This window comes from Oncorhynchus nerka, linkage group LG8, assembly GCF_034236695.1.
Source record: "Oncorhynchus nerka isolate Pitt River linkage group LG8, Oner_Uvic_2.0, whole genome shotgun sequence".
NCBI classification, from domain to species: Eukaryota; Metazoa; Chordata; class Actinopteri; order Salmoniformes; family Salmonidae; genus Oncorhynchus; species Oncorhynchus nerka.
In genome coordinates, this window is record NC_088403.1 from 39,776,374 (window position 1) to 39,848,462 (window position 72,089).

General features: G+C 42.7%; 2 protein-coding genes across 2 annotated transcripts; one reads left to right on the forward strand and one right to left on the reverse strand.

The window, feature by feature from the left end:
- The first annotated feature begins 11,611 nt into the window (after positions 1–11,611).
- On the forward strand, positions 11,612–54,469 carry LOC115133301 (serine/threonine-protein phosphatase 2A 56 kDa regulatory subunit beta isoform). The gene is made up of 13 exons (XM_029666392.2): positions 11,612–13,412; positions 33,224–33,420; positions 33,904–34,005; positions 34,218–34,310; positions 34,538–34,668; positions 34,833–34,892; positions 41,441–41,549; positions 48,385–48,438; positions 48,721–48,771; positions 49,034–49,153; positions 49,995–50,122; positions 50,367–50,468; positions 52,014–54,469. Exons 1-13 carry the CDS (start codon positions 13,220–13,222, stop codon positions 52,216–52,218), a joined length of 1,545 nt encoding a protein of 514 aa, XP_029522252.1. The 5' UTR covers positions 11,612–13,219; the 3' UTR covers positions 52,219–54,469.
- Positions 54,470–62,746: 8,277 nt separating this feature from the next.
- LOC115133748 (glycoprotein hormone alpha-2) lies at positions 62,747–66,135 on the reverse strand. Its single transcript, XM_029667232.1, has 3 exons — positions 66,015–66,135; positions 63,352–63,536; positions 62,747–63,047 (listed from the first exon to the last, which is right to left on the reverse strand). Exons 1-3 carry the CDS (start codon positions 66,133–66,135, stop codon positions 62,943–62,945), a joined length of 411 nt encoding a protein of 136 aa, XP_029523092.1. The 3' UTR covers positions 62,747–62,942.
- Between the last annotated feature and the right edge of the window lie 5,954 nt (positions 66,136–72,089).

The window sequence follows — 72,089 nt, forward strand, 5'->3', positions numbered from 1 at the left end:
AGAAAAGAAAGAAGGGATACTGGTCTGTAGTTGTTGACATCGGAGGGATCGAGTGTAGGTTTTTTCAGAAGGGGTGCAACTCTCGCTCTCTTGAAGACAGAAGGGACGTAGCCAGCGGTCAGGGATGAGTTGATGAGCGAGGTGAGGTAAGGGAGAAGGTCTCCGGAAATGGTCTGGAGAAGAAGAAGAAGAAGTCTTTACAACTGCGACCTGGCCAAGATAAAGCAAAGCAGTTCGACACATACAACAACACAGAGTTACACATGGAATAAACAAACATACAGTCAATAATACAGTAGAAAAAGTCTATATACAGTGTGTGCAAATGAGGTAGGATAAGGGAGGTAAAGGCAATAAATAGGCCACGGTGGCGAAGTAATTACAATATAGCAATTAAACACTGGAATGGTAGAATGTGCAGAAGATGAATGTGCAAGTAGAGATACTGGGGTGCGAAGGAGCAAGATAAATAAATAAATAAATACAGTATGAGGATGAGGTAGTGATTTTTGAAGTTCGTTCCAGTCATTGGCAGCAGAGAACTGGAAGGAAAGGTGGCCAAAGAAGGAATTGGCTTTGGGGATGACTAGTGAGATATACCTGCTGGAGCGCGTGCTACGGGTGGGTGCTGCTATGGTGACCAGCGAGCTGAGGTGGGTTTGGCGACGAGTATGAAGCGAGGGCCAGCCAACAACAGTGTATAGGTCGCAGTGGTGGGAAGTACATGGGGCTTTGGTGACAAAACGGATGGCACTGTGACAGACTGCATCCAATTTGTTGAGTAGAGTGTTGGAGTAAATAACATCGCCGAAGTCGAGGAATTGTACGATGTTCAGTTTTACGAGGGTATGTTTGGCAGCATGAGTGAAGGATGTTTGTTGCGAAATAGGAAGCAGATTTGAGATTTAATTTTGGATTGGAGATGCTTAATGTGAGTCTGGATGGAGAGTTTACAGTCTAACCAGACACCTAGGTATTTGTAGTTGTCCACATATTCTAAGTCAGAACCGTCCAGAGTAGTGATGCTGGATGGGTGGGCAGGTGTGGGCAGCGATCGGTTGAAGAGCTTGCATTTAGTTTTACTTGCATTTAAGAGCAGTTTGAGGTCATGGAAGGAGAGTTGTAATGGCATTGAAGCTCGTCTGGAGGTTAGTTATCACAGTGTCCAAAGAAGGGCCAGAGGTATACAGAATGGTGTCATCTGCGTAGAGGTGGATCAGAGACTCACCAGCAGCAAGAGCGACATCATTGATGTATACAGAGAAGAGAGTCGGCCTGAGAATTGAACACTGTGGCACCCCCATAGAGACTGCCAGAGGTCCGGACAACAGACCCTCCAATTTGACACACTGAACTCTATCAGAGAAGTAGTTGGTGAACCAGGCGGGGCAGTCATTTGAGAAGCCAAGGCTGCTGAGTCTACCGATAAGAATGTGGTGATTGACAGAGTCGAAAGCCTTGGCCAGGTCGATGAATACGACTGTACAGTAATGTCTCTTATCGATGGCGGTTATGATATCGTTTAGGACCTGAGGTGCATTCATGAAAAGCTCTGAAACCAGATAGCATAGCGGAGAAGGTACGGTGGGATTCGAAATGGTCGGTAATCCGTTTGTTAACTTGGCTTTCGAAGACCTTAGAAAGGCAGGGCAGGATAGATATAGGTCTGTAGCAGTGTGGGTCTAGAGTGTCTCCCCCTTTGAAGAGAGGGATGACCACGGCAGCATTCCAATCTTTGGGAATCTCAGACGATAGGAAAGAGAGGTTGAACAGACTAGTCATAGGGGTTGCAACAATTTCGGCAGATAATTTTAGAAGAGAGGGTCCAGATTGTCTAACCCGGCTGATTTGTTGGGGTCCAGATTTAGCAGCTCTTTCAGAACATCAGCTGACTGGATTTTGGGTGAAGGAGAAATGGGGGAGGCTTGGGCGAGTTGCTGTGGGGGGTGCAGGGGTGTTGATCGGGGTAGGGGTAGCCAGGTGGAAATCATGGCCAGCCGTAGAAAAATGCTTATTGAAATGGTCAATTATAGTGGATTTGTCAGTGATGACAGTGTTTCCTTGCCTCAGTGCAGTGGACAGCTGGGAGGAGGTGCTCTTATTCTCCATGGACTTTACAGTGTCTCAGAACTTTTTTGAGTTTGTGCTACAGGGTGCATATTTCTGCTTGAAAAAGCTAGCCTTAGCTTTCCTAACTGCCTGTGTATATTGGTTCCTAACTTCCCTGAAAAGTTGCATATCACGGGGGCTATTCGATGCTAATGCAGAATGCCACAGGATGTTTTTGTGCTGGTCAAGGGCAGTCAGGTCTAGAGAGAACCAAGGGCTATATCTGTTCCTGGTTTTACATTTTTTGAATGGGGCATGCTTATTTAAGATGGTGAGGAAGGCACTTTTAAAGAATAACCAGGCATCCTCTACTGACGGGATGAGGTCAATATCATTCCAGGATACCCGGGCCAGGTCGATTAGAAAGGCCTGCTCGTTGAAGTGTTTTAGGGAGTGTTTGACAGTGATGAGGGGTGGTCGTTTGACCGCAGACCCATTACAGATGCAGGCAATGAGGCAGTGATCGCTGAGATCTTGGTTGAAAACAGCAAAGGTGTATTTGGAGGGCAAGTTGGTTAGGATGATATCTACCTGGCCGTGTTTAAGGATTTGGGGTTGTACCTGGTGGGTTCATTGACCATTTGTGTGAGATTGAGGGCATCAAGCTTAGATTGTCGGATGGCCGGGGTGTTAAGCATGTCCCAGTTTAGGTCACCTAGCAGCACGAGCTCTGAAGATAGATGGGGGGCAATAAATTCACATATGGTGTCCAGGGCACAGCTGGGGGCAGAGGGTGGTCTATAGCAAGCGGCAACGGTAAGAGACTTGTTTCTGGAAAGGTGGATTTTTAAAAGTAGAATCTCAAATTGTTTGGGTACAGACCTGGATAGTAAAGACAAAACTCTGCAGGCTATCTCTTCAGTAGATTGCAACACCGCAGTTCTATCTTGTCAGAAAATGTTATAGTTCAGGATGGATTATTTTTTTATTTTTTTGGCCTTCCTAAGCCAGGATTCGTCCGTCGAAGTGCCAGATGGTGAAACATGATTCATCACGTGATTCATCACTCCAGAGAACATGTTTCCACTGCTCCAGAGTCCAATGGCGGCGAGCTTTACACTACTCCAGCCGATGCTTGGCATTGCGCATGGTGATATTAGGCTTGTGTGCAGCTGCTCGTCCATGGAAACCCATTTCATGTAGTTCCCGACGAACGAACAGTTCTTGAGTTGATGTTGCTTCCAGCGGCAGTTTGGAACTCGGTAGTGAGTGTTGCAACCGAGGCCAGACGATTTTTACGAGCTGCTCGCTTCAGCACTCGGCAGTCCCGTTCTGTGAGCGTGTGTGGCCTATCACTTCGCGGCTTAGCTGTTGTTGTTCTTAGACTTTTCCACTTCACAATAACAGCACTTACAGTTGACCAAAGCAGCTTTAGCAGGGCAGCAATTTGACGAACTGGAAAAGTGGCATCCTATGACGGTGCCAAGTTGAAAGTCACTGAGCTCTTCAGTAAGATCATTCTACTGCCAATGTTTGTCTATGGAGGCTCTGTGCTCGATTTCATGAACTTGTCAGCAACGGGTGTGGCTAATTTGAAGAGGCATCCACGTACTTTTGTATATATAGCAGTGGCGGTCAGTGCCGTTTAAGATGAGGGAGGACCATTTTTTTTCCTCATGAACATGGCCTTATTTCGATTACAGCATATCAGATGTCATTCATATTCCATTCAGCCAGTTCATTGTAACAGCAAGGGATTTTGGCTATTACATGATACTCTAATTACCCTATACCTATCATGAGGTTGTTACAACCTAGCCTATGAATGAAAGTTTACAACGTAGGTGCGCGCAGGTTGAGGGAAAATTGAGGTGACAGACAGTGACACATTCAATACTGCCTTGCACACACTTCAAATCAAATTTTATTTGTCACATACACATGGTTAGCAGATGTTAATGCGAGTGTAGCGAAATGCTTGTGCTTCTAGTTCCGACAATGCAGTAATAACCAACAAGTAATCTAACCAACAATTCCAAAACTACTGTCTTATACACAGTGTAAGGGGATAAAGAATATGTACATAAGGATATATGAATGAGTGATGGTACAGAGCAGCATAGGCAAGATACAGTAGATGGTATCGAGTACAGTATATACATATAAGATGAGTATGTAAACAAAGTGGCATAGTTAAAGTGGCTAGTGATACATGTATTACATAAGGATGCAGTCAATGATATAGGGTACAGTATATACGTATGCATATGATATGAATAATGTAGGGTAAGTAACATTATATAAGGTAGCATTGTTTAAAGTGGCTAGTGATATATTTACATCATTTCCCATCAATTCCCATTATTAAAGTGGCTGGAGTTGAGTCAGTGTCAGTGTCAGTGTGTTGGCAGCAGCCACTCAATGTTAGTGGTGGCTGTTTAACAGTCTGATGGCCTTGAGATAGAAGCTGTTTTTCAGTCTCTCGGTCCCAGCTTTGATGCACCTGTACTGACCTCGTCTTCTGGATGATAGCGGGGTGAACAGGCAGTGGCTCGGGTGGTTGATGTCCTTGATGATCTTTATGGCCTTCCTGTAACATCGGGTGGTGTAGGTGTCCTGGAGGGCAGGTAGTTTGCCCCCGGTGATGCATTGTGCAGACCTCACTACCCTCTGGAGAGCCTTACGGTTGAGGGCGGAGCAGTTGCCATACCAGGCGGTGATACAGCCCGCCAGGATGCTCTCGATTGTGCATCTGTAGAAGTTTGTGAGTGCTTTCTTCAGCCTCCTGAGGTTGAAGAGGCGCTGCTGCGCCTTCTTCACGATGCTGTCTGTGTGAGTGGACCAGTTCAGTTTGTCTGTGATGTGTATGCCGAGGAACTTAAAACTTGCTACCCTCTCCACTACTGTTCCATCGATGTGGATAGGGGGTGTTCCCTCTGCTGTTTCCTGAAGTCCACAATCATCTCCTTAGTTTTGTTGACGTTGAGTGTGAGGTTATTTTCCTGACACCACACTCCGAGGGCCCTCACCTCCTCCCTGTAGACCGTCTCGTCGTTGTTGGTAATCAAGCCTTCCACTGTTGTGTCGTCCGCAAACTTGATGATTGAGTTGGAGGCGTGCGTGGCCACGCAGTCGTGGGTGAACAGGGAGTACAGGAGAGGGCTCAGAACGCACCCTTGTGGGGCCCCAGTGTTGAGGATCAGCGGGGAGGAGATGTTGTTGCCTACCCTCACCACCTGGGGGCGGCCCGCCAGGAAGTCCAGTACCCAGTTGCACAGGGCGGGGTCGAGACCCAGGGTCTCGAGCTTGATGACGAGCTTGGAGGGTACTATGGTGTTGAATGCCGAGCTGTAGTCGAGGAACAGCATTCTCACATAGGTATTCCTCTTGTCCAGATGGGTTAGGGCAGTGTGCAGTGTGGTTGAGATTGTGGACCTATTTGGGCGGTAAGCAAATTGGAGTGGGTCTAGGGTGTCAGGTAGGGTGGAGGTGATATGGTCCTTGACTAGTCTCTCAAAGCACTTCATGATGACGATAGTCGTTTAGCTCAGTTACCTTAGCTTTCTTGGGAACAGGAACAATGGTGGCCCTCTTGAAGCATGTGGGAACAGCAGACTGGTATAGGGATTGATTGAATATGTCCGTAAACACACCGGCCAGCTGGTCTGCGCATGCTCTGAGGGCGCGGCTGGGGATGCCGTCTGGGCCTGCAGCCTTGCGAGGGTTAACACGTTTAAATGTCTTACTCACCTCGGCTGCAGTGAAGGAGAGACCGCATGTTTTCGTTGCAGGCCGTGTCAGTGGCACTGTATTGTCCTCAAAGCGGGCAAAAAAGTTATTTAGTCTGCCTGGGAGCAAGACATCCTGGTCCGTGACTGGGCTGGATTTCTTCTTGTAGTCCGTGATTGACTGTAGACCCTGCCACATGCCTCTTGTGTCTGAGCCGTTGAATTGAGATTCTACTTTGTCTCTGTACTGACGCTTAGCTTGTTTGATAGCCTTGCGGAGGGAATAGCTGCACTGTTTGTATTCGGTCATGTTACCAGACACCTTGCCCTGAGTAAAAGCAGTGGTTCGCGCTTTCAGTTTCACGCAAATGCTGCCATCAATCCACGGTTTCTGGTTAGGGAATGTTTTAATCGTTGCTATGGGAACGACATCTTCAACGCACGTTCTAATGAACTCGCACACCGAATCAGCGTATTCGTCAATATTGTTATCTGACGCAATACGAAACATATCCCAGTCCACGTGATGGAAGCAGTCTTGGAGTGTGGAGTCAGCTTGGTCGGACCAGCGTTGGACAGACCTCAGCGTGGGAGCCTCTTGTTTTAGTTTCTGTCTGTAGACAGGGATCAACCAAATGGAGTCGTGGTCAGCTTTTCCAAAAGGGGGGCGGGGCAGGGCCTTATATGCGTCGCGGAAGTTAGAGTAACAATGATCCAAGGTTTTTCCACCCCTGGTTGTGCAATCGATATGCTGATAAAATTTAGGGAGTCTTGTTTTCAGATTAGCCTTGTTAAAATCCCCAGCTACAATGAATGCAGCCTCCGGATAAATGGTTTCCCTTTTGCAAAGAGTTAAATAAAGTTCGTTCAGAGCCATCGATGTGTCTGCTTGGGGGGGATATATACGGCTGTGATTATAATCGAAGAGAATTCTCTTGGTAGATAATGCGGTCTACATTTGATTGTGAGGAATTCTAAATCAGGTGAACAGAAGGATTCGAGTTCCTGTATGTTTCTTTCATCACACCATGTCTCGTTCGCCATAAGGCATACGCCCCCGCCCCTCTTCTTACCAGAAAGATGTTTGTTTCTGTCGGCGGGATGCGTGGAGAAACCCGTTGGCTGCACCGCCTCGGATAGCGTCTCTCCAGTGAGCCATGTTTCCGTGAAGCAAAGAACGTTACAGTCTCTGATGTCCCTCTGGAATGCTACCCTTGCTCGGATTTCATCAACCTTGTTGTCAAGAGACTGGACATTGGCAAGAAGAATGCTAGGGAGTGGTGCACGGTGTGCCCGTCTCCGGAGTCTGACCAGAAGACCGCCTTGTTTCCCTCTTTTTCGGAGTCGTTTTTTTGGGTTGCTGCATGGGATCCATTCCGTTGTCCTGTTTGAAATGCAGAACACAGGATCCGCGTCGCGAAAAACATATTATTGGTCGTACTGATGGTGAGTTGACGCTGATCTTATATTCAGTAGTTCTTCTCGACTGTATGTAATGAAACCTAAGATGACTTGGGGTACTAATGTAAGAAATAACACGTAAAAAAACAAAACACTGCATAGTTTCCTAGGAACGCGAAGCGAGGCGGCCATCTCTGTACTTGCATCTAGCTGATATAGGGTGTAATCATCAGTCCAGGTATGTTTATCCCCGTTATGTTCCGTTTAAATGTTTTTCAATCATGCGTAAACACAGTTCACTTTCATAACAGCCACGTTGTATTCCTTCTTGCATCTATGTGCTCTCCTCCTCTCATCTTTCCCTTAGTCGTTTGAAGACGTCAATGTACAACACATCAGTTGTATGTGACCAGGCGAAAAAATCTTTCCAAGCCAAACCACATCATAACTGCTACACACAGCACACATCGTTGTCACCATATTAGCATAAACTAACGCATTAGTAAACCTGCTACAATCATGCAGTAACGTTACAGCGAACAGTCAGTAAGCAGTTTAGCACTTACTCCAGCGGGCCCCGATGGCAAAGAAATTGTAAAACCAAAGCTTACCTTGACTTGGGTTGTGTTGTTCCAGTGTTGTGTTGGATAGTCATAGCGAGCTAGCTAACATAGCATTCCACTGTTTGAGCAGGGTTTTTGACTAGGTTAAACTATCTAGCTGCATTTGCTAGCTAAGTAAGTAAAACTGTTAAAAAATGATGAAATCTCTCTCTCTCTTGCTTCTCCTTCATTTTGGAAGAAATTAATTTGTTCAAAACTGTTCAACTATTGTCTTTCTCTCTCTGAGTCAACTACTCACCACATTTTATGCACTGCAGTGCTAGCTAGCTGTACCTTATCAGAGCTCTTGCAGCAATCCACCCAATCAAAGGATCAGAGAATGAATCTAGTACTGAAAGCATAAGTTGGAGGACGTCCTCCGGAAATTCTCATAATTAAGGAGAGCTTGCACCATCCTGGAGCCTGTGTTGGCATGCTTCTCTGGCTCCAGTCAAGCCCTGCTCACTCCTCTCTATCCATCCTTCTCTCAGCCACTTTCTCTCTCAATCTCTTTATCGTTTCTCTCTCCAAGACAGGCAGGCAAGCAGTTCTTGTTAGTTTTTTTGTAAACATTTCTCCCTGTTCAACTGTTTTCCTATTTTTCATTGATCTGTTTAGATTTGATTTTTTTCTTAAATAATCCTGTATTTTCAAGAATGACCTATTCTGATGTCTTGGTTTGTGTCTGGTGAAGTACATTATTGGCCAGTATTTGTCAATGTTCTTATCACTGTGTCTCTGTTTCTCTCTCTCTTTCTCACCCCTACATTCTGGAGTTGTAATGTTGCTCTTTTCAAATGTTGTTCTTTGTGGTTAAAGTGCAATTCATGTTATGAATTTGAATACATATATTTGTACACGTATTGTTTTTCTTGCAATATTACATTTCAGGGAGCTGTCTTCTAAAGACAACCTGCAAGGCTGCTTAGTACTGTAAAATAATTGTCTATTACTGTTGGTATTTCCCTGTAAATTTAAAGCATTATACTGGCACCACAGTTGCCAGTTTAATACTGTAATTTTGCTTTTACAGCAGTCATGCTGTAATATAGTTCACAGTATGATTTTCTTACACATTATTACAGCATCCCTGCTGTAATTTTACAGCATGGATGCTGTAATATGTTACAGTATAATGCTGTAAATATAAAGGGAAAAGTTTTACAGTATAGGCATACATGTCATTTTTTCCATTTTCTGGGGTCTTTTTGTTCCTATATCATTGACAGCAATTATAGTTATTTTGATTTCATTTCATCTATGTATTATTTCCTTTCCCATTTAAAATCCCTTTTGGGGGGAGCCTTTTAGGCTCGATGATAATTTAAAAATAAAAAGGTATTAACTAATCTGATTTTAAACTTAAAATAAAACTTTTCATATAAAACGTTTTCATATAGAAATAAGTTTGGGAGATGTAGGAGTGGTTTTGTTTACTCATGAATTAGAGTAGGGCAGGGGGAGGAGAGTAAAGAAGGAACAATGGGTACAGTGCATTTGGAAAGTATTCAGACCCCTTGACTTTTTCCACATTTTGTTTTGTTACAGCCTTAACCTAAAATGCATTAAAAGAAATACCCATCAATCTGCACACAATACCCCATAATGACAACACAAAACAGTTTTTTTTAAATTATTGCTAATTTACTAAAAAATAAAATACTTTATCACATTAACATAAGTATTCAGACCCTTTACTTAGTACTTTGTTGGAGCACCTTTAGCAGGGATTAAAGCCTCGAGTCTTCTTGGGTATGGCGCTGCAAGCTTGGCACGCCTGTATTTGGGAGTTTCTCCCATTCCTCTCTGAAGATCCTCTCAGGCTCGGTCAGGTTGGATGGGGAGCATTGCTGCACAGTTATTTTCTGGTCTCTCCAGGGATGTTTGATTGGGTTCAAGTCCGGGCTCTGGTTGGGCCACTCAAGGACATTCAGAGACTTGTCCCGAAGCCACTCCTGCGTTGTCTTGGCTGTGTGCTTAGAGTCGTTGTCCTGTTTGAATGTGATTCCTTCGCCCCAGTAAAAACTTCCCCACATGATGCTGCCACAACCATGCTTCACCGTAGGGATGGTGCCAGGTGTCCTCCAGACCTGACGCTTGGCATTCAGGCCAAAGAGTTCAATCTTGGTTTCATCAGACCAGGGAATCTTGTTTCTCATGGTCTGAGAGACCTTTAGGTGCCTCTTGGAAAAATCCAAGCTGGCTGTCATCTGGCTTTTACTGAGGAGTGGCTTTTGTCTGGCCACTGCCATAAAGGCCTGTTTGGTAGAGTGCTGCAGAGATGGGTGACCTTCTGGAAGGTTCTCCCATCTCCACAGAGGAACTCTGGAGCTCTGTCAGAGTGACCATCGGGTTTTTGGTCACCTCCTTGACGAAGGCCCTTCTCCCCCGATTGCTCAGTTTGGCCGGGTGGCCAGCTCTAGGAAGAGTCTTGGTTGTTCCAAACTTCTTCCATTTAAGAATGATGGAGGCCAATGTGTTCTTGGTGACTTTCAATACTGCAGACATTTTTTGGTACCCTTCCCCAGATCTGTGCCTCGACACAATCCTGTCTCAGAGTTCTATGGACAATTCCTTCGACCTCATGGCTTCATTTTTGCTCTGACATGCACTGTCAACTGTGGAACCTTATATAGACAGGCGTGTGCCTTTTCAAATCATGTCCAATCAATTGAATTTACCACAGGTGGACTCCAAGTTGTAGAAACATCTCAAGGATGATCAATGGAAACAGGATGCAGCTGAGCTCAATTTCGAGTCTCATAGCAATGGGTCTGATTACTTATGTAAATAAGGTATTTCTGTTTATTTTTAATACATTTGCAAAAATGTCTAAACCCTGTTTCCAGTTTGCCAATATGGGGTATTGTGTGTAGATTGCTGAGGATTGTTATTTATTTAATCCATTTTAGAATGAGGCTGTAACGTAACAAAATGTAACCATTGATTACAATCCCGTGAACATACCCATCTCGTGACCACTGTGCTCGACATCAGCACCATCTCCTGTTTACCAAACTGCTACCTGCTCACGTGTGCAAGAAGAGGTGACAACAAGAGAGAGGAGGAGAGGAAAGGAGAAGGAGGGGCCAGTGAAAGAGAGAGAGAGAGCAACCTGGTCTCAGAGCATTTCGTATTATTCTGTACCTCAATCCGAGAGACTCCATTTTGCATGTTATGTTTGGTATTGTTACATGAGATAAATGGTTAATTAATAAGGCAAAAATTCTAATGTTGCGAGTTTGAATCTCGTCATCGAAAACTTTAGCATTGTAGCTAATTAGCAACTTTTCAACTACTTACTTATTTTTAGCTAATTTTAAACTAATTAGCATGTTAGTTAACCCTTCCCCTAACCTTAACCCTTTTAACTAACCCTTCGCCTAACCCTAACCTTAACCCTTTAACCTAACTCCTAAACTTAACCCTAACCTTAACCCTTACCCTCACCCCTAACCAAGCTAACGTTAGCCACCTACTTTTTCAAATTGTTATTATATTGTACATTTTGCAATTCGTTATATATTGTATGATTAGAAAATTCATAACATATAAGAACTGTAATTTGTAACATTTAATACGAAATGGGTGATGGCAATCCACAAATGATGAATACATAGGCCTACAATACCAAATTTAACATAAATGGAGTGAGACACTGTATGCAAATCCAGAATAATATGAAATGCTCTGAGACCAGGTTGGAGAGAGAGAGACAGCATTACGACACCACTGGAGAGACGTGGAACAGTGATGATAAACCATAACGGCTAGGCTTACTAACTGGGTTAATACAGATGATTACATCATAAACATTGCGCGTGCAGACACCAGACACTAGAACGCATGCAGTGACCGGTTGCGCAATTGAGAGTGAGAAACTGGGTTAGAACAAACGGAGGAGCTGAAGAAGGAAGGGATGAACAATGGTTTACCTCGTCTGTAGACACTATCAGCCTCAAACTAATGTAGACACGCACAGAGGGGAGGAAAGAAAGGGGTGAAGGAGGAAGAGAGAGGGAGGAGAGAATGGCACAGTCACATAGAGACAGTGGTGAACAATCGGTGGACGAAGCCTAGCTAAAGAAACAGAAGGAGAGGACAGGAGGTCGGATAAAAGGGATAAACTATGTTCTTTTTTATTTAAAGATGGGGAGTGAAAGAGGGAGTGTTCGCCCTCGGCGTCATAACGCATCCATAGATTAGCCCAAACCAAACGCTCCACCACCCGTCCATGGTGTAAAGACTGGGGTACATAAATATATCTGAAATAATTAAATAATTCGCTGTGGCGAGAAGAGCGTCAGCCGCAGTGTGTCTCTCCTTGCACCACGTAAGCGCAGCCGAAACAGAGACGAGGACAGGGAGGACGGAGAGAGAGAACAAGCCATCCCTTTCCTAGCCGAACCAAGGAGAGAGGAAACGCGACAGGCAGACAACAATGGGAATATAGGTCTATATATACCTAAACCATCTGTGAGCAACCACCACAGCGGAGGTTTTTGTGGTGTTTTTAGCGGTTAGCTATAAAGGAGACCGGGGATTCGGTGTTGCAGCGGCCGCGCTGAAGAACCGCACATGTCAACACGTTCAAGCTCCACATCTCCATCCCCGCCCTGCGCGGATCGCAGATCCGTCTAACGGCAACGCCAGGCAGGTTACCGAATAACGGAACCGTTAACGGAACCGGGGAACAGTGATGAGAAGGACTCGGATCAATGGTTTTATGATATGAGCCTTTATAAATGAATCAATTAATGAATTACCTATCATCGATGAGAAAGGACCAATCAAACAACTGATTTTATGGATTCATGTTGACATTTTCGGAATGATCCCTATAACCTGCTTTATCGGTGTGATGTGCTTTATCTAAGGATCTATAGGCTATGGGCTCTATTCATGACAGAAATATATACATAAATACCACATTTAGGCTGATGACTTAGTAGTAGTCTTAACAACCCATGCGTTTCTTCCTATCTCTATCGATAGATACATGGACAATTAGGCCTACCCGTTAGATCTATGCGTTTGTCTTTGCATAAAAATATGTTTCGGTTAATTTAAAAGATAGTGAAGCAACCGTTTTTCCTCCCTCTGTTGTATTGAGACGTTAGGCAGCAGGCAGGCAGGCAGTCACAAGCAACACACACACCATCCGTCCCTCTGTGGACTGCACCTCTCCATCTATATCCCTCCCTCCTTCCTCCCTCCTCTATCCCCCCTCCTCTAATCCTCCCCATCCCTCTGTTCCATTCCCAGATTATCCATTTTTATTAATTTGTTAACGTATTAGCTCTTTTAAGGATTAAAAACTGTTCACCCTATCTCAATCCTATACGCCTCTCCTTCACTAGCATATCATCGGCGCATCCAGACACAGACACACAAACTTGACATACACACCGGACAGCTCGCCAATACAACACAGCAGCGATGGAGACAACTAAACTGCCCCCGACCAGCCCGTCCTCCCCGACCACCGGGTTCTCGGTACCGTCAGCGGAGAAGGTGGATGGGTTTCCCCGGCGCTCGATGCGTAGAGCCCGGCAGAGGCGCTCCCACTCCTCGTCCCAGTTCCGCTACCAGAGCTCCCAGGTCGAGCTAACGCCACTGCCGCTGCTCAAAGGTGGGTCCTCTGCTTTCTCCTCAATATCTATTCTATGTAGTAGACCTATTGTAGTACGCTACTACTTTATGTCCTATCAATGTGTATTCTATGTTTATAGTAGGCCTGCCTTTGCTCAAAGATGGGTCCAATACCTGCTTATCAAGGTCTATTCTATGTAGTATGGCCTGTAATATGATTTAGGTTGCAGCCTATTTCCTCAATAGTGTACTTTTGACCAGGGCCCAAAGGCGTGTCCTACATCTCCATCAACTTCGATTCTATCTTTTTTCAGGAATAGGCCTACAGCCTAGGCTGTATTCTATGTAATAGGACTATTGATGAAATGTAGTGCACTACATAGGGAATATGATGTCAAAGTAGTGCATTACATATGGAATAAGTAGTGCACTACAGTACATCAACAACATTTATTGATTTGATTTAGTCATTTAAAATCATAAGCCTATCAACGTGCATGGTATAGTCCATTAGGACGTACTGTATGTAGGCTAATAGACCGTATATACAATTACACTACATGGCCAAAAGTATGTGAACACCCCTTCAAATTAGTGGATTTGGCTATTTCAGCTACACTCGTTGCTGACAGGTGTATAAAATCAAGTTAACAGCCATGTAATCTCCACAGACAAACATTGGTAGTAGAATGGCCCGCACTGAAGAGCTCAGTGACTTTCAACATGGCACTGTCATAGGATGCCACCTTTCCTACAAGTCAGTTTGTCAAATTTCTGCCCTGCTAGAGCTGCCCTGGTCAACTGTAATTGCTGTTATTGTGAAGTGGAAACGTCTAGGCGCAACAACGGCCCAGCCGTGAAGTGGTAGGCCACACAAGCTCACAAAACAGGACCGCTGAAGTGCGTAGTGCTTAAAATGTGTCTGTCCTCGGTTGCAACATTCACTACTGAGTTCCAAATATCCTCTGGAAGCAACATCAGCACAAGAAATGTTAGTCGGGAGCTTCTTGCACACAATCCTAACGTCACCATGCACAATGCCAAGCGTCGGCTGGAGTAGTGTAAGCTCGCTGCCATTGGACTCTGGAACAGTAGAAATGCGTTCTTTGGAATGATGACTCACACTTCAACATCGTACAAATCTGTGTTTGGCGTATGCCTGGAGAATGTTACTTGCCCGAATGCATAGTGCCAACGGTAAAGTTTGGTGGAGGAGGAATAATAATCTGGGGCTGTTTTTCATGGTTCAGGTCAGGCCCCTTAGTTCCAATAAAGGAAAATATTAATACTACAGCATACAATGCCATTCTAGACGACACTATGCTTCCAACTTTGTGGCAACAGTTTGGGGAAGGCCCTTTCCTGTTTCAGCATGACAATGCCCCCGTGCACAAAGCGAAGTCTATACAGAAATGGTTTGTTGAGATCAGTGTGGAAGAACTTGACTGGCCTGCATAGAGCCCTGACCTCAACCCCATCGAACACATTTGGGATGAATTGGAATGCTGACTGCGAGCCAGGCCTAATCGCCCAACATCAGTGCCAGAGCTCACTAATGCTCGTGACTGTCTGGAAGCAAGTCCCTGCAGAAATGTTCCAACATCTAGTGGAAAGCCTTCCCAGAAAAGCACAGGCTGTTGTAGCAGCAAAGGGTGGGACCAACTCCATATTAATTCCCATATTTTTGGAATGAGATGTTCGACGAGCAGGTGTCCACATACTTTGGGCCATGTAGTGTATGTTTGATGTAGGCTAATCAAGTAATTTCTAATCATTATCAAAGTGGATGAGTCTAGAACAGAGCATCCCATAATGCAGGAGTTCCCAAACCTTTTTGGCCCATGACTCAATTTTGTTATCAACATTTATTTGTAACACCACCATGTAAAAGGACGTAATTTAATAAATGGCCAATGTTTACTTTTGTAATTGGGGATATGACAGTCTATTACAGATCAGTCTGACAGTACTTTTGACAGTATTTCAATCTGAAGGAAGGCTGATTTGTAGTGATTGAAATCAGAATCAGAAAGGTATTAAGTTAAGAAGATCATCAGGCAATAATTTTGTATCGTCTTCTGTGTGGAAAAGAACATCATCATTGTATTCATAAAGTATCTCAGAGTAGGAGTGCACAGTTTTGTCTTTTAGATCATAATGAATAAGATTTACAGGGGGCCTGATTCTACATAACCACTTCTGCTCCGAGAAGCTTTGTGAGTACACATGCAACAATACAGTAAAATAAATAAGTATTTGTCCTCCAGACCTCCACATCTCCCTCAAACAGGCTGTTAGCTTGGCACTCATCCCCAGCTTTGATGTCCTCCCCTCAGGCTACAGCATCAGCTTGCCTCCCCGGTCATGGGTCTCCACGCTTTAGCTAACACGCTAATGATGCTAAGGTCACATTTTAACCCACAGGGTAGACTTTCCTCTCCTTTCCTCTCCTCTCCTCTCCTCTCCTCTCCTCTCCTCTCCTTTTCACTCCTTCTCTCTCCTTTTTAGTTTTATTATGTATTATTTTACCTTTATTTGACTAGGAAGTTGAGGCAGAGAATCAAGGGTTAATTCGACCCAAGAGTTATTGCGACCCAAATGGCAATATATTCCCTTTGTAGTGCATTACTTTTGACCAGAGCCCTATGGTCAATAGTAGTGCACTACATAGAAAATACTGTGCCATTTGAAACACAGCCAGTGAACCTATAACAGAGGCCTGGTCATGTTTATAGAACATTATAACATTACTCATACAGATTCTTTACTGAATCCAATTCAATTCTGAATCAATTACAATCAAATTAAATACAGCAGTGTTTTTTAGTCCTGGTCCTGGGAACCCAAAAGGGTTCACATTTTAGTTTTTGCCCTACTGTAGCGCTACACACCTGTTCCAACTAATCAACTCATCATCAAACCTTTGATAAGTGGAATCAGGTGTGTTAGTGCTTGGGCAAAACCAAAAAATGGACACCCCTTTGGGTCCCCAAAACCAGGATTAGGAAACACTGGCATACAACAATCAATTAAAATACAGTCGGATAAGTGATAGAATATGCAGACGATGAAGTTAGAATCCAGAGGCATAAGGGGGTTTTGTCTGTGGGTGAGTGATTTTGTGTGTGTGAGCTCTGAGCGCTGAAGCCGTTGGCAGAGCCTTGCTCCCTAGATAGACCAGATAGTTTCTCGTGATCGCACACACACACACACACACACACACACACACACACACACACACACACACACACACACACACACACACACACACACACACACACACACACACACACACACACACACACACACACACAATTATACCCTTGCCAATCGTACCTTAAAAGAGCCAATAGTGTACTTTTAGGGGACAAAATAGTATCTTATAGTATAGTCTACAGGTACAAAAGTGTAACTTTAGAAAAGGTGTGCCTTTTCAGGGTATCACCATAGTGACAAACCCGTTTTTTCCTTTTAAGTGACAAAAACATACCTGTTCTCTATACCAAGTCCTCAAATGTACACACCCCTCCATCATTCAACTTCTGACACCAATGTAGCAAGTTCAAGGGTATCCCTGATTGGGACTTGATCCTGGATCCAGCAACTGTAAAGTCAACACCTTAACCATTATGCCACAAAGTCCATACCTCATGGCAGTGTTGTGTTAAGGTCACTATGTTATCCATTACAGCCCTTTAGTGTGAAATGCTCTCATGTAAGCCTATATTTAGACTTCAGAAGTGGCAGCAGACATACTCAAACTTTAACTAACTTAACTATAGACTTTTTAAACTGGCACAACACTTCCACTCATGGGTGGCGAAACATAACTAACTGAAAGCCACACACCCACTAAGCCACGCCTTCAATATAAGCCTGGCACAGGTGTATTCATCATTGTGCCTTATGTTGGGTACAAATATGTACCTTTCTTCAATACATTGTCAATATGTAGCTTTTCTGCTAAGCAAAGGGACAGATTAGTGCCAACAATAATTGTTTTTAATATGTGTTTTTGCATGTACTGTACATTGAGTGATTTATTGTTTGATAAATACAAAAAATGCTAACTAATCCAATAATTTTTTGCACCTGTTACTGAAATGTTTGTTCCAGTTTAAAATACTTAGGTGGTCTCCTCACACTGTTTCTAATGCTGGCAGCCATTATACATGGAAATCTTTCAAACAGGTTTTAAACTTAGGAATTTTGGGAGACTTACCAGAATTTTGCAAACTTACTTGCAGGCCCGATGTGGCCTGTAAACCATGAGTTTCAGGCCACTGTATTAGGATAAAGCTAGGTCTCAAAATAAGGCCTGATGAGATATGTAATGTATTGTGATAAAGACTTTAATTATAATAATAACATTCACCTAAGAACTCATTTGATGAAGGCCACAGGACTGAAAATGAATTAATTCAACAACCACATCTCTTTCACTAAAGGTCATGAACAGTCAAAATCATGTTTCTCATGAAATTGGATGATATATGAAACCAGAACAAAGTATGATGACCAAAGTATGAACAACTATTGTTGCTTCTGCATGAATAAAGTTTGATCATAAAGTTACTGGTCCCCTCCCCCATGTCAAAACTCTTGGATTCAGGAGGCGGGATTATTAAAGGGAATAGCTGATATTACCCTAATTCACTTTTTAATACACCAATGGTAACATTATATTCTCTTACCTAATAAAAAATACAGTGCTTTGTAACCAACATCGGAGAAGGCATGTTTGCAGAGTTGCGTGGTTTATAGCCAGACAGCTACTCTACTGGTGCCAATATTTGACTGTAGGGTGTCAGGAAATATAATTAAAAGTGTACACTATTCATCTATGGCAAAGATATTTATATGATTCCTTTTCATCTGTGTCTGGTGTTAGCTGGTTACTTCAGCCAGCATGGAACAAAAGGGGGGGAAGGGTTGTTCAAAACTATGACGCAGTTGTCACATCCGTCTGTGCTGCTGTGAACCGCATCACAAGAGACATGCCAAATCGGAGATGTGTAAAATAGGGTTGAAGTCGGAAGTTTACATATACCTCAGCCAAGTACATTTAAACTCAGTTTTTCACAATTCCTGACATTTAATCCTAGTAAAAATTCCTTGTCCTTAGGATCACCACTTTATTTTAAGAATGTGAAATGTCAGAATAATAGAGATAATGATTTATTTCAGCTTTCATCACATGCCCAGTGGGTCAGAAGTTTGCATACACTCAATTAGTATTTGGTAGCATTGCCTTTAAATTGTTTAACATGGGTCAAACGTTAAAGGTAGCCTTTTGGCCCATTCCTCCTGACAGAGCTTGTGTAACTGAGTCAGGTTTGTAGGCCTCCTTGCTCGCGTACACTTTTTCTATGGGATTGAGATCAGGGATTTGTGATGGCCACTCCAATACCTTGAATTTGTTGTCCTTAAGCCATTTTGCCACAACTTTGGAAGTATGCTTGGGGTCATTGTCCATTTAGAAGACCCATTTGCGACCAAGCTTTAACTTCCTGACTGATGTCTTGAGATGTTGCTTCAATATATCCACATAATTTTCCTGACATCTATTTTGTGAAGTGCACCAGTCCCTCCTGCAGCAAAGCACCCCCACAAGATGATGCTGCCTCCCCCCGTGCTTCACGGTTGGGATGGTGTTCTTTGAACCCCGCCATAAAAAAAGCCTCCCCTTTTTCCTCCAAACATAACGATGGTCATTATGGCCAAACAGTTCTATTTTTCTTTCATCCGACCAGAGGACATTTCTCCAAAAAGTACGATCTTTGTCCCCATGTGCAGTTGCAAACCGTAGTCTTTTTTATGGTGGTTTTGGAGCAGTGGCTTCTTCCTTGCTGAGCGGCCTTTAAGGTTATGTCCATATAGGACTCGTTTTACTGTGGATACAGATACTTTTGTACCTGTTTCCTCCAGCATCTTCACAAGGTCCTTTGCTGTTGCTCTGGGGTTGATTTGCACTTTTCACACCAAAGTACGTTCATCTCTTGGAGACAGAATGCGTCTCCTTCCTGAGCTGTATGACGGCTGCGTGGTCCCATGGTGTTTATACTTGCGTACTATTGTTTGTACAGATTAACGTGGTACCTGCAGGCATTTGGAAATTGCTCCCAAGGATGAACCTGACTTGTGGATGTCTACAATTTTGGCTTATTTCTTTTGATTGTCCCATGATGTCAAGCAAAGAGGCACTGAGTTTGAAGGTAGGCCTTGAAATACACCTCCAATTGACTCAAATTATGTCAATTAGCCTATCAGGAGCTTCTAAAGCCATGACATAATTTTCTGTAATTTTCCAAGCTGTTTAAAGGCACAGTGATTGATGAAATGTCGATGTAATTTCAGCTTTGCGTGTAAGCAAATTTCCTTGAGATGATTTTACTCTAACTCGTTGTGTGAAGTACTTAAAGTAAAACTACTATAAAGTACTACTTGAGTAATTTTTTGGGGTATATTTTTGACAACCTTTACTTCACTACATTCCTAAAGAAAAGAATGTACTTTTTACTCCATACATTTTCCCTGACACCCAAACATACTCGTTAAATTTTGAATACTTAGCAGGACAGGAATTTCTTCAATTCCCTCACTTATCAAGAGAACATCCCTGGTCATCCCTACTGCCTCTGATCTGGTGGACTCACTAAACAAATCAAATTGATTTATATAGCCCTTTGTACATCAGCTGATATCTCAAAGTGCTGTACAGAAACCCAGTCTAAAACCCCAAACAGCAAGCAATGCAGGTGTTGAAGTACATTGGCTAGGAAAAACTCCCTAGAATGGCCAAAACCTAGGAAGAAACCTAGAGAGGAACCAGACTATGAGGGGTGGCCAGTCCTCTTCTGGCTGTGCTGGGTGGAGATTATAACAGAACATGGCCAAGATGTTCAAATGTTCATAAATGACCAGCATGGTCAAATAATAGGTCTGGGACAGGTAGCACGTCCGGTGAACAGGTCAGGATTCCATAGCTGCAGGCAGAACAGTTGAAACTGGAGCAGCAGCACGGCCAGGTGGACTGGGGACAGCAAGGAGTCATCGTGCCAGGTAGTCCTGAAGCATGGTCCTAGGGCTCAGGTCCTTCGAGAGAGAGAAAAAAAGAGAGAAAGAGAGAATTAGAGAGAGCATACTTAAATTCACACAGGACACTGAATAAGACAGGAGAAGACACATCAACTACTGCAGCATAAATACTGGAGGCTGAGACAGGAGGGGTCAGGAGACACTGTGGCCCCATCCGATGATACCCCGATGAGGCAAGAGCTTCTCTACTGATGATGAAGAAAAAGATTCTCTCACATATCTCACTGCTTGAGACTATTTTTGTCCCGGACAGGGCCAAACAGGAAGGATATAACCCCACCCACTTTACCAAAGCACAGCCCCCACACCACCAGAGGGATATCTTCAACCACCAACTTACCATCCTGAGACAAGGCTGAGTATAGCCCACAAAAATCTCCGCCATGGCACAACCCAGACAGGAAGATCACATCAGTGACTCAACCCACTCAAGTGACGCACCTCTCCTAGGGACGGCATGAAAGAGCACCAGTAAGCCAATGACTCAGCCCCTGTAATAGGTTTTGAGGCAGAGAATCCCAGTGGAAAGAGGGGAACTGGCCAGGCAGAGACAGCAAGGGCAGTTCGTTGCTCCAGAGCCTTTCCGTTCACCTTCACACTCCTGGGCCAGACTATACTCAATAATTTGACTGACTGAAGAGATGAGTCTTCAGTAAAGACTTAAAGGTTGGAACCGAGTTTGTGTCTCTCACATGGGTAGGCAGACCACATGGGGCAGCAGGGTAGCCTAGTGGTTAGAGCGTTGGACTAGTAACCGGAAGGTTGCAAGTTCAAACCCCCGAGCTGACAAGGTACAAATCTGTCGTTCTGCCCCTGAACAGGCAGTTAACCCGCTGTTCCTAGGCCGTCAATTGAAAATAAGAATTTGTTCTTAATTGACTTGCCTGGTTAAATAAAGGTAAAATAAAAATTCCATAAAAATGGAGCTCTATAGGAGAAAGCCCTGCCTCCAGCTGTTTGCTTAGAAATTCTAGGGACAATTAGGAGGCCTGCGTCTTGTGACCGTAGCGTACATGTAGGTATGTACGGCAGGACCAAATCAGTGAGATAGGTAGGAGCAAGCCCATGAAATGCTTTGTAGGTTAGCAGTAAAACCTTGAAATCAGCCCTTGCCTTGACAGGAAGCCAGTGTAGGGAGGCTAGCACTGGAGTAATATGATCACATTTTTTGGTTCTAGTCAGGATTTTAGCAGCCGTATTTAACACTAACTGAAGTTTATTTACAGTGCCTTGCGAAAGTATTCGGCCCCCTTGAACTTTGCGACCTTTTGCCACATTTCAGGCTTCAAACATAAATATATAAAACTGTATTTTTTTGTGAAGAATCAACAACAAGTGGGACACAATCATGAAGTGGAATGACATTTATTGGATATTTCAAACTTTTTTAACAAATCAAAAACTGAAAAATTGGGCAAAATTATTCAGCCCCTTTACTTTCAGTGCAGCAAACTCTCCCCAGAAGTTCAGTGAGGATCTCTGAATGATCCAATGTTGACCTAAATGACTAATGATGATAAATACAATCCACCTGTGTGTAATCAAGTCTCCGTATAAATGCACCTGCACTGTGATAGTCTCAGAGGTCCGTTAAAAGCGCAGAGAGCATCATGAAGAATAAGGAACACACCAGGCAGGTCCGAGATACTGTTGTAAAGAAGTTTAAAGCCGGATTTGGATACAAAAAGATTTCCCAAGCTTTAAACATCCCAAGGAGCACTGTGCAAGCGATAATATTGAAATGGAAGGAGTATCAGACCACTGCAAATCTACCAAGACCTAGCCGTCCCTCTAAACTTTCAGCTCATACAAGGAGAAGACTGATCAGAGATGCAGCCAAGAGGCCCATGATCACTCTGGATGAACTGCAGAGATCTACAGCTGAGGTGGGAGACTCTGTCCATAGGACAACAATCAGTCGTATATTGCACAAATCTGGCCTTTATGGAAGAGTGGCAAGAAGAAAGCCATTTCTTAAAGATATCCATAAAAAGTGTCTTTTAAAGTTTGCCACAAGCCACCTGGGAGACACACCAAACATGTGGAAGAAGGTGCTCTGGTCAGATGAAACCAAAATTGAACTTTTTGGCAACAATGCAAAACGTTATGTTTGGCGTAAATGCAACACAGCTCATCACCCTGAACACACCATCCCCACTGTCAAACATGGTGGTGGCAGCATCATGGTTTGGGCCTGCTTTTCTTCAGCAGGGACAGGGAAGATGGTTAAAATTGATGGGAAGATGGATGGAGCCAAATACAGGACCATTCTGGAAGAAAACCTGATGGAGTCTGCAAATGACCTGAGACTGGGACGGAGATTTGTCTTCCAACAAGACAATGATCCAAAACATAAAGCAAAATCTACAATGGAATGGTTCAAAAATAAACATATCCAGGTGTTAGAATGGCCAAGTCAAAGTCCAGACCTGAATCCAATCGAGAATCTGTGGAAAGAACTGAAAACTGCTGTTCACAAATGCTCTCCATCCAACCTCACTGAGCTCAAGCTGTTTTGCAAGGAGGAATGGGAAAAAATGTCAGTCTCTCGATGTGCAAAACTGATAGAGACATACCCCAAGCGACTTACAGCTGTAATCGCAGCAAAAGGTGGCGCTACAAAGTATTAACTTAAGGGGGCTGAATCATTTTGCACGCCCAATTTTTCAGTTTTTGATTTGTTTAAAAAGTTTGAAATATCCAATAAATGTCGTTCCACTTCATGATTGTGTCCCACTTGTTGTTGATTCTTCACAAAAAAATACAGTTTTATATCTTTATGTTTGAAGCCTGAAATGTGGCAAAAGGTCGCAAAGTTCAAGGGGGCCGAATACTTTCGCAAGGCACTGTAGTGCTTTATTCGGGTAGCCGGAAAGTAGAGCATTGCAGTAGTCTAACCTAGAAGTAACAAAAGCATGGATTAATTTTTCTGCATCATTTTTGGACAGAACGTTTCTGATTTTTGCAATGTTACGTAGATGGAAAAAAGCTGTCCTTGAAACAGTCTTGATATGTTCGTCAAAAGTGAGATCAGGGTCCAGAGTAACGCCGAGGTCCTTCACAGTTTTATTTGAGACGACTGTACAACCATTAAGATTAATTGTCAGATTCAACAGAAGATCTCTTTGTATCTTGGGACCTAGAACAAGCATCTCTGTTTTGTCCGAGTTTAAAAGTAGAAAGTTTGCAGCCATCCATTTCCTTATGTCTGAAATACAGGCTTCTAGCGAGGGCAATTTTGTGGCTTCACCATGTTTCATTGAAATGTACAGCTGTGTGTCATCCGCATAGTAGTGAAAGTTAACATTATGTTTTCGAATGACATCCCCAAGAGGTAAAATATATAGTGAAAACAATAGTGGTCCTAAAACAGAACCTTGAGGAACCCCCGAAATTTACAGTTGATTTGTCAGAGGACAAACCATTCACAGAGACAAACTGATATCTTTCTGACAGATAAGATCTAAACCAGGCCAGAACTTGTCCGTGTAGACCAATTTGGGTTTCCAATCTCTCCAAAAGAATGTGGTGATCGATGGTATCAAAAGCAGCACTAAGGTCTAGGAGCAAGAGGACAGATGCAGAGCCTCGGTCTGCACCTTCACAAGTGCAGTCTCAGTGCTATGATGGGGTCTAAAACCAGACTGAAGCATTTCGCATACATTGTTTTTCTTCAGGAAGGCAGTGAGTTGCTGCGCAACAGCTTTTTCTACATTTTTTGAGAGGAATGGAAGATTCAATATAGGCCGATACTTTTTAAAATATTTTCTGGGTCAAGGTTTGGCTTTTTCAAGAGAGGCTTTATTACTGCCACTTTTAGTGAGTTTGGTACACATCCGGTGGATAGAGAGCCGTTTATTATGTTCAACATAGGATGGCCAAGCACAGGAAGCAGCTCTTTCAGTAGTTTAGTTGGGATAGGGTCCAGTATGCAGCTTGAAGGTTTAGAGGCCATGATTATTTTCATCAAAACACAAATGCTTTGTTTGCAAATTATGTCTTGAGTGTTGCAGTGTGCCCCTGGCTATCTGTAAATAAAATGTTTTTTTCCACTTCATCAATCTACACACAGTACCCCATAATGACAAACCAAATACAGGGTTTTAGAAATGTTTGCAAATGTATTAGAAATAAAAATATGATATTACATTTACATAAGTATTCAGACCCTTAACATCTATGGCAGGGGTGGGCAACAGCAGTCCTCGAGGGCCATCACTAGCAAACACCAGCTGATTAATCAAATTGCATTCTAAACTGAAGATCATGAGTAGGTGATTATTGGATTCATTTGTGTTAGCTGGGCCTGGGGAATAACTGTGACACCAATCAGGCCCTCGAGGACTGGAATTGCCCACCCCTGCTATATGGGATCGGTGTCCCTATACCGGGACGGTTGATAGTAACGTACGCTAACGTGCGCTAATGTGACAAGAATGACGTTGTAAGTAACAGCAAACCTTCCAGGACATAGACATGTCTTATATGGGCAGAAAGCTTACATTCTTGTTATACTAACTGCACTGTCCAATTTACAGTAGCTATTACAATTAAAAAATGCAATGCTATTGTTTGAGGAGAGTGCACAAACACAAAAACTTTATCACGTCAACTGGTTTGATACCTTCAGTTCAAGGTAAATAATGTACTTACATTCAGTAATATTGCTCTGATTTGACATCCTGGGGGTCCCAGAGATACAATGTAGCATAGTTTTGTTTGATAAAATACATGTTATATTAAAATGTAGGAACTGGGTTCTACAGTTTGAACCCATGCTGTCTCTGGCTCCACATCCACCCTGCCTGGCCATCTTGATGTGTGAAAGTTAGTGTATAAGCTAATGATCCATCATGTATGACATTCCTGGGAGTGTGCAAACTTAAATTTTGTATTACCATAACATTTTTGTATGTTTTCTGTAGTTAGGTACTTGAAAATGTATCAATTGACCAATTCAGCACATTTGGGGAGACTTGATACAAAATACTGTGCAGTATTTCAATGCTTCACTGGATCAATCTGGAACTTTGCACACACACTGCTGCTATCTAGTGGACAAAATCAAACTAACGCCTAAACTGCAATATTATATTATGGCCTTTCTCTTTCATTTCAAAGACGATGATGAAAAAAATTAAATAACGCATCTTTTTTTTGTTTGTATTATCTTTTACCAAATCTAATGTGTTATATTCTCCTACATTAATTTCACATTTCCACAAACCTCTCAGTATTTCCTTTCAATTGTATGAAGAATATGCATACCCTTGCTTCAGGTCCTGAGCTACAGGCAGTTAGATTTGGGTATGTCATTTTAGGCAAAAATTGAAAAAAAGGTCCTTAAATGAACTCAGTACTTTGTTGAAGCACCTTTGGCAGTGATTACAGCCTTGAGTCTTCTTGGGTATGACGCACACGCATGTATTTGGGGAGTTTCTCCCATTCTTCTCTGCAGATCCTTTCAAGCTCTGTCAGGTTGGACGGGGAGCGTCGCTGCACAGCTATTTTCAGGTCTCTCCAGAGATGTATGATCGGGTTCAAGTCCGAGCTCTGGTTGGGCCACTCAAGGATATTCAGAGACTTGTCCCGAAGCAACTCCTGCCTTTTCTTGGCTGTGTGCTTATGGTCGTTGTCCTGTTGGAAGATGACATTTCGCCACAGGCGGAGGTCCTGAGCGCTCTGGAGCAAGTTTTCATCAAGGATCTCTCAGTACTTTTCTCCGTTCATCTTTCCTTCGATCCTAACTAGTCTTCCAGTCCCTGCCGCTGAAAAACATCCCAACAGCATGATGCTGTCACCACCATGCTTCACCGTAGGGATGGTGCTACGTTTCCTCCAGATGTGACGCTTTGCATTCAGCCCAAAGAGTTCAATCTTGGTTTTCATCAGACCAGAGAATCTTGTCCTTTAGGTGCCTTTTGGCAAACTCTAAGCGGGCTGTCATGTGACTTTTACTGAGGAGTGGCTTCCGTCTGGCCGCTTTATAATAAAGACCTGATTGGTGGAGTGCTGCAGAGATGGTTGTCATTCTGGAACATGCAACCTTTCAAACCAGAGGCAGATGATGTCACCCATCTGCCATTCCCGTCCACAACACACTAGCAAAACCAAAACCTACTTGAAGGTAACAGTGCTCACTGTTGCCCCTAGTGGCCGGTTCCCACACCATCTTCCTTCATCTTCAGACATGGATGGATGTTGAATACTGACTTGTATCACGGGCGACCTGCCTGAATATTGATATAATAACCATCATATAGAAGTACTCCCACTACGACATCATATAGAAGTCCTCCCACTACGACTCGGGAAATCATGCAGTTAATGTCAGTGTTAAATAACGTATGATGAACTTCACAGGGTGGTGAAAGTGTCTGATTCTGGTGACGTGATGGTAGATGCTTGACTGCTTGGATGCCATAATAATGTCATCATGTAGACTAGCCCACCAGCACAGCCTACCCGCACTGTATCTGCGAGCTGTTGGCTGGAGCGCACGTGCCATGACCAGAGTAGGCACATTTGCTATTTATGCAAAGTCTTTGTGACAAAACTATCAGTAGAGCTGAAAATGTGATGTAAACACCGAACTTCAGATTTTTATTCGATACATGAAAACTTAAGAGAAAAAGTACATGTTGTGTGCACTATGTTATCACATGGTGATTTTTAGTCTGTTTGGTGGAAACACCATTGGTGGGAAAATACGCATATTTTCTTTATGTGGATTTTTAAATATTCACATGAAAATCTTTTGCCAATTGAATGGAAGCCTAATTTATGTCAATCTCGATAAACAGAAAATACTTCTGTTTGTAGGCCTATTCAGTATCGAAGGCTTTGTTTGACAATCTCAGAATGTCATTAAACCTTTCGGTGTTGTGTAACAGATGTTTCTTTCCATTTATCAGATGGCTGCTGCACACTTTTTAATGCTAGAATTATTTTTTGGAAGAATGTGCATAGATAGCCTACAGGAGACTTTTGAAGTAGCCTAATCAGATTAAAACATTGTGACTGGTTGTGTTTATGCCACATATAAAAGGTAATACATTGTAAAATATAAATGACAAATCTTTGTGTTAAATACCTCCTACATTAAACACAAATCTCAAAGGCTATATTAAAGAGTTAGGTTCTAGGTGCGCGAGGAGTAGTCGTACGGATTGGAGAGGAGGCAGAGCACCATTAAGCTTTCCTTAATAACTGGGCCTGCTGGGAGGATATGTCTTTGTTTACACAGGCAGCCCAATTATGGTATTTTTCTCCCTAATTGGTCTTTTGACCATTCAGATCAGCTCTGAAAAAGATCTGATGTGAACATTTATGATGTGATTGGTCAAAAGACCAATTAGTGGAAAAAAAATCAGAATTGGGCTGCCTGTGTAAACGCAGTTTATGTGGTCACATAGGACGACTTGGGAGAATGATGATCCGCAACAGACAGCATATCTCAGTATGATAATTGAAAATGCAGCCAGACTGGCCTGTTACTGTCCCTTTCCAGACCTTGTACATTATCGAGTGTAGAACTGATTCAAATTGAATGAAACATTCAAATCACAGGGCTTTTGCACCATTATTCGAATTACATTTTCACTGCAGCCTAGAGTAGAATGTTGAAAATTGGTGCAGCTTTGAATTATTTTTTTTGTGTTGTATGAATGCTAGTCAGCCTATTGCAGATCTGGACATATACGATCCACCTACTACCATTGTCACTATGAATGGTGGGTGAGGGCAGGATATACAGTTAGACTGGTAGACCATATTGACCTGGTGGTATAGTAATAGTTAGCGCACGGAAAAGCGTCGTGCATAAGGGAAGTACCAAAACACCTTGATATACAGTGGGAAGAAAAAGTATGTGAACCCTTCAGAATTACCTGGATTTCTGCATAAATTGGTCATAAATTGGTTCTGATCTTCATCTAAGTCACAACAATAGACAAACACAGTCTGCTTAAACTAATAACAGACAAACAACTATAAATGTTCATGTCTTTATTGAATACATCATGTAAACATTCACAATGCAGGTTGGAAAAAGTATGTGGATTTAAAAACAAGTTGACCCTGCTTTGGCAGCAATAATATCAACCAAACATTTTCTGTAGTTATGGATCAGACCTGCACGATGGTCAGGAGGAATTTTGGACCATTCCTCTTTACAAAACTGTTTCAGTTCTACAATATTCTTGGGCTGTCTGGTGTGAACCGCTCTGTTGAAGTCATGCGGTAGCATTTCAATCGGGTTGAGGTCAGGACTGACTGGGCAACTCCAGAAGGTGTATTTCTTCTGTTCAAGCCATTCTGTTATTGATTTACTTCTGTCTTTTTGGTTGTTGTCCTGTTGCTTCACTTAACTTCTGTTGAGCTTCAATTGGCGGATAGATACATTCTCCTACAAAATGTCTTGATAAACTTGAGAATTCATTTTTCCATCGATGATAGCAAGCTGTCCAGCCTTGAGGTAGCAAAGCAGTCCCAAACCATGATGCCCCCTAAGAAGAGACTTGCTTTGGCCAAGAAACACAAGCAATGGACATTAGAATGGTGGAAATCTGTCCTTTGATGAGTGCAAATTTGAGATTTTTGGTTCCAACCACCGTTTCTTTGTGAGATGCAGAGTAGGTGAATGAATGATCTCTGCATGATTTATTCAGAATTTAAGGCACATTTAACCAGCATGGCTACCACAGCATTCTGCTCTGCAGCGATACGCCATCCCATCTGGTGTGCGCTTAGTGGGACTATCATTTGTTTTTCAACAGGACAATGACCCAACACATCTCCAGGCTGTGTAAGGGCTATTTGACCAAGAAGGAGAGTGATGGAGTGCTGCATCAGGTGACCTGGCCTCCACAATCACCCAACCTCAACCCAATTGAGATGGTTTGGGATGAGTTGGATCGCAGAGTGAAGGAAAAGCAGCCAACAAGTGTTCAGCATATCTGGGAAGTCCTTCAAGACTGATGGAAAATCATTCCAGGTGAAGCTTGTAAAGAGAATGCCAAGAGTGTGCAAATCTGTCATCAAGGCAAAGGCTGGCTACTTTGAAATATCTAAAATATTTGGTTACTACATGATTCCATATATGTTATTTCACAGCTTTCATGTCTTCACTATTATTCTACAATGTAGAACATTTGAGAAATAAAGAAAACCCCTTGAATGAGTAGGTGTGTCAAAACTTGGTACTGTAGGTGAGGTGCATGCAAGCAGGTGAGGAAATTTGACTAGGATGGAGAAATTATGCAGCAAAACCTGCAAAAGGGTGATGTTAACCCTCTTCTGTGCCCAATAAAAAAACACACAACCCTCCCCAAAGCAAAAAAAAAGTTAGACAACCCTGCCATATTCTGTACCCACCCCAGCCAGGTACATTTTGGACTGTCCCTTATGTGGTGATGCTGTGTTGTGTTTTCTGAGATGTAAGACACATTTCCTGAAAGGGACATAAATAAAGAAATTGTTGTTCTATGTCCTCTCTCACTCTCTCACTCTGTCTCTTTCTTTCTTTCTTTCTTTCTTTCTTTCTTTCTTTCTTTCTTTCTTTCTTTCTTTCTTTCTTTCTTTCTTTCTTTCTTTCTTTCTTTCTTTCTTTCTTTCTTTCTCTCTCTCTCTCTCTCTCTCTCTCTCTCTCTCTCTCTCTCTCTGTCTCTCTCCCTTTCTCTTTCTCTCTCTCACTGCGTCACAATGTGGGTGAGGTTAGACAATGAGAGAGAGACGGAGGAGGGCTGCTGCTATAATAGTGGCTCTTCGTCTCACACACACACGCACGCATACACACACACACACAGCCAAAACAGAAACAGTGTTTTTTAAAGACGAGAGTAGTAGTTGCTCATCTCATTTAGAAAGCCACAGAGACGAGGAGGGAGGGAAGGAGGAAAGGTACCCAGGGATATGGAGGGAGGAAGGGGAAGAGAGTAAGACAGAAGAGCAACATAGATGATGTCACCCTTTAATCCTTTCTCTCTCCCTCTCCCTCTCTCTCTCTCTCTCTCTCTCTTTCGACCTTTCCCCATCTCTCTCTTCTCCCTCTCCCTCGTTCTCTCTCCGTTTCCCTATATCTCTCCCTCTGTCTCTCCCTTTCCCCCATCTCTGTCCTGTCTCTCTCTCTCTTCTCCCTCTCTCTGTGGTAGTACTATATTTAGCTCTGGCTGTGTGTGTGTGTTGCCGGGTGTCTGAATCAGTGATGCTTCTTCATGTCTGCCCCTTAAAGATGTCTGCACACCTTTAAACTCCCTGTTTATTTCACGTTCTTTCTCTCTCCTACCCTTTCGCTCTCTGGCTCTCTCTTTCTCTCTTTCTCTCTTTTCCTCTCTCTCCATCCCTGTTTCCACAAACTCACTGTCTCCAATTTAATTTGTATTTTTCTGCCACTGTGCTCCGGAAGCTACAATATGTACACTTAGAAAAAAGGGTACCGAAAGGGTTCTTCAACTGTCCCAGTAGGATAACCCTTTTTGGTTCCATGTAAAATTATTTTTAGTTCCAGGTAGAACTCTTTTCGGTTCTACCTGTGTAAAGGGTTCAATGGGTTCTCCTATGGGGACAGCCGACGAACCCTTTTAGGTTCTAGATAGCACCTTCTTTTCTAAGACTGTAGCTCTCTCTCTCTCTCTCTCTCTCTCTCTCTCTCTCTCTCTCTCTCTCTCTCTCTGTCTCTGTCTCTCTTATTCAAGTTCGCTCCCCCTCTCTCCATCCCTTTCCCTACCACCCCCTCCTCCTGTATCGCTAATCTTCCCTACCAAGCAAAAATGTATCTTTAAATGATACCCTATTCCCTATATAGTTTACTACTTTTGAACAGAGCCCCATGGGTCCATTGGGGACACACACTCTATTCCCAGCACAATTCCTTTCCTTGATACTGTAGCCCAGGGATGGGCAACTTTGATGGGGATTGCGGGTCTGCGTACCCACATCCATACCCACACATGCAGTCTAGTGATTTATACAATCAATATATTTGTGCAGTTAAACTACTTAAATATCTTAACTAAACCCCCTGTATATAGCCTCACTATGTTATTTTAATTATTTTAAACTTTTATTATTATTATATTTTTACTTACCTATTTTTTTTATTTAAAACTGTATTGTTGGTTAAGGGCTTGTAAGTAAGCATTTCACTGTAAGGTCTACTACACCTGTTGTAAACGGCATGTGTGACAAATAACATTTGATTTGATTGAAATGCAGGACCGGCCCTAACCTTTTTAACATTTACCGCGTCATGATGGCACAGAGAAATATTTCATACAATTCTACACATTTTGCCATGGGTCGCAGAGATAATGTTATAACTTGCATTATAAAGCAAGTTTTCTTCAATTCTACATATTTTACCATTGGGCAGAGAGAAAATGTTGCAATTTTACAACAAATTTCATACAATTCTACTAATTTTGCCATGACTTATGCCATGTGAATATGATATCTGATTGCGAGTGACTTACAAAATCAATGGGGCCCCATTGGAGGTCAGGGCCCCTGGGCATGTTCCTTGTGTGCTCTGTCGATATTTGGCCATGATTACTCGTTGGCCATGATAACTAGTTTTAGATAACTGGCTAGAGTAAATTACCAAGCTCCCGAGTGGCGCAGCAGTCTAGGGCACTGCATCTCAGTAATAGAGGCGTCACTACAGACACCCTGGTTCAATTCCAGGTTGTATCACAACCAGCTGTGATTGGGAGTCCCATAGGGCAGTGCACAATTGGCCCAGTGTTGTCTGGGTTTGGCCAGTGTAGTCTGTCATTGAAAATAAGAATTTGTTCTTAATTGACTTGCCTGGTTAAATGAAAAAAACATTTACTGACATGGCTATTTAAGTAACTATCAGTGACTGACATACTTTAACAAAAGAAACACTGCTGATGCACAACCACATTTTTAAATTGCATCTTGTGTATTCTACTATTCTAATTCTCAACAGTACGTTGAGACCCCAAAAATGTAAACGTTTTGCGGAAATCGATCCGCGGCCCTCCCCCCATTTTTGGAAATCGATCCGCGAGCCTCCGTGATCCGTCTGTTGCCCATCCCTACTCTAGGAATAGTCCTTTGCTCTCTCTTTCTCTCTATTTTCCCTCCCTTTCTCGATCTGTTCTTTCTGGTTCCTAGTTCGGCTCTTCTTCATACAATTACTCCCTATTAAAAACTGATTCGATTTCTCCTTCATAGTCTGACTATGGAGGGAGAGAGAGAGGAATGGATGGAGGGAGGAGAAAAGAATGGAGGGGTGAGACAGAGCTCTACAGTTTGACCATTTTACTCGCATATGCACCTAAATGTTTTGCTGTGCTACCTGGAAGTTTTATTTAGGAGCACCAGTGAGTGAGCCTAACATTTTTGGGGATTCTAGCATTAATATCTAAAATATTTTCCATTGTGTTACAATATTTTGTGTGTGCGCCTACAATTTTTTTGTGTGTGCGCCTACATTTTTCAACTTAAGTGCACATGTGCTCCTTATAAAAAAGGTCAGCGTAGAGCCCTGTGAGAGGGAAGGAGGGATGGGGAAAAGGTTGGAGTGGTGAGAAGAGGGGAGGGATGGATGTACATTTTTAACAGAGACTTTGAACATTTAGTTCTCACAAATTACTGTTTGGTGTTACCTTGATGTGATCAAAAAGTGCAGCCTGTTGGTTTAACGGTTTTGACTGTTTGCGGGAGTGTTGTGTTTAACTTCTCTGTCTCTCCATCCCTCTCACTCTCCCTCTCTCCATACCTCCCCAGATGCCCCTGTGGCAGAGCTCCATGACCTGTTCTGTAAGAAGCTGCAGCAGTGCTGCGTCCTCTTTGACTTCCTGGACTGTGTGGCTGACCTGAAGGGGAAAGAGATCAAACGAGCTGCGCTCAACGAACTGGTGGAGTCTGTTGCTACAAGCAGAGGAGTTCTGATAGAGCCACTCTACCCAGAGGCTATTAAGATGGTGAGAGAGGAGGAGTGAGGGAGGAGGAGGCAGGAGGAAGAAGAAAACGTGAGAGGAGAGAGGGAGGGAGAGGGGGGATAATAGTAGCGGAAAGGGGTTGGAGAGTGGATAGAGAAGAGTAGAAGAGTGGAGAAAGGGAGAGAGGGAGGGATGAGAGGAGGTGGAGAGATGTAAAGAACTCTTCAACCGGAGTGTAGAAGAAAATAAAGGATTGGTTGAAGGAGAGAGAAAGAGGGAGGAGAGGAAGAGAGGGACAAGACGAAGGAAAGAGATAGATAGCATTGGAGAAAAGAGTAAGGGTTATGAAGTTCAGAGAAGCCTAGGTTAATTTATTTTCTATTCTCTTATTTTCATCCTTTTCCCTTCCTCCTGCCTCTTCCCTCCACCTCTCCTCTCCTCTCCTCTCCTCTCCTCTCCTCTCCTCTCCTCTCCTCTCCTCTCCTCTCCTCTCCTCTCCTCCTCCAACCCTCCATCCTCTTTTAGATCTCAGTGAATATCTTCAGGACATTACCTCCCAGTGAGAACCCAGAGTTTGACCCGGAGGAGGATGAACCCACTCTAGAGGCCTCCTGGCCACACCTGCAGGTACACACACACACACACACACACACACACACACACACACACACACACACACACACACACACACACACACACACACACACACACACACACACACACACACATAGATTTGAAATCTATGTTTGTGTAGATGATTCCATCTATCACCTTCTGTCTTTTTTATTTTTATTTAACTCTCAACTGTGTGTGTGTACTCTGTGTGTATGTTTTCTCAGCTGGTGTATGAATTCTTTCTGCGTTTCCTGGAGAGCCCAGACTTCCAGCCCTCCATGGCCAAACGCTACGTTGACCAGAAATTTGTTCTTCAGGTAGAAATCCATTTCTTACATGTCTACCTCTTACAATATGTATTTCAATATGTCTGTCTCTATTTGTGTATTACTCAGACTCTCTGGGTTCTGCATTTTGATAATTTATCTCCCTTTCTGTGTGTGTGTGTGTGTGTGTGTGTGTGTGTGTGTGTGTGTGTGTGTGTGTGTGTGTGTGTGTGTGTGTGTGTGTGTGTGTGTGTGTGTGTGCGTGTGCGTGCGTGTAGCTGTTGGAATTGTTTGACAGTGAGGATCCGAGGGAGAGAGAGTACCTAAAGACCATCCTGCATCGTGTCTACGGCAAACTGCTCGGCCTGCGGGCATACATACGCAAACAGATCAACAATATCTTCCTCAGGTACCACGCACACACACACGCTCAGGTGCATGTACATGTACACACTCACATACTTACTCACTAACATGCAAACACACACAGACACTCATGTACACTCACACGTTAACATTGCAAATTATGCGTTTGTGTGACAGTGTGTGTGTGACCTGTCTCTGTTCTTCCAGGTTTATCTATGAGACCGAGCACTTCAACGGTGTGGCAGAGCTACTGGAGATCCTGGGCAGGTGTGTATCTTCTTGTATCACACACTCTTTACCCTCTATGAGGTGCAGGTGCTCAAGTTCTGTTAGATCAATACATGTCACTGAAAGGTCCATTTTCAAATAAAAAATTATGAAAACCAGCCAACATTGCTGTCTTTGAGGACTGAAGCGGTGCATCTCCTCTACACTCTACACCAAGAATGTGCAACTTTGATGGGGTTGGGGGCCACAAAAAATCTGAACTTGTGGGTCTGCGCACCCACATCCATACTCACACATGCAGTCAAATGATTTGTGCAATCAATCCATTTGTGCAATTAAACTATTCTTAACTCTGTTAACTAAATGCATTATACCCTCCTAGCCTTTTGGGGGCCCTAGGCAAGATTTGGCCCCCCTACCCCCTACCTCCTACTAATTATTTTTACTGGCCAATGTCTTGAATGATGGAGAGAACATTTTTAGTTTTAAAGGGATAGTTCGCCCGAATTACAAAATGACACATTGGTTTCCTTACCTTGTCAGAGTTTTAGCATGTGATGCCATTCGTCATGGCACAAATGCCATTCGTCATGGGACAGATTTTTCAAACATCATGTTCAAAACCTCTATAAGTGACCTTTATGAGCTTCCCAATCAATTGTAAATACTTTTGGATGATTTGTAATTTGGCTGAACTATCCCTTTCAAGCCAAAGTGCAGTCAAAAAGGTGATGTCCCTGTGTTTTATATATATTTACACATTATGAGGTTGGAACAATACTGTGACATGTTTTACATGATGATGCCCTTTTAGTGTTTAGCTGTTTGAAAAGACTGCCTGAAATTTCAGCCTGCTTGGGTGGTTTGGAGTTTTGGACTGCATGGTGTAATTAGTTAATAGACCAATAACAGCTAGTTTTCAGTTTTCCCTTCACACTCAGACCACTCCCAGACAGTCCTAGCAAAATTCTTACATGAGAAATGACTTTTTACTACAAAGCTATTTTTGTTTATTTTTTACCATTTTATTTTAAAACAATCACTGTAAAGTACTTCATTGTAACCCAGAAATGATTTGATATTAAGATAAAAGCAGCTGCATTGGACTTTTAAAGTTCATTTTCTGCAATTCTACACATTTTGCCATGGCGTGGGGAGAAGATTTTGCAATTTTATTACAAACTTCATGCAATTCTCCTAATTTTGCCATAGGGCAGAGAGAAGAATATAGCACATTTCCTGCAATTCTATCCATTTTGATGTGGGGTGGAGATACATTCTTGCAGTTTTAAAATTAATTTCCTACAATTCTACACATTTTGCCATGACTTAGCCATGTTAATATGATATCTGGGTGAGAGTGACTAATAAAATCATTGGGGGCCTACTGGAGGTCAGGGCCCTGGTCAGTATTTGGCCATGATTACTACAAGTTTAGATAGCTGGCTACACTAACTTACCAATCTAAAAATTGTTAGCTGACGTGGCTAATTGAGTGACTGACATAACCAAATTTCGATGCACAGCCAAATTTCGAAATTGCACCTTATGTATTCTACTATTGCAAGTCTCAACAGTAAGTTGAGTAGAAAAAAACATGTCGGTTTTTGGAAATTGTTCCGCAGGCTGCCAGTTGCCCCTCCCTACTCTACACAGTTTCTCTTTCTCCCTTACTACAAGTGACACACACTGTTTATCTTTCTCCCAAGTCAACAAAACATACCTTTAATTTTAGGTTTCTTCATGCTGGGACTGAGAAATGGAGGAGATAGAGAAATGGAGGGAGGGAGGGAGGGAGGGAGGGAGGGTGAGGGAGTGAGTCAATGTTTTGGGGGAAGGAGGGGGTGTGGGCTTCAGGTTGATGCTGACTGAGTATTTATAGACCCACCCACAAACTCACTGATAGATAGAAGAAAGGGAGAGAGAGGGTGGAGAGAAAGAGACGGGAGGGGAGGGAGAATGAAATAGAGGGGTATATAGGGGTGCCGTAGACAGAAGAGAGAGGATGAGAAACGGAGGATTAGAGAGGGATGCGATAGAGAGAGAGGCAATAGAGAGAGGCAGATATAGAAAAGGAATGGAAGAGAAAAACATTTGTTCTATTTTATCCTCCATAGCTATTTCTCTCTCTTTCATTCCTCAAATAGGAAGAGAGAAAACAAGGGGGAAAAAAGGTTGATTAAAGGACAAAAAAAAACGATAAACAGAAGACAGACACAAATAACAACTATGAGAGAGAGAGAGAGAGAGAGAGAGAGAGAGAGAGAGAGAGAGAGAGAGAGAGAGAGAGAGAGAGAGGACTATACATACCTCTGCCTAAACATCAGTGCCACAGGCAGGGGTGCAACTTTGGTTTTAGAAGTGTGGGGAGAGGACATAATAGTATATATTTTTTAATCAGATAAACTCTCCAAACAGCCTACCTAGCCGCTCGGAGGCGTCCGAAAGGATCTGGCAAAAAAATACTTGAATCAGTAGAGAACCCATTGCTCTTTATGGTTGTGAGGCTTTGGTCACCAACCAATAACTCACAAAATGGGACAAACACCAAATCGAGACTCTGCAGAGCAAAATTAGGCTAATTATCAAAATCCAGAAAAGACCCGTTAAATTCTACAACCACCTAAAAGGAGGCGATTCCCAAACCTTCCATAACAAAGCCATCACCTACAGAGAGATGAGAGATGAACTTGGAGAAGAGTCCCCTAAGCAAGATGGTCCTGGGGCTCTGTTCACAAACACAAACAGACTCAACAGAGCCCCAGGAGAGCAACACAATTAAACCCAAACAAATCATGAGAAAACTAAAAGATAAGTACTTGACACATTGGAAAGAATTAACAAAAAAACAGAGCAAACTAGAATGCTATTTGGCCCTAAACAGAAAGTACACAGTGGCAGAATACCTGACCACTGTGACTGACCCAAAATGAAGGAAAGCTTTGGCTATGTACAGACTCAGTGAGCATAGCCTTGCTATTGAGAAAGGCCGCCGTAGGCAGACCTGGCTCTCAAGAGAAGACAGGCTATGTGCACACTGCCCACAAAATGAGGTGGAAACTAAAGCTGCACTTCCTAACCTCCTGCCAAATGTATGACCATATTAGAGACATATTTCCCTCAGAACTCCCTCACACCCCAGACCTCACAACCATAAAGGACAATGGGTATTTTTAGCCAGATTCAAATTGTATGTCGAATTTTATGTTCCTTTTGATGGCGTAGAACGCCCTTCTTGCCTTGTCTCTCAGATCATTCACAGCTTTGTGGAAGTTACCTGTGGCACTGATGTTTAGGCCGAGATATGTATAGCTTTATGTGTGCTCTAGGGCAACGGTGTCTAGATGGAATTTATATTTGTGGTCCTAGCAAACTGGACCTTTTTTGGAACACCATTATTTTGTCTTACTGAGATTTACTGTCAGGGCCAGGTCTGACAGAATCAGTGCAGAAGATCTGGGTGCTGCTGTAGGTCCCTCCTTGGAAAGAAGCACCAGATCATCAGCAAACAGTAGACATTTGACTTCAGATTCTAGTAGGGCGAGGTCGGGTGCTGCAAACTGTTCTAGTGCCCTCGCCAATTCGTTGATATAGATGTTGAAGAGGGTGGGGCTCAAACTGCATCGCTGTCTCACTGCAGGTCCCTGTGGAAAGAGATGTGTGTGTTGTTAGCCAATTTTAACCTCACACTTGTGTACATGGATTTTATAATGTTGTATGTTTTTCCCTCAACACTGCTTCCATCAATATAGCAGACCCTCATGCCAAATTGAGTCAACATCTTTTTTTGAAATCAACAAAGCATGAGAAGACTTTGCCTTTGTTTTGGGTGTGCAGGGTGAGTTTGTGGTCTGACATATGGGAATTTGGTGAAAAGCCAATTCGATATCTGCTCACTACATCGTTTTCACTGAAGAAATGTAGGAATCTGCTGTTAATGATAATGCAGAGGATTTCCCCAAGGTTGCTGTTGCCGCATATCCCATGGTAGTTATCGGGGTCCAATTTGTCTCCACTTTTTGGTTCCACATTTTGGGGAAGATGCCAGAGCTGAGGGTGATGTTAAAGAATTTAAGTATAGCCAATTGGAATTGGTGGTCTGTGTATTTTATCATTTCAATTAGGATACCTACAACACCACAGGCCTTTTTGGGTTGGAGGGTTTGTATTTTGTCCTGTAGTTCATTCAATGTAACTGGAGAATCCAGTGGGTTCTGGTAGTCTTTAATAGTTGATTCTAAGATTTGTATTTGATCATATAGAGCGCATTCGGAAAGTATTCTGACCCCTTCACATTTTGTTACATTACAGCCTTATTCTAAAATGTATCAAATAAAAAAATGTCCTCATCAATCTACACACAATACCCCATAATGACAAAGTGAAAACAGGTTTTGTAGTCATTTGAACATTAAAAAAATTAAATACCTTATCTACTTAAGTATTCAGAACCTTTGCTATGAGTCTCGAAATTGAGCTCAGGTGTTTCCTTTGATCATCCTTGAGATGTTTCCACAACTTGATTGGAGTCCACCTGTGGTAAATTCAATTGATTGGACGCGATTTGGAAAGGCGCAATCCTATCTATATAAGGTCCAGCAGTCCTTGATTAAAACCTGCTCCAGAGCGCTCAGGAACTCAGACTGGGGCGAAGGTTCACTTTCCACTCAAACAATTATTTTATTTACCTTTTATTTAACTAGGCAAGTCAGTTAAGAACAAATTATTTTTTTCAATGACAGCCTAGGATCAGTGGGTTAACTGCCAGTTCAGGGGCAGAATGACAGATTTGTACCTTGTCAGCTCGGGGATTTGAACTTGCAACCTTTCAGTTACTAGTCCAACGCTCTATAACCTCTAGGCTACCCTGCCGCCCCAATGGCCCTAAGCACACAGTCAAAACAATGCAGGACTGGCTTCGGGACAAGTCTGAATATCCTTGAGTGGCCCAGCCAGAGCTTGGACTTGAAACCATTCGAATATCTCTGAAGAGACCTGAAAATAGCTTCGCAACAATGTTCCCCATCACAGAGCTTGAAAGGATCTGCAGACAAGAATGGGAGAAACTCCCCAAATACAGCCGTGCCAAGCTTGTAGCATCATACCCAAGAAGACTCAAGGCTATAATCGCTGCCAAAGTTGATTCAACAAAGTACTGAGTAACGGGTCTGAATACTTATGTAAATGTGATGTTATATATTTTTAAAACTTCTTAGATTGCCCCCTTTTTAAAAAATTTCGCCTAAATGACATACCCAAATCTAACTGCCTGTAGCTCAGTCCCTGAAGCAAGGATATGCATATTCTTGGTACCATTTGAAAGGAAACACTTTGAAGTTGTGGAAATGTGAATTGATTGTAGGAGAATATAACACAATAGATCTGGTAAAAGAAAATACATAGAAAAAAACAACTTTTTTTTTCTACCACCATCTTTGAAATGCAACAGAACGGTCCCAGTTCTAGCCATCACTCTGTTTGTAATTCCGATGGTGTCTACAAGATGGCAGCAGTGTATGTGCAAAGTTTCAGATGGATAACTTGAAGTATGAGCAAACTTCATGACATTCAGTGTGAAGTCACCTAGGTACATTTGGGCAAATCGTGAAGGAGGCATTTGCATTCATATGACATTTTTCTGAAAGAATATCGTCAAATCTGTATACTTGGACTTTGAATGAGCTTTTCCAGTATTAGTGGCCATATTATAAGTTCAACATTTGCAAAACAACCAGTTTTCATAACTTCACAACTCTGAATATTCTTATAATTTTTGTCCAAAAGTAAAAGGCATGCTTTCGAACAAGATTATTAGCTACATTCTCCCGTAAAGCCCAGCTCATTGGCTATCTAGCTAGCTTTGTTTGATCCCGATTGGTGCTTATTTGACCAAGTTAGAGTTAATTCAAGTGAAGACCGCCCGTGTCATCGGCGTGCCATCAAGGTGTCGCTATCTCACCAAATATGGTGTCCTATATGATATACTACACCCCTAATTATATAGTGAAGTCTGGTTACGTTCTAGGATCTCTGAGGAATACAAACAAACATGATTTGACTGGTTGAAACAAAGTTTAGGGTTAGATTTTCAGGTTCCTTTCTTTGCAAATTGAAAAAGTGGAAATACAAAATCGATCATGGATGCTACGCTATATGGACCTTTTTAGGATATGAAAAAGGATTGTATATCTAGCAGAATTTAAGTACACATTTCACCTTCAGAGGTGAATTTATCAAACATATCGTGGTGAAAAAAGTGTTTTGTTGTTAGGAGCTCTCCTCAAGCAATAGCATGGCATTTTTTCTCAGTAATAGGTACGGTAAATTGTACAGTGCAGTTATATTAACAAGAATTTAAGCTTTCAGCCGATATAAGACACTTATATGTTTCGACATTTGTTGTTTCTATAAAATCTGCGATCGTGACAAGGCTCTGCATGACCGGGCGCCTTTCCTACATTTGCACAAATGTCTAAAAACCTGTTTTTGCATATTTTATCAAACAATTTGTCATTGTTGTAAATTTCCTTAGGCTGTCTGCTTGAATTTTTTTGATTTCATAGGTAAGCTTCTCTCTCTGTCTACAGCATTATAAACGGGTTTGCTCTGCCCTTGAAGTCGGAACACAAGCAGTTCCTGGTTCGAGTCCTGATACCTCTACACACAGCCAAGTCTCTGTCCATCTTCCATGCACAGGTCAGTCATTCTCTCTGTCTCTCTCTGACTCTCTCTCTGTGTTTGCCTGTCTGTCTGTCTGTCTGTCTGTCTGTCTGTCTGTCTGTCTGTCTGTCTGTCTGTCTGTCTGTCTGTCTGTCTGTCTGTCTGTCTGTCTGTCTGTCTGTCTGTCTGTCTGTCTGTCTGTCTGTCTGTCTGTCTGTCTGTCTGTGTCTCTCTCTGTCTGTCTTTCTGTGTCTCTGTGTCTCTGTGTCTGTCTGTCTCTGTCTCTCTCTGTCTGTCTGTCTGTCTGTCTGTTCCCCAGTGCTAAGAGTTAAAGGTGCGCTATGGAGAAATAATTTTCTGGATGCTAAAATTCAAATACTTCAGGTTATGTGACAAAACAAGGAATTATAGTGTAGAAAATCATTCTATAATCTAAACCGCTGTGAAATATATTTTCCATAACCAAAACAAGTCACATTTCTATGTGCATTTGGTTGAGTTGCCAAAAAGGTTACATATTGCAGCTTTAAATATTAAATGAGATTGCATTGTGCACCCATGACCACTAGAGACCAGCCTGGAGTCACACTACAGACTGACTGCACATCCAGCTGTGATCACAACTCATACTATCCTCTTATAGACACACACAACCAGTATCTGTGAATGTGTGTGTCTGTGTCAATGTGTAGGTTTCTATATATGTTTGTGTGCTCTATTCAATCTGTATGTACATGTATCTTTGCATCTCAGCCTTGGTGTGTGTGTGCATATATATGTGTTTGTGAATGTGTCAGTGTTTGTGTGTGTATTCTGAGTATAAACGTCAGCTTGCCCTACATTTCCCTCTTCAGACTCCATGTATTATTTATTAAGACACACAGCACGGCCTGCCAAACACACATGCTCTCTCGCTCACTCGCTCTGTTTCCCAGTACTAAGAGTTAAAGGTGCATTATGGTGAAATCATTTCCTGGTTGCTAAAACTCTACTACTTCGCCTAATTTCAGGTTATGTGACAAAACAAGCAAGTATAGTGTAGACAATCATTGTACAATCTAAACTGCTGTGAAATAAATGTTCAATAACCAAAAATATAGTTTGAAGCAAAAATGAAGCTTAAGAACAGGAAGCATAAAAATAGCGCACACAGAACAGATCTACCGCTTCTTTGACTTGCTTTCAGAAGGACAGATCTATAACTCACATTTCTATGTGAAATTTGTTAGGTTGCCCAAAACGTTAAATATTGCCGCTTTAAATATTATATGAGACTGTAATGTGCACCCATGACCACTAGAGATCGGCATCGAGTCACACTACAGACTGACTGACTGCACATCCAGCTGTGATCACAACTCACACCATCCTCTTATACACACACACAACCAGTATCTGTGAATGTGTGTCTACGTGTAGGTTTCTATATGCGTATGTGTGCTCTATTAAATCTATATGTACTTGTATGTATGCATCTCCGCCTTGGTGTGTGTGCATATATGTGTGTGTTAGTGTGCATGTATTCTGAGTCTAAACATTGGCTTGCCTTGCATTTCTCTCTTCTGACTCCATGTATTATTTATTAACACACACAGCATGGCCTGCCAACCACACAAACACACAGTTCCCTCAGGGAAAGAGCATGGTTAGCAAACCCCATTCACTCCAGCTAGGATCAGCTCAAACTGCCCAAATAAAAACCATTAGCAGTGCAGGTCGGTTTGGTTTATCTCAAGGGTATTCATCTCTTACCATAAGGGGTCCAGAGCATGCTGGTTTTCTGTTCTACCTGATAATTAACTGCATCCACCTGGTGTCCCAGGTGTAAATCCGTCCCTGAGCAGAGGGGAACAATGAAAAATGCAGTGGAACTGGCTTTGACTTCCAGAGTTGAGTTTGAGGGGTCTCGCTGGTCTGACCAGCATGGTCTAGCTCATTGTTTCCCTAAGTAGGGGTAGCAATGTGGGGTCCTGATTTAAAAAATGTGGTTGCGAGAAGCAGTTGTAATAAACAGAACGGTTTCTGTTTTCTTACTACAAATGTGCCTCTATCTTTTTAAAGGGATACTTCGGGATTTTTGCAATGAAGCCCTTTATCTACTTCCCCAGAGTCAGATGAACTCATGGATACCATTTTTGTGTCTCTGCATCCAGTATGAAGGAAGTTTGAGGTAAGTTTTGTGAGCCAATGCTAACTAGCTTTAGCACAATTACTGGAAGTCTATGGTATCTACTAGTATGCTAGCAGTTACCATAGACTTCCAGGCATTGCGCTAACGCTAGTTAGCAATTGAGCTAACTGTTGTTAGCAAATTCCTTCAATCTGCACGCAGAGACATAAATGGTATCCATCCTCTGGCAAAGTAGATAAAAAGGCTTCATTTTTTAAATCCTGAAGTATACTACATTATTATTGTTATTATTATTATGACCTCATCACTGAAAGACAAGATGTTTCCCTCTACAATACCCACTAGCCACACAGGACTAATGAGAAAAGAGTGGACAAGACCAGGCACTAAATCAGACTGAGGGAAAAAGAACATCATCAATGATGTACTTTTTTTACACAGAAGATCATACAAAATGATTGCCTGGTGATCTTCTTAACTTCCCAATACCATTCTAATTTCAGTCACTTCAAATCATACTTCCTTCAGATTGAAAAACGAACACAATTACACAAGTTTGTCTGGGGCTCCAAAACGTGTGTGTGTGTGTGTGTGTGTGTGTGTGTGTGTGTGTGTGTGTGTGTGTGTGTGTGTGTGTGTGGTTTGGGGTACTCGAGGACTGGAGTTGGCAAACACTGGTTTAGGCTGCTGTATTTACATTTTTAAAATCACCAGTTGTCACCTCTTATTAGCCTGGAACTACAAACACCATAAACTCTATCCTAACAGACTACAATACCGATAATCCCTCACCTAACAACAGAAAACAACTCTGTATTTACCCTAGGCTTTAATCCTTTAAACGCTTCAACTCCTGTCTTATTTTAATCACTGGTTCTTTCCTGCTTTTCTCATTCATCCCTCCCTTCATTCACCCTCTACCTCCGCTCCAACCCTCTGTTGATCTTTCCATATAATGTGCATAGGGAGAAAGGGATGGAGAAAGTCAGGGATGAAGAGTGAAAAAAAAGAAAAGTGGAAAAAAAGAAAAGTGAAAAAGATGAGCGAGAGGGGAAAAGGTCAATGGGAGGCAGAGGTAGAAAGTGAATGAATTATAGAGAAAAAGAAAGTGATACAGATAGTTAGGAAGAGAGAGAGAAAGATCGAGAGAAATATACAGAGAGAGAGAGAGAGAGAAAGGAGAGGTATAAGCTCTATGTCATATCCCCTCAGGGCAGGCTGACATCACTCCTTCCGAAGTAAACACACACACTCCGTCGCCACGATACCCACTCGCCATGGCAACGCACCTAGGCGGAGGGGCAATCGCGAAACACACACACATGCAGGCACCAACTTGGAAAACGTATCTTTCCGATCCTTAGAGCAGTAATCTGGTGGGATCAGGGTTTTACATCCCATTGTATCCCACTCTAGGGAAGGGTTTCCCAAACTCGGTCCTGGCCCCCCTAGGTGCACGTTTTGTTTTTTGCCCTAGCACTACACAACTGATTCAAATAACCAACTAATCATCAAGCTTGGATTATTTGAATCAGCTGTGTAGTGCTAGGGCAAAAAAACTAAACTTCCACCCAGGGGGTGGGCCCCAGGACCGAGTTCGGGAAACCCTACTCTAGGGAACATGTGGGTGGGTGTGTGTGGGTGTGTATTCTGACTCTAGGGAATGCTGCAACAAGAAAAAACTACAGATTACTGCAATACCACTGCTCATAACACGACACATGGGGTGTGAGTGTGTGCAGTTTTTGTGTGTGTGTGTATACACACACACACAGTATTTGAATGTGTGTGCGTGCAGGTGTAAAATACAATATTTTAGTGCGTACACAGTATACAGTACTCCCAGCTAGCCCATTTGATTCCTTGGAAGTTGTTGGAACGTACGTTTTTGGTTTCCCATTGGTTCTGGGAACTGTCAAATTTTTAGCTTTTTGCCATTCTCAGTGCAGGTGGTAAAGCCCTGAAATCCTTAGATCAGAGAAAGCCTGCAGGTCCTGATCTTTTGGATCCCTGCTTTTTAAATCTGGCAGCTGATTTCATAGCTGAACCACTTACATCTCTGTTCAATCTAACTCTGGAATGTAATGAAATTCCAACGACCTGGAAATCAGCATTTGTCCTACCACTTTTAAAAGGTGGGAGATCCAACTCTTTTAAATAATTATAGGCCAATCTCAAAGCTGTCACCCCTGGTGAAAATACTTGAAACCCTTGTAAGTGAACAGCTAAAATAGTTTTTATTTACTAACTCTATTTTACCAGTGTACCAATCGGGCTTCAGGAAGAAGCATAGCACAATTACAGCAGCCATGAAGGTTTTAAATGATATCACTGAAGCCATTGACAAAAAACAGCACTGTGTCTCACTTTTTATTGATCTCTCTAAGGCTTTTGATACAGTTGCTCATGCTATACTAAGTCAGAGATTGTCGAGTGTAGGTCTTTCGGAGCATGCAGTTGCATGGTTTGCTAACTATCTGTTTGATATAACTCAGTGCACTCAATTTGATGGGCTTATGTCTGTTAAATTGTCTGTCTTGAATGATGTGCCCCAAGGTTCTGTACTTGGTCCTCTCTTATTCACTATTTATATAAATGATTATTTATTTAAATTATTTATAAATTATTTAAACAAAAATGTCCAAAATGCACAACTTTTATGCTGATGATGTTATTTACTGTTGTGCCTCATCTCTTACAAAAGCTTTCCAGAACATGCAAACTGCTTTTTATACTGTTCAACATACCTTGTGTCAATTGAAGCTTATCCTCAATACTGACAAAACTAAACTAATGGTGGTTTCTAATGCAAGAAATAGACCTCTGAACCACCTTTCACCTATTACTACCTGTCAGGGCAAGGAAATTGAGGTTGTAACCTCATATAAATATCTTGGAATTTTAATTGATGACGGCCTCTCTTTTAAATTGCATATTCAACAACTTACAAAAAAATTGAAGCTGAAATTGGGATTTTATTTTAGGAATAAGGCCTGTTTTTCTTTTGAAGCCAGAAGGAGGCTAGTAGTATCAGCTACATTTATGCCTTTACTAGACTATGGGTATATTTTATTTATGAATGCTTCCGGTCAGTGTTTGAGATCAATTGACACTCTTTACCATGGCACTTTGAGATTTATTTTAAACTGCAACCTTATGCACCACTGCACTTTGTATACCAGGGTTGGCTGGCCTTCTCTAGTCGCTCATAGGCTCAGTCACTGGTATACTTTTATTTACAAAGCCATTTTGGGTTTACTACCTTTTTATTTGTGCATTTTTATTGTTCAGAAATGTGGTGGGTACTCTTCGTTCGTTGGACTTTATCCTGCTAACTGTTCCAAATGTCTGAACTGAATTTGTTAAAAGGGCTTTTATGTAGTCTGCGCCATCGTCTTGGAACACCTTTCAAAATACTTTTAAACTGGAAGAACTTGTCCCGATTGGTGTTTTTAAAGGATTTTGAGGCTGATTCCCTGACCTGTCAATGTTTTTAATTTTCTGTTTTATACTCTTGTGAATTCAATGGTTATTACTAGATTACTTGTAGTTTTTCATGTTGTCTGTCTGTATTTTTTTTGTAATGACTTGTAATATCTTGGCCAGGTCGCTCTTGAAAAATAGATTTTAATCTCAATGAGCCCTTCCTGGTTAAATAAAGGTTAAATTTAAAAAATTAAAAAATAAAAGTCTCCTGACTGTTAAAACTGAATGTTTTTAAATGTTCTGGGAACTTACATTTTTAGGTTGCAGGGAGGTTCTGAGAGCATTTTACTATAGTTCCTTGAAAGTTCTCCTGATAGTTTTTATTAACTGAGAACCGAAATTCTAGGTTATTTTGAGTTTTTTTTAAATAATTTCCTTTAAACTTTCACTGAATGTTTCAATAAGACGTTTAATAGCACTGCTAGCCCAGCTAGCACATAATTTTCTGAAAACCATATGTTTCTCAGAGCTTGGTGAGAGCATGGTTTTCCAATGGTTATTTTGCATACAACCTTCCCACAACATTCTGGAAATGGTGCAGGATACCCAGCTAGCACATAACTTTCTAAGAACCAGTACTTCATCATACATTTTTTTAAAGGTTTCCTCATATTCCTATTTAAAGTCATGTTCTCTGAATGTTCAGAGAATGGTAAGATACCACGATCTTCTGTGGGAATTTCAGTAGTTCATCATAAAGTTTTTTGCAGGTTTCCTCATGGTTCTATTTAAAGTCATGTTCTCAGAACATTAAGAAAACGTTCCATAAAAACAACAATAAAACATTAAGAATGTTATTTAAAAAAATCTTGTTAAGTGTGTTCAGGTGTGTTAGCTGCGCCCACTAATTGCCCACACCTGATCTTAATGAATGCTCGTTTCCTTTGAAATGGTGTCTGATTGAATATACTAAAATGAACAGCTTTGTATGAGTTAAAAAACATGGCATCCTAGCTCCATCCTGGAGGTGCAGTGGACAAATTCCATGGATAGAGAACAGAAGACCATTGGTTAAAATCTCACTGATGCCATGCCACAAGAAAATTATATGTTTTTGCATGATTAAGTTCCTTAAATGTGCTGAGCAACTATACGGCGCCATTCCCAGAAAGTTATGGGAAGGTTGAATGCAAAATAACCATAGGACAACCATGCTCTCACCAAGTTCTAAGAAACATATGGTTCTCAGAACATTATGTGCTAGCTGTGCTGTGTGTATGTGTTAACCTGCTGTATGTATCTACCACTCTACAGCTGGCGTACTGTGTGGTCCAGTTTATGGAGAAAGATTCTACTGTCACAGAATATGTAAGGAACACCTTTTCTGTCATTTAGGGTTGTAAAATTACAGTAACTTTCCAAAAATCCCAGGACTTCCAGAAATCCAGATTGCAGGATTTCCTGCATATTCCCTACTGATTCCAGGAATACTCCAACTGGGATTTTGGGAAAACCTGGGAATTTTGATTTATCGTTTACTGGAATTTTGCAACCTTACTGTTGTTAGTCACTGCTCACACTGGAACTTCCAGTATACATAAAACACTGTAACACCGTGCTGGACTTTGCCTCTGTTTGTTTTCTGTTCAGATCATACGAGGGCTCCTCAAATACTGGCCCAAAACCTGCACCCAGAAAGAGGTGAGACATCTTTGTGTGTGTGTGTTTTTTTATAAACCCATGGTGTGCTTCTCTCATATGTGTGTGAGCCTGTGTGTGTGTGTCCGCCCGTGCGTGTTGTGTGTATATTTGTGTGCATCTGTCTCTTCATCTGTGTGCGTGTTTTTCTTTCTTTGTGTGTGTGTGTGTGTGTGTGTGTGTGTGTGTGTGTGTGTGTGTGTGTGTGTGTGTGTGTGTGTGTGTGTGTGTGTGTGTGTGTGTGTGTGTGTGTGTGCATCTGTAGGTGATGTTCCTAGGGGAGATAGAGGAGATACTGGATGTGATCGAGCCATCTCAGTTCATCCGTGTTCAGGAGCCTCTCTTCAAACAGATTGCTGCCTGCATCTCCAGCCCACACTTCCAGGTACACGCACACACACACAATAAAATTAAAGCTCACACATGCACGCACGCACGCACATACACACAAACAGATCTCTGCCTGCATCTCCAGCCCACACTCCCAGGTTAGGCCATGCCCACCACATCTAGACAGCCAATCCCCGTCCTCTCACATTGATCTAACAAACTGCAAAGGACAAATTCTCTGGACAATAAAGATTTGTTCTACTGTTATACACTGAGTGTACAAAACATTAAGAACACCTGCTCTTTCCATTACTGAGGAGACCGGTTATAGAAGGATTTTTAAGCCTTGAGACAATTAAGACATGGATTGTGTATGTGTGCCATTCAGAGGGTAAATGGGGAGAGAAAAGATTTAACTGCCTTTGAACGGGGTATGGTAGTAGGTGCCATTTTGTATCAAGAACTGCAACACTGCTGGGTTTTTCACGCTCAACAGTTTCCCGTGTGTATCAAGAATGGCCCACCACCCAAAGGACATCCAGCCAACATGACACAACTATGGGAAGCATTAGAGTCAACATGGGCCAGCATCCCTGTGGAACACTTCCAACACCTTGAAGAGTCCATACACTGACGAATTGAGGCTGTTCTGAGGGCAAAAGGGGGGTGCAACTCAATAGTCGGAAGATATTCCTAATGTTTTGTACAGTCAGTGTACATAACCTAAGCTTTCTCGTTCTTCCTCCCTCTATTCCCCTTCTGCTCTCCCTCCCTCCATCCATCCCTTCCTCCCTCTTCTTTCCTTCTCCATCACTACTTCTCTATCTCCCTCCATCCCTTTCTCTCCCTCTCCTTCTCCCTCCCTCTCTCCATCTCTCTCTCCCTCCCTGCTGTAGGTAGCAGAGAGGGCCTTGTACTTCTGGAACAACGAGTACATCCTGTCTCTGATAGAGGAGAACTGTCAGGTGATTCTACCGCTGGTCTTCGCCACACTCTACAGAGTGTCCAAGGAGCACTGGAACCAGTAAGGGACCTCTACCCCTTAACCTCTAACCCCTAACCTATAACCTTTGCTCTTTAAGTCTGTATGAACTGTGAATCTCTGCAGATATACCTCTCTAACCCCACCTTCACTCGTTTTCTGTCCTTCTCTCTTTCTCACCTCTCCATCTCTCTCTCTTTCTCTCTCCCTCCATTTCACTCTCCCTCCATTTCTCTCTCCCTCCATCCCCCTCTCCCTCTCTCTATCTCTCTCTCTCTCTCTGCAGGACTATAGTCTCTCTGATCTACAACGTTCTGAAGACCTTTATGGAGATGAACAGCAAGCTGTTTGATGACCTCACTGCCTCTTACAAAGTGGAAAAACAGAAGTGAGCGTGCGTGTACTAATATGTGTGTATAACACCCCTGTTTCTCATCCTCCCGTCTTTCTTTCTCCTTTTCTCTTTGTGTTCACTTGCATTCAATTCAAGGATCTTTATTGACACCAATGTTCCCTCTAAGCTACATGCATGCGCAGGTGCGCAGCTCCCCGGGACTGCCCCGCAGAAGAAATATCAGCCCGTGCAGAGAAGCACGAGATTGAACTTCACTCAACTTCCTACAGTGTTCCTCATTAGTTAACACTATTAACATTTCCCTTTCCTGTGGGAATTGTGATCGAATCAACGCAACATTAGCCACTTTCAATGCAACATACCGAAACAAAATGAACTATGCTAAGTTAGTATGCAGAACTAACTTAGTATGTAAAACTAACTATGCAAGAGATTTTGTTGTAGGCAGAACGTTTCAGAGTAAGATTCTATTGCATTGACACGCACGACTTAGCCTGTACTCTACACAGACTGGTGTGTCATAACCAATCAGAGCTGCAGTAGGCCTATATGCAAATAGGCCGTTGCTGTATATGGATCTGTGCCATTCACTTTGAACTGGACTGTGTTTACAGCATGGGTGGTCATGTGCAGATACGCTTGTTTTAAGATCAAAGCGAGAGCCACATGTGCACATTTGTTCATATCCTTGAATAATTAGTGAATTATTAGCCCAGTTATTGATCATTTGTAGTCAGCAATGGTGGAGTGATTACTTCCTACAAGAGCACAAAACATGTATCTTTGAAAAACGAGTTGGGTAAAGAGCATTTTTTTGTCTTCATTTTGTAAATTGAGATAGTCTTGAATTAGCTAAATTGCCAATAGTTAAAGGGTAGAATAATTTGTCTGATTCTCTGTAATAATAATATGGAAATAATAATGCATTTTATTTTGTAAAGTGGTTTCTTGCATCAAACAACAAGACAACATTTTCAGTCACCTCCTTGTCTGAAGGATAAGTGGATAAATAGGTTAATGTCAAGCCCTGCATGTTTTTTTTAATCTCATGGAATATAGGCCTATGTCCATTGAACACCACACATTGGCTTCTACTGTTAGAACAGATATTTCCATGTTAAAATGTTATGGGATGCATTTTCTCATTTGGAAGTTGCATTGATTGACACCACACGTCATTATCTTGAATCAATCAATCAAATGTATTTTATAAAGCCCTTTTTCCATCAGCAGTTATAACGAAGTGCTGTACAGATTATCTTACATTTTTCTGACTCAATTTAACCCCCTGCCCTCACAACTTGACACAACTGTGGGTAGCATTGAAGTCAACATGGGCGAGTATCCCTGAGGAACGCTTTCGACACCATGCCCTGACGAATTGTAGCTTTTCTGAGGGCAAAATGGGGGGTGCAACTCAATAGTAGGAAGGTGTTCCTAATGTTTTGTACACTCAGTGTGTATATAACCTAAGCTGTCTCTCTCTTCCTCTTACCCTTCTGCTCTCCCTTCCTCCCTCCATCCATCTCTTTCTCCTCTCTCTCTCTCCCTCCACCCTTCCTCACCTTTCCCCTCAAGGGAGTTGAAGAGGGAGTGTGAGCGTGCAGAGCTGTGGCGGGGGCTGGATGAGCAGCAGGAGAGGAGACTGCAGATCCTGGGGGAGGCCAGTCGCAATCAGAAGAACCTCCAGGAGAGAGGGGAGCCTCCTCAGCCCACCTCCACACAGACGGCATTCCCTGAGCAGCCAAACCCCGAGCTCAGCGGAGCCTCTTCTAACACCTAGAACCAGACAGCGGAGGATCAGTACCAGGATACATAGAGTAGTTAGAGGACATACAGAGACAGTATGCACATAGCCAAACACACACATGTACACACAAAGGAGCAGACGCACACGCTCAAACACACACACACTGACAACGTACACATAAACACATACAGAGTCGCACACAGGCATATACTGTTTACACACACACATACTCATGCAGAATGTAAACAAAAGATGAATCAACTCAAACACATAGACTACATTGAAGTGCAAACACAGCCCTCTACATACTCACTGGAAGACTACCCACACAAACTGCCCATCTTAAACAAGACATATTTCTCTCTCACACACTCACACACACACACACACATACTCACACTCACACACACAGGTACTGGTTCTAGCTGTCTAGGTTTTGACGTGTAACCGTTTTCCCGGTTCTCCGACAAAGGACTTTATACCGTCCCAAAAGATACAGAGGAATGATGACGTGAATGCTACATAATATTGTTGCTTCTTCTTCTATTCTTCTCTACTGTACTACTACTACTACTACTACTGATGTTTTTATATATATATATATATATATATATATATGTCTGAATATTATGATTATTATAGTGTTGGTGGGAGAATCTTTAGTGTAGAACTCCTAAAGCTTTAGCATAACTTGAGCATGGTCCAAATCACACCCTATTCGCTACAGAGCGAGTGCACTATTGGCCAAATGTAGTACACTATATGGGGCCTAATCCCCATATTGTAGTGCAATACTACTGACCAAAAGCAGTGCACTATAATGGGGAAAGGGGCAACTTCCCAAATGGCACCCTATTCCCTACATAGTGCACTACTTTTGACAAGCTCCCTATGGACCCTGGTCAAAAGTAGTGCACTATTTAGGGAATAGGGTGCCATTTGGAACATACAAAGTGTATGATTTTGGGCGACCCCTAATCTCCTAAACTAAAACAATGTTCTGATATGTCATTATTCTTGTCCATTCATAATTGGGCATAGAGAGAAGGAAGAGAGTCAGAAAACCACGTTTTTCTAGTAATATTCTAATTTGTATTGGCATTTGTCCTAAATGGCACCATTTTCCCTATGAAGTGCACTACTTTTGACCAGGGCCCATAGAGCTCTGGTCAACAGTAGTACACTATATGGGGAATAGGGTGCCATTTGGGATGTGACCTCAGTCTACCATCTGTGGGCTCAGTCTACTAGTCCTTGATATCACACTGTCTTACTGTTCTTCTGTGCATCTTATTTTGATTCATTCGTTTGATGAAATTATTTTGAATTTGTTTTAATATTTTTATGTTTTTGTGTGTTCATTTTGGCGATATCTGATATTTATGATATTTTTTTATTTGATCTCTGGAATTGTGACCTTATTGCAGGAAGTTGGCAAAGATGAGACGTGTTTGTGTGTGTATGTGTGTGTGTGAGAGAGATGGAGAGGTCATGGAAGTGTGTGTGTGCATGCGTGTATGCGTGTGTGTTCATGTGTTTAAGATGCAGAGGTGATGGAAGTGTGTGTGTGAGAGAATTCAGTATGAGTGTAACAGTGACAGGAGATGTGTATAGACAGAGTGATAGAGGGAGAGAAGTGGCATCGATCCCTCTTTCTCTCTTCTCTCCCTTTCTCTCCTTTCGTAGGAACAGGATTTGAATCAGAATGTTACACTTTTGATTGATTGTGAATCTAGAGGTTTTTCTTGCGTCTTGTTACCAAGACAACCAGACCAGCAGCCTTCAACACTCCTTTAACAGTTTTTAGTTTCAACAAAACAAAAAAGGACATAAAGAAACAAACCTCACTATCGTTAAAACACTTCCTGAATTTTGCAAGTTACCCATAATTCCCCCATTTATCAGTCAGTCAGTTCGCTGGGAAAATAATCTTCCCTTCCTACTATTCTGTTCTAGAACAAGAAGAATCCTTCCGGAAATCGTGAATGCTGGAATTGGAACGCAATTTATCAACTGAAAGAAGAGGTTCCCGTCAGTAGAATTATAGAACAGCAATAATAATGGAATTGAATATGTACGCATAAGTAGCATTGCTAAACTACAATTGCAGTGTCCTCCTGGTCTGGTTTGTAGGCTATCCGTGCTCAGAAACATAGAAACGATTGAGGATGACAATGTATTTTTTTCCCCGGGGACCAACAGCTGGGTAGATGAATGTACAGTCAAGTTAAACCGGGATTGTAGAAAGGAAAAGATGATGTGTTAAATTAACTTCACTTTGAGAAAACAATGGAGTGTGTTTGTGTCATTTTTTTAATGGTCTCTTGTGTATTCTCTCTCTCTCTCTCTTTTGTCCCTATCACTCCATCCATCTGATGGGGCATAGATGTTAAGTCCCCTATTTAGGGTTCTGGACCGGTTCCATCTGATATATTGCTGTACAGAGCACTCTGTGAATTTCACAGTGCTTCATAGTGCCAGAAAGCCCCATCTGTCTGCTTTCCGTTACCACACTTGTCAGTGGTGCTGACTTGAAGTGTCAGGTTTCACACCATACATTTGCATAGGTAATGAATGTAACATTTTCTGTTCTATCCAGACAAAGAAAATCCGGTAATCATCGTTTCATCTCGCTGTGATATTCTCAGACTAATTTATAGCTGTCAACATAAAAAAAAACACAACGCATTAAAAAAAAACACAACGCTGTCTGTGTGGGTGGACCAATTCAGTTTGTCCGTGATGTGTACGCCGAGGAACTTACAACTACTACCCTCTCCACTACTGTCCCATCGATGTGGATAGGGGGGTGCTCCCTCTGCTCTTTCCTGAAGTCCACGATCATCTCTTTTGTTTTGTTGATGTTGAGTGTAAGGTTATTTTCCTGACACCACACTCGAGGGCCCTCACCTCCTCCCTGTAGGCCGTCTCGTCGTTGTTGGTAATCAAGCCTATCACTGTAGTGTCGTCTGCAAACTTGATGATTGAGTTGGAGGCGTGCATGATCACGCAGTCGTGGGTGAACAAGGAGTACAGGAGAGGGATCAGTATGTACCCTTGTGGGGCCCCAGTGTTGAGGATCAGCGGGGTGGAGATGTTGTTACCTACTCTCACCAACTGGGGGCGGCCCATCAAGAAGTCCAGACCTACCCTCACTCTCTTTCTCACAAACAGACACACACACATGGATGACCCCCCCCCCCCCAAAAAAAATCAAAACATTTGTTCTGAGATAGGGCGTATTCAGACAGTGGAGAAGATGCCCAACTGTTGTTTTTATAATTAAACTAGTCTTTACGTATCCTACCAAACAGATTTGTATAGTCTACTTTCGTTGTTGGTGGTTCTTTATTTTGACAATATTTGTGAAATGTTAAATTATTTGTTGCTCCTTTAAAATAGTTTAATCCTTTTCTTTTTTTGTAGTTAACGGGCACGGCTCATGACAATGATGTTTATTGGCACTGCGCGCGTCACTCCAGGTAATTTGAGCGCATGAGGACCAATGTTTTCAGGTACATTTCTGTACGTGAACAAAACAGACCTTTGATTCTGTTGATAAGACAACGATAAGGAACCAGTAGATTGTAGAATGCAGCATAACTCTAATAACACATCTACATCATTGATGTAAATGTTTAGAATCAAATCAAATTTATTTATATAGCCCTTCCTACATCAGCTGATATCTCAAAGTGCTGTACAGAAACCCAGCCTAAAACCCCAAACAGCAAGCATTGCAGGTGTAGAAGCACGGTGGCTAGGAAAAACTCCCTAGAAAGGCCAAAACCTAGGAAGAAACCTAGAGAGGAACCAGGCTATGTGGGGTAGCCAGTCCTCTTCTGGCTGTGCCGGGTGGAGATTATAACAGAACATGGCCAAGATGTTAAAATGTTCATAAATGACCAGCATGGTCGAATAATAATAAGGCAGAACAGTTGAAACTGGAGCAGCAGCATGGCCAGGTGGACTGGGGACAGCAAGGAGTCATCATGTCAGGTAGTCCTGGGGCATGGTCCTAGGGCTCAGGTCCTCCGAGAGAGAGAAAGAAAGAGAGAAGGAGAGAATTAGAGAACGCACACTTAGATTCACACAGGACACCGAATAGGACAGGAGAAGTACTCCAGATATAACAAACTGACCCTAGACACATAAACTACTGCAGCATAAATACTGGAGGCTGAGACAGGAGGGGTCAGGAGACACTGTGATCCCATCCGAGGACACCCCCGGACAGGGCCAAACAGGAAGGATATAACCCCACCCACTTTGCCAAAGCACAGCCCCCACACCACTAGAGGGATATCTTCAACCACCAACTTACCATCCTGAGACAAGGCTGAGTATAGCCCACAAAGATCTCCGCCATGGCACAACCCAAGGGGGGGCGCCAACCCAGACAGGATGACCACATCAGTGAATCAACCCACTCAGGTGACGCACCCCTTCCAGGGACGGCATGAGAGAGACCCAGTAAGCCAGTGACTCAGCCCCTGTAATAGGGTTAGAGGCAGAGAATCCCAGTGGAAAGAGGGGAACCGGCCAGGCAGAGACAGCAAGGGCGGTTCGTTGCTCCAGAGCCTTTCCGTTCACCTTCCCACTCCTGGGCCAGACTACACTCAATCATATGACCCACTGAAGAGATGAGTCTTCAGTAAAGACTTAAAGGTTGAGACCGAGTTTGCGTCTCTGACATGGGTAGGCAGACCGTTCCATAAAAATGGAGCTCTATAGGAGAAAGCCTTGCCTCCAGCTATTTGCTTAGAAATTCTAGGGACAATTAGGAGGCCTGCGTCTTGTGACCTTAGCGTACGTGTAGGTATGTACGGCAGGACCAAATCAGAGAGATAGGCAGGAGCAAGCCCATGTAATGCTTTGTAGGTTAGAAGTAAAACCTTGAAATTAGCCCTCGCTTTGACAGGAAGCCAGTGTAGAGAGGCTAGCACTGGAGTAATATGATCAAATTTTTTGGTTCTAGTCAGGATTCTAGCAGCCGTATTTAGCACCAACTGAAGTTTATTTAGTGCTTTATCCGGGTAGCCGGAAAGTAGAGCATTGCAGTAGTCTAACCTAGAAGTGACAAAAGCATGGATTAATTTTTCTGCATCATTTTTGGACAGAAAGTTTCTGATTTTTGCAATGTAGATGGAAAAAAGCTGTCCTTGAAATGGTCTTGATATGTTCTTCAACAGAGAGATCAGGGTCCAGAGTAACGCCGAGGTCCTTCACAGTTTTATTTGAGACGACTGTACAACCATTAAGATTAATTGTCAGATTCAACAGAAGATCTCTTTGTTTCTTGGGACCTAGAACAAGCATCTCTGTTTTGTCCGAGTTTAAAAGTAGAAAGTTTGCAGCCATCCACTTCCTTATGTCTGAAACACATGCTTCTAGCAAGGGCAATTTTGGGGCTTCACCATGTTTCATTGAAATGTACAGCTGTGTGTCATCCGCATAGCAGTGAAAGTTAACATTATGTGTTCGAATAACATCCCCAAGAGGTAAAATATATAGTGAAAACAATAGTGGTCCTAAAACGGAACCTTGAGGAACACCGAAATTTACAGTTGATTTGTCAGAGGACAAACCATTCACAGAGACAAACTGATATCTTTCCGACAGATAAGATCTAAACCAGGCCAGAACTTGTCCGTGTAGACCAATTTGGGTTTCTAATCTCTCCAAAAGAATGTGGTGATCGATGGTATCAAAAGCAGCACTAAGGTCTAGGAGCACGAGGACAGATGCAGAGCCTCGGTCCCATGCCATTAAAATGTAATTTACCACCTTCACAAGTGCCGTCTCAGTGCTTTGATGGGGTCTAAAACCAGACTGAAGCATTTCGTATACATTGTTTGTCTTCAGGAAGGCAGTAAGTTGCTGCGCAACAGGCTTTTCTAAAAATGTTGAGAGGAATGGAAGATTCGATATAGGCCGATAGTTTTTTAATATTTTCTGGGTCAAGGTTTGGCTTTTTCAAGAGAGGCTTTATTACTGCCACTTTTAGTGAGTTTGGTACACATCCGGTGAATAGAGAGCCGTTTATTATGTTCAACATAGGAGGGCCAAGCACAGGAAGCAGCTCTTTCAGTAGTTTAGTTGGAATAGGGTCCAGTATGCAGCTTGAAGGTTTAGAGGCCATGATTATTTTCATCATTGTGTCAAGAGATATAGTACTAAAACACTTGACCGTCTCTCTTGATCCTAGGTCCTGGCAGAGTTGTGCAGACTCAGGACAACTAAGCTTTGAAGGAATACGCAGATTTAAAGAGGAGTCCGTAATTTGCTTTCTAATAATCATAATCTTTTCGTCAAAGAAGTTCATGAATTTATCACTGCTAAAGTGAAAGTCATCCTCTCTTGGGGAATGCTGCTTTTTAGTTAGCTTTGCGACAGTATCAAAAAGGAATTTCGGATTGTTCTTATTTTCCTCAATTAAGTTAGAAAAATAGGATGATCGAGCAGCAGTAAGGGCTCTTCGGTACTGCACGGTACTGTCTTTCCAAACTAGTCGGAAGACTTCCAGTTTGGTGTGGAGCCATTTCCGTTCCAATTCTCTGGAAGCTTGCTTCAGAGCTCGGGTATTTTCTGTGTACCAGGGAGCTAGTTTCTTATGAGAAATGTTTTTAGTTTTTAGGGGTGCAACTGCATCTAGGGTATTGCGCAAGGTTAAATTGAGTCACTCAGTTAGGTGGTTAACTGATTTTTGTCCTCTGGCGTCCTTGGGTAGAAAGAGGGAATCTGGAAGGACATCAAGGAATCTTTGTGTTGTCTGTGAATTTATAGCACGACTTTTGATGTTCCTTGGTTGGGGTCTGAGCAGATTATTTGTTGCAATTGCAAACGTAATAAAATGGTGGTCCGATAGTCCATGATTATGAGGAAAAACATTAAGATCCACAACATACAAAACTAGGTCCAGCGTATGACTGTGACAGTGAGTGGGTCCAGAGACATGTTGGACAAAACCCACTGAGTCGATGATGGCTCCGAAAGCCTTTTGGAGTGGGTCTGTGGACTTTTCCATGTGAATATTAAAGTCACCAAAGATTAGAATATTATCTGCTATGACTACAAGGTCCGATAGGAATTCAGGGAACTCAGTGAGGAACGCTGTATATGGCCCAGGAGGCCTGTAAACAGTAGCTATAAAAAGTGATTGAGTAGGCTGCATAGATGTCATGACTAGAAGCTCAAAAGACGAAAACGTTAAAAAAAAAATTGTAAATTGAAATTTGCTATCGTAAATGTTAGCAACACCTCCCGCCTTTGCGGGATGCATGGGGAATATGGTCACTAGTGTAGCCAGGAGGTGAGGCCTCATTTAACACAGTAAATTCATCAGGCTTAAGCCATGTTTCAGTCAGGCCAATCACATCAAGATTATGATCAGTGATTAGTTCATTGACTATAATTGCCTTTGAAGTAGGGGATCTAACATTAAGTAGCCCTATTTTGAGATGTGAGGTATCATGATCTCTTTCAATAATGACAGGAATGGAGGTGGTCTTCATCCTAGTGAGATTGCTAAGGCGAACACCGCCATGTTTAGTTTTGCCCAACCTAGGTCGAGGCACAGACACGGCCTCAATGGTGATAGCTGAGCTGACTACACTGACTGTGCTAGTGGCAGACTCCACTATGCTGGCAGGCTGGCTAACAGCCTGCTGCCTGGCCTGCACCCTATTTCATTGTGGAGCTAGAGGAGTTAGAGCCCTGTCTATGTTGGTAGATAAGATGAGAGCACCCCTCCAGCTAGGATGGAGTCCGTCACTCCTCAGCAGGTCAGGCTTGGTCCTGTTTGTGGGTGAGTCCAAATTCACAAATTCTATCTTTTGGGAGGGGCAGAAAACAGTTTTCAACCAGCGATTGAGTTGTGAGACTCTGCTCTAACTGAGAGGGGGCCAGAGACAATTACTCGATGCCGACACATCTTTCTAGCTGATTTACACGCAGAAGCTATGTTGCGCTTGGTGATCTCTGACTGTTTCATCCTAACGTCGTTGGTGCTGACGTGGATAACAATATCTCTATACTCTCTACACTCGCCAGTTTTAGCTTTAGCCAGCACCATCTTTTTATTTAGCCTTAACGTCGGTAGCCCTGCCCCCTGGTAAACAGTGTATGATCGCTGGATGATTCGTTTTAAGTCTAATACTGCGGGTAATGGAGTCGCCAATGACTAGAGTTTTCAATTTGTCAGAGCTAATGGTGGGAAGCTTCGGCGTCTCAGACCCCGTAGAGAGGAGTAGAGACCAGAGAAGACTCGGCCTCTGACTCCGACTCGCTGCTTAATGGGGAAAACCGGTTGAAAGTTTCTGTCGGCTGAATGAGCGACACCGGTTGAGCGTTCCTACAGCATTTCCTTCCAGAAACCGTGAGAAAGTTGTCCGGCTGCGGGGACTGTGCCAGGGGATTTATACTACTATCTGTACTTACTGGTGGCACAGACGCTGTTTCATCCTTTCCTACACTGAAATTACCCTTGCCTAACGATTGCGTCTGAAGCTGGGCTTGTAGCACAGCTATCCTCGCCGTAAGGCGAGTACAGCGACTGCAATTAGAAGGCATCATGTTAATGTTACTACTTAGCTTCGGCTGTTGGAGGTCCTGACGAATCGTGTCCAGATAAAGCGTCCAGAGTGAAAAAGTTGAGGAAAAAATATATATATATATAAACGGTAATTAAAAAGTAAAAAACGTAAAGTTGTCAGGTAGCAAAATAGGTTGGCAACAAAACGCACAGCAACTCGAAAACAAGTCTGCAAGTTGTAACCGAAAATGACGTCAACACGTGGTGGTCAATTCAATCTAGCAACCTAGCTAAATCAGTTTAGCTTACAATTTGAATAACATAAAAACGTTGTATAACTGATGGACATTTTATTTCCTTTATCATGACAAGAACGTATCACTGTACTTGTCTAGTTGCTCAGGCTCAGCACAGAGATCTCTTGATCGGCCGTGCAGGAATCATGACGTACGCTTGGGGAGATTCTATATGTTTGTAGTGTAAGAACAGAAGAGACTTCAATAGTTTGACTTACCTGTCTTATATGAAGCAAAGTTAAACTGATAGTAACTTATGTGAAAGTTACCATAAATTATTACAAAAATGTTGTGGACCAGATGTAGACCAGATGTAAATTTGATGTATGAGTTTCAAATGTATATTGAGCCATCAGACCATTCTCATCATCACTTCTCTCTCCATTCATCTCTCTCTGTCTCTGTCTCAGGATTTTGTTGCCCCGCTAACTCTCTCTGGCTACATTTACACAGGCAGCCCAATTCTGTTTTTTTGTTGCTAATTGGCATTTTGACTGCTGCAACACCTGGGAGATAGGTAAACAGGACAACAAACACATGCACACACCTGGACACTTCCTTGAACAAAGATAGGGCTTTTTTAAGCTGCTGTAGAACTCCTCCTCGCTTGGCCTGCCTCCAAGCCGCCGATTGTGTATGTGTTTATTCTCGTCCTACGTCTTGCCATCTCATCATATCATCTTGCCATATCTCACCTTATAAAACAACAGTGATGTATCATTGGCAGGGTTAATAGGGTTGTTATGTTTCTGTTGCCCTATAGAAGTCGTTCCCGGAGCCCCTCTACATCCAGCGGCACCACCATGTGTGTTCCTACGGGCGTACCCGCTATCTGATGGCCCACCTTCCAGGCTGCCAGCTTCACGTCACCCCCTTTACACCTAGAGCTGTGTGGGGAGTGTATGTGTGTCTGTAATAAAGGTCTCACCCCTCTACCCCATCCTCTCACCCAGCAGTGCCACTACTGTCTGCTTCACACAGGACACTGAGGGAAAGGAGTATGTGTATTGGTTGGGGTGGCAGGGAGCAGGGATTGTGTGTCGGGGGAGGGGGACCAGGATGTGTGTTTGTGTGAGAGAGAGCGATTGAGGAGATGATGTGTGTGTGTGTGTGTGTGTGTGTGTGTGTGTGTGTGTGTAAGACCAAGAGGGTTTCATATTGCTGTATGTACACCACTGTAGTGTTATCACACAGAAAACTTATTTAAAAATATGTTGTAATCTTTTAAATGTTTATTTCCTCAACACTTCCAACATTCTTTCTTGTCACTTATTTACAAAACATCAGTTGTTCAAGCTCATTAAAATAAATAAAGTTTCATGTACATTATTTTGTCTCTTAATGTCTGGCTGTGTAGTGGCCATAGAATTAATAGAACAGAATTGGAACTTCTGACCATGGCAACTTGATTGGTAAACACTCAAATTGGCTGCCAGTCCACCCATTGATTTGAAAGTTGGATTCTAGTTCTACTCATTCTAGTTCTGTGGTAGGGGCTGTATAGCAGATCTATGTAGAGTTAATTATTGTATTATCTATAGTCGTTTGACTGGCTGCCAGTGCCTACGAATGCATCCCAAATGGCACCCTATTCCCTTTATAGTGCAGTACTTCTGACCAGAGCGCTATTGACCCTGGTCAAAAGTAGTGCTCTACAAAGGAAATAGGGTATTAACTCATACAGGGTCACAAACGGTCTTCTTCTGTCTTAAACCAATGTTTAAACCAACCATTCTTAAATAAAGCAACGTTATAAAAAGTGTTTCTCAAGTCTTTTTCCCCTGCTCCACCATTCCATTCTAGGCATGCACAAACCTCTCTCTCTCATATACAGTACATTTGATTGACAGATTGTTCTCCTTGGGACTCCTTCTTATCCCAGTCCTCATGATACAGTTTGTGCATGTTCCCGCGGCGACAGTGACATCTCAGTAGTGTGACTTGCGACACATGTCGCAGTGACAGGCCCGCGCCGTCAGGATCTCAATGTCGTTGTGATGACGAGCACGAGGGCAGTCCAGACGAACTTTGATCTTAGGAAAATTAATACAATTTAAATATTTTATATCACATGTTTTACATTTTCAGACATGTCAAGTGGCAATGTTCCAACCAAATAGGTAATCAGGATGACATACCCTTACCCTACGTGTGTGTGTGTGTGTGTGTGTGTGTGTGTGTGTGTGTGTGTGTGTGTGTGTGTGTGTGTGTGTGTGTGTGTGTGTGTGTGTGTGTGTGTGTGTGTGTGTGTATATACTCTACCTTTGCGTCTTTGCTGATAGTGCAGTATTTCAAGGCTGAGATAATGTTGTGTGTGTCTCTGTCTCCATACTCTACCTTTGCATCCTTGCTGATGGTACAACATCTTGACGCTGAGGTGATGTTGTGAGTGAAGTTAGATGCCACCAGGACAGAGTAGCGTGAGGGAAAGGCACTGGACTCACAGTATCCAACACAGGCATACACAACATGGGTTCCCTTACATGTCCCACGCCGGTCACTATGGATGGTCACGTTAAATGCTGCAGGAGTGGAGAGGAAAGAGGAGAACAATTAATTTAAACAAGTAATTGACCGACATAATTTAAATTATTTGAATTCAATTTTGTATGTTTTTTTTCTGTGAGCTCAATGCACACATTGCAAATTCTCTAGAGATAAATTAGATCCAGCCGGAACTGTGACGATGTAGTAGGGAGTTGTTGTTTCTAACAGGCCAATATTCAACATAATTATCACAGTTTATGTGCGAAACTAACTACAATGACCATAATCCATTGCGCATCTACTTGTCCAGTCTGTGTTTCTTTTATGCGTGCAATGGGAAGAGACAGAAGAATGCACAATAGTGAGGGGATGAAGACATCAGCTGTTGCTTGTTGAGGTGTCCCTACCTGAAACTACAGTTGAAGTCAGAAGTTTTACATACACCTTAGCCAAATACATTTACACTTAGTTTTTCCACAATTCCTGACATTTAATCCTAGAATGTGAAATGTCAGAATAATAGTAGAGAGAATGATTTATTTCAGCTTTATTTATTAAATCACATTCCCAGTGGGTCAGAATTTGATAGCATTGCATTTAAATTGTTTAACTTGGGTCAAACGTTTCAGGTAGCCTTCCACAGGCTTCCCACAATAAATTGGGTGAATTTTGGCCCATTCCTCCTGACAGAGTCAAGTTTGTAGGCCTCCTTGCTCGCACACACCTTTTAAGTTCTGCCCACACATATTCTATAGGATTGAGGTCAAGGTTTTGTGATGGCCACACCAATACCTTGACTTTGTTGTCCTGAAGCCATTTTGCCACGACTTTGGAAGTATGCTTGGGGTCAATGTTCATTTGGAAGACCCACTTGCGACCAAGCTTTAACGTCCTGACACATACATGTCTTGAGATGTTGCTTCAATATATCCACATAATTGTCCTGCCTCATGATGCCATCTATTTTGTGAAGTGCACCGGTCCCTCTTGCAGCAAAGCACCCCCACAACATGATGCTGCCACCCCCGTGCTTCATGGTTGGGATGGCGTTCTTCGGCTTGCAAGCCTCCCCCTTTTTCCTCCAAACATAACGATGGTCATTATGACCAAACAGTCCTATTTTTGTTTCATCAGACCAGAGGACATTTCTCCAAAAAGAACGCTCTTTGTCCCCATGTGCAGTTGCAAACCGTAGTCTGACTTTTTTATGGCTGTTTTGGAGCAGTGGCTTCTTCCTTGTTGAGCGGCCTTTCAGGTTATGTAAATATAGGACTCATTTTAGTGGAAATTTATACTTTTCCTCCAGCATTTTCACAAGATTATTTGCTGTTGTTCTGAGATTGATTTGCACTTTTCACACCAAAGTATGTTCATTTCTAGGAGACAGAGCGCATCTCCTTCCTGAGCAGTATGACGGCTGCGTGGTCCCATGGTGTTGATTCTTGCGTACTATTGTTTGTACAGATGAATGTGGTACCTTCAGGCATTTGGAAATTGCTCCCAAGGAGGAACCAGACTTGTGGAGGTACAATTTTTTTTCTGAGGTCTTGGGTGATTTCTTTTGATTTTCCCATGATGTCAAGCAAAGAGGTACTGAGTTTGAAGGTAAGCCTTGAAATACATCCACAGGTACACCTCCAATTGACTTAAATGATGTCAATTAGCCTATCAGAAGCTTCTAAAGCCATGACATAATTTTCTGGAATTTTCCAAGCTATTTAAAGGCACAGTCAACTTAGTGTATGTAAACTTCTGACCCACTGGAATTGTGATACCTTGAATTATAAGTGAATTAATCTGTCTTTAAACAATTGTTGGAAAAATTCCTTGTGTCATGCACAAAGTAGATATCCTAACCGACTTGCCAAAACTATTTGTTCACAAGAAAGTTGTACAGTGGTTGAACAACAAGTTTTAATGACACCAACCTAAGTGTATGTTAAATTCCGACTTCAACTGTACGTGGTCTAAATGATTGATAGCTGTATTCAGCAGTCATAAAATAATGCCTTATTTACTATGAAGACCTGCGAAATGGTGATTTTGTCAGACAGCATAAGCAACAGCTCGATAGAGATGAAATGATGTCTTGGAATGAAATAATTAAAGTCATCAAATAAAACAAATGTAAATATTTCAAGTAAAGTTACGTGAATAAATTATGGTTTATAAGCAGTAATGGGCAGCCACTACCATCATGGGACTTTAATATATTGTTTTTTTTCTGTGTTGTTACAGCATTCAACTCAGATTGTTTTTTATTAAATGAACCAAAACCACCTCAAAAAACAATAATCACTCAGCACGAGTGAATTTATCTGTAAAGAGTGTGTGTGTAACAGTACATTATGTGTGTTTGCGTGTATCTGAACATTGTGTGTGTGTGTGTGTGTGTGTGTGTGTGTGTGTGTGTGTGTGTGTGTGTGTGTGTGTGTGTGTGTGTGTGTGTGTCAGAGTATATATTTGCACATTATGTGTGTGTATCTGTATATGTCTGTGTGTGTTAGACTGACGGTATAGATGGCAGCCAGGTCCTGTGCTGAGCCCCTTGTAGCTGAAGTTGAATGGTGACAGCAGCAGCAGGGTCAGTAGCAGCATTAGCACACATAGGTTAGAGGGCACACACTGAGACATGATGACCAAGGACAGTGGCCTGCATGGGGCAAACAGAACAAACAGAGAGAAGGATTAATATAAGTTGGAGTTTCCATGTCTCTAAGTGTGTGTCTGTGTGTGGTCATTTGCACTGTTTAGTCTCAGCCAGTGTGTTTGGGTGATTGTTACCCTGTTTGTGTGTGTGTGTGTGTGTGTGTGTGTGTGTGTGTGTGTGTGTGTGTGTGTGTGTGTGTGTGTGTGTGTGTGTGTGTGTGTGTGTGTGTGTGTGTGTGTGTGTGTGTGTGTGTGTGTGTGTGTGATAATCATTTGTCATTTGATATGAAAGCTAAATCTATGCAAAAAGTTTACATTAAGTTATGAGGACAGAACGTCAGGATTCCGACCCAAGTGCCCAACGTGGAACTCAAGTTTATCCATCATATTCTGCAGGCCTAAATGCACTTATACGTATGACAAAACTAAATATATTACTGAATCACTTGGCAAAACCCTTAGTATAAATGTAAGAATAATGTGTAGACTAAGTAAATCCCTACAAGATCAGATTTATCTGAAACACACCAATCCACTATTTTGTGGCCAAAACACACAGTATTTATTGCATACTGTATACAATAATTGCAGAACTTAAGTTATTGCATTTTTCTTAGTGAGATATGGCTCATTAAAACTTTCATGCAACTTATATTGGCAGAGACAGACAAACATCCACTGACACACACAAACACTCAAGAATTTATACACAAAATCTCGCCAACACAATAATTTATCCAAAAGCCTGAATATGTAAAGAAAATACAAAATACAAAATTGAGACTATTAACAGTGAGAACAACAATTATCAGGTGTGTGTGTGTGTATAAGTGTGTGTGTGTGAAGTGCTGGTGTTACCTGTTAAGTTGTGGTATATGTTTTCTTCAGCGCAGGGGAGTCAAGGTGAATCGGCAGGGCAGCAGCGTCGACAGGTGTGTGTGAGTGTGTGTTTTCTACCTCACACACGGCTATATGTAGCCCCTCAGGTAAACGGGAGAAGAGTCTAAGTTACTCCTTTGGTCACACCCACAGCAACCTCTTTTTCTCTCTCGAAGTGTGTGTGTGAATGTGAGAATGTGTTTGAGTGTGTGCGAGTGTGTCTGGACCCCTCCTTCCCTCCTTTTCTTAACCTTCACTGTTAGCCTCTCTCTCTCTCTTTTTCTCTCTCTCTTTTTCTCTCTCTCGTTTTCTCTCTTTTTCTCTCTTTTTCTCTCTTTTTCTCTTTAACCATGACAACACACACCTGGACAATTCCTTGTCATGAAACAAGCTTTCTTGAGCCGCTGTAGTACTCCTCCTTGCTTGCCCCATCTAGAAGTGTGTGTGTGTTTATTCTTGCTTGGTCCAATAGTGCTCTATTGGTCCTCCCACGTCTAGCCATCTCATCATACACTACATGACCAATGTATGTAGACACCTGCTCGATTCCAATCTCATTCCAAAATCATGGGCTTTAAAATGGAGTTGGTCCCCCCTTTGCTGCTATAACAGCCTCCACTCTTCTGGGGTGGCTTTCAACTAGATGTTGGAACATTGCTGCAGGGATTTACTTCCATTCAGTGACAAGAGTATTAGTGAGGTCGGGCAAGGATGTTGGGCAATTAGACCTGGTTCGCAGTTGGCGTTCCAATTCATCCCAAAGGTGTTCGATGGGGTTGAGGTCAGGCCTCTGCACGGGTCAGTCAAGTTCTTCCACACCGATCTCAACAAACCATTGTTGTATGGACACTTGTCAGAAACGGGTGTGGCTGAAATAGCCAAATCCACTAATTTGAAGGGGTGTCCACATACGTTTGTATGTACAGTATGTTCTAACCATATCTCACCTTATACAACAACAATGATGTATCATTTGCAGGGTTAATAGGGTTGTTATGTTGTTCCTGTCACCCTACAGAAGCTGCTCCTGGAGCACCCCTACATCCAGTGGTACCACCATATTTGTTCCTATGGGCATACCCGCTACCTGACGGCCCATCTGCCAGGCTGCTACACCTACCCTCTGAACTGACGCTGTACTGTCTGTTCTACACTGGATACAGAATGTGAGACCTTCTGATATGGAACTTTATGGAGAGTGTGTGTCTGTTTGTGTATGTGTGTGTGAGACATGTTTCCCCCTCTACCCCATCCTCTCACCCTGCAGTGCCACTACTGTCTGCTTTACACAGGAGACATTTTGATTGTAGTGAAGGGTGTGTATGTATATTTAGGGGTGGAGCAGATTGTGTGTTTGTTTGTGAGAGAGAAAGAGAGATGGGAGGAGATGAGAGTGTGTGTGTGTGTGTGTGTGTGTGTGTGTGTGTGTGTGTGTGTGTGTGTGTGTGTGTGTGTGTGTGTGTGTGTGTGTGTGTGTGTGTGTGTGTGTGTGTGTGTGTGTGTGTGTGTGTGTGTGTGTGACCAACAGTGTTTCAAAATGCTGCATGTACACCACTGTAGTTTTATGACACAGCAAACCTTGGGGATAGCCCCCTTTATTTTCAATTTTCACCTAAAATGACATACCCAAATCTAACTGCCTGTAGCTCATGAACTGAAGCAAGGATATGCATATTCTTGGTACCATTTGAAAGGAAACACTTTGAGGTTTGTGGAAATGTGAATTGAATGTAGGAGAATATAACACAATATATCTGGTAAAAGAAAATACAAAAAAATATATTTTTTTTTTCTACCACCATCTTTGAAATGCAACAGAACGGTCCCAGTTCTAGCCATCACTCAGTTTGCAATTCCGATGGTGTCTACAAGATGGAAGCAGTGTATGTGCAAACTTTCAGATGGATAACTAAGTATGAGAAAACTGCATGACATTTAGTGTGAAGTAACCCAGGTACATTTGGGCAAATCGTGAAAAAGGCATTTGCATTCATATTACATATTTCTGCAAGAATATCATCAAATCTGTATACTTGGACATTGATTTAGCTTTACCAGTATTAGTAGCCATATTATAAGTTCAACATTTGCAAAACAACCAGATGTCATAACTTCATAAATCTCCATATTCTTGTAATTTTTGTCCCAAAGTAAAAGGCTGGCTGTCGCACAAGGTTAGCAGCTACATTTTGTGACAGATACGGGGTTTCCGGAAATTCTCGTAAAGCCCAGGTCATTGGTTATCTAGCTAGCTTTGTTTGACCCCGATTGGTGCTTTTTTGACAAAGTTACAGTCAATCAATTGAGGACCGTTCGCGTCATCGGTGTGCCATGAAGGCGTCGCTATCTGATCAAATTTGGTGACCTTATGGGATATACTACACCCCTAATGATATAGTGAAGTCTGGTTACGTTCTAGGATCTCTGAGGAATACATACAAACGTGATTTGACTGGTTGGAAACAACGTTTAGGTTTAGATTTTCACAGATAACTTTCTTTGCAAATTGAACGAGTGGAAATACAAAATTGATCGTGCATGCTGTATGGACCTTTTTAGGATATGAAAAAGGATTTTATTTTTTATTTTTCATTTCACCTTTATTTAACCATGTAGGCAAGTTGCAACTGCAACCTGGCCAAGATAAAGCAAAGCTGTACGACACATATAACAACACACATGGAGTATAAAACAAACATACAGTCAATAATACAGTAGAAAATAATTCTATATACAATGTGAAAAAATGAGGTGAGATAAGGGAGGTAAAGGCAATAAATAGGCCATGGTGGCGAAGTAAATACAATATAGCAATTAAAACACTGGAATGGTAGATTTGAAAGTAGATGTAGAAAAGTAGAAATACTGGGGTGAAAAGGAGCAAATAAATAAATAAATACAGTAGGGGAAGGGGTAGCTGTTTGGGCTATTTATAGAGGGGCTATCATTTACATTTACATTTAAGTCATTTAGCAGACGCTCTTATCCAGAGCGACTTACAAATTGGTGCTTTCACCTTATGACATCCAGTGGAACAGCCACTTTACAATAGTGCATCTAGGTCTTTTAAGGGGGGGGAGGGGGAGAAGGATTACTTTATCCTATCCTAGGTATTCCTTAAAGAGGTGGGGTTTCAGGTGTCTCCGGAAGGTGGTGATTGACTCCGCTGTCCTGGCGTCGTGAGGGAGTTTGTTCCACCATTGGGGGCCAGAGCAGCGAACAGTTTTGACTGGGCTGAGCGGGAACTGTACTTCCTCAGTGGTAGGGAGGCGAGCAGGCCAGAGGTGGATGAACGCAGTGCCCTTGTTTGGGTGTAGGGCCTGATCAGAGCCTGGAGGTAGTGAGGTGCCGTTCCCTCACAGCTCCGCAGGCAAGCACCATGGTCTTGTAGCGGATGCGAGCTTCAACTGGAAGCCAGTGGAGAGAGCGGAGGAGCGGGGTGACGTGAGAGAACTTGGGAAGGTTGAACACCAGACGGGCTGCGGCGTTCTGGATGAGTTGTAGGGTTTAATGGCACAGGCAGGGAGCCCAGCCAACAGCGAGTTGCAGTAATCCAGACGGGAGATGACAAGTGCCTGGATTAGGACCTGCACCGCTTCCTGTGTGAGGCAGGGTCGTACTCTGCGGATGTTGTAGAGCATGAACCTACAGGAACGGGCCACCGCCTTGATGTTATTTGAGAACGACAGGGTGTTGTCCAGGATCACGCCAAGGTTCTTAGCGCTCTGGGACGAGGACACAATGGAGTTGTCAACCGTGATGGCGAGATCATGGAACGGGCAGTCCTTCCCGGGAGGAAGAGCAGCTCCGTCTTGCCGAGGTTCAGCTTGAGGTGATGATCCGTCATCCACACTGATATGTCTGCCAGACATGCAGAGATGCGATTCGCCACCTGGTCGTCAGAAGGGGGAAAGGAGAAGATTAATTGTGTGTCGTCTGCATAGCAATGATAGGAGAGACCATGTGAGGTTATGACAGAGCCAAGTGACTTGGTGTATAGCGAGAATAGGAGAGGGCCTAGAACAGAGCCCTGGGGGACACCAGTGGTGAGAGCACGTGGTGAGGAGACGGATTCTCGCCACGCCACCTGGTAGGAGCGACCTGTCAGGTAGGACGCAATCCAAGCGTGGGCCGCGCCGGAGATGCCCAACTCGGAGAGGGTGGAGAGGAGGATCTGATGGTTCACAGTATCGAAGGCAGCCGATAGGTCTAGAAGGATGAGAGCAGAGGAGAGAGAGTTAGCTTTAGCAGTGCGGAGCGCCTCCGTGATACAGAGAAGAGCAGTCTCAGTTGAATGACTAGTCTTGAAACCTGACTGATTTGGATCAAGAAGGTCATTCTGAGAGAGATAGCGGGAGAGCTGGGCAAGGACGGCACGTTCAAGAGTTTTGGAGAGAAAAGAAAGAAGGGATACTGGTCTGTAGTTGTTGACATCGGAGGGATCGAGTGTAGGTTTTTTCAGAAGGGGTGCAACTCTCGCTCTCTTGAAGACGGGAGGGACGTAGCCAGCGGTCAGGGATGAGTTGATGAGCGAGGTGAGGTAAGGGAGAAGGTCACCGGAGATGGTCTGGAGAAGAGAGGAGGGGATAGGGTCAAGCGGGCAGGTTGTTGGGCGGCCGGCCGTCACAAGACGCGAGATGTCATCTGGAGAGAGAGGGGAGAAAGAGGTCAGAGCACAGGGTAGGGCAGTGTGAGCAGAACCAGCGGTGTCGTTTGACTTAGCAAACGAGGATCGGATGTCGTCGACCTTCTTTTCAAAATGGTTGACGAAGTCATCTGCAGAGAGGGAGGAGGGGGAGGGGGAGGAGGATTCAAGAGGGAGGAGAAGGTGGCAAAGAGCTTCCTAGGGTTAGAGGCAGATGCTTGGAATTTAGAGTGGTAGAAAGTGGCTTTAGCAGCAGAGACAGAGGAGGAAAATGTAGAGAGGAGGGAGTGAAAGGATGCCAGGTCCGCAGGGAGGCGAGTTTTCCTCCATTTCCGCTCGGCTGCCCGGAGCCCTGTTCTGTGAGCTCGCAATGAGTCGTCGAGCCACGGAGCGGGAGGGGAGGACCGAGCCGGCC

Bases quoted from the DNA above. Each gene is read 5' to 3' on its own strand.
- LOC115133301 (XM_029666392.2), top strand. From the start codon at position 13,220: ATGGAGACAACTAAACTGCCCCCGACCAGCCCGTCCTCCCCGACCACC. The intron at 34,311-34,537 runs GTAGAAATCCAT...GCGTGCGTGTAG, and splicing joins ACCAGAAATTTGTTCTTCAG to CTGTTGGAATTGTTTGACAG. The intron at 48,772-49,033 runs GTGAGACATCTT...GTGCATCTGTAG, and splicing joins AAACCTGCACCCAGAAAGAG to GTGATGTTCCTAGGGGAGAT.
- LOC115133748 (XM_029667232.1), bottom strand. From the start codon at position 66,135: ATGTCTCAGTGTGTGCCCTCTAACCTATGTGTGCTAATGCTGCTACTG. The intron at 63,537-66,014 runs GTCAGTCTAACA...CCACTCCTGCAG, and splicing joins ACCTGGCTGCCATCTATACC to CATTTAACGTGACCATCCAT. The intron at 63,048-63,351 runs GTAGAGTATGGA...AATTTTCCTAAG, and splicing joins CCATCAGCAAGGATGCAAAG to ATCAAAGTTCGTCTGGACTG.